At 39.4% G+C, this 72,089-nt stretch overlaps 2 protein-coding genes across 2 annotated transcripts; one reads left to right on the top strand and one right to left on the bottom strand.

Moving 5' to 3' along the window:
- Positions 1-33,394: 33,394 nt before the first annotated feature.
- Positions 33,395-59,511, bottom strand: LOC143293139 (RNA exonuclease 5-like). The gene is made up of 15 exons (XM_076604054.1): positions 59,388-59,511; positions 55,402-55,542; positions 54,052-54,221; positions 53,341-53,467; positions 52,665-52,767; positions 51,919-52,131; positions 51,053-51,147; positions 49,688-49,806; positions 48,213-48,351; positions 45,947-46,047; positions 43,676-43,764; positions 43,102-43,242; positions 40,821-40,925; positions 38,438-38,709; positions 33,395-34,685 (listed from the first exon to the last, which is right to left on the bottom strand). The coding sequence occupies exons 1-15, from the start codon at positions 59,406-59,408 to the stop codon at positions 34,548-34,550; spliced, it is 1,974 nt and encodes a 657-aa protein (XP_076460169.1). The 5' UTR covers positions 59,409-59,511; the 3' UTR covers positions 33,395-34,547.
- Positions 59,512-60,109: 598 nt separating this feature from the next.
- Positions 60,110-70,130, top strand: LOC143293138 (ERI1 exoribonuclease 2-like). The gene is made up of 8 exons (XM_076604053.1): positions 60,110-60,206; positions 64,282-64,349; positions 65,047-65,127; positions 65,801-65,928; positions 67,327-67,486; positions 68,260-68,360; positions 68,867-68,948; positions 69,927-70,130. The coding sequence occupies exons 1-8, from the start codon at positions 60,181-60,183 to the stop codon at positions 70,028-70,030; spliced, it is 750 nt and encodes a 249-aa protein (XP_076460168.1). The 5' UTR covers positions 60,110-60,180; the 3' UTR covers positions 70,031-70,130.
- The last annotated feature ends 1,959 nt before the right edge of the window (positions 70,131-72,089 follow it).

Raw genomic sequence — 72,089 nt, 5'->3', positions numbered from 1 at the left:
CACTGAGGTAGTTTTTAAAGCGGAACGTTTTGTTCCCACACCAAATGAAGTGCACAACAGGATACATCTGCAAACACATTCCCAGAAAACTTCATGTCATGCCGCATTTAAAACCAACATTCAATATACAAGAATGAGCTACTTTCTTATCTCTAATAGATGATTTTGTCACGATAAGCGATCTGCAAACTCAGTTAAAATCAGGGATTATGCGAGCTATACCTTCATAAATTTAATAATTATCATATTGCATGGAAACGACCAGACGAAACACAAGGTACAAGAATACTTTATTATCTTACAAAGAGAACTTCGTACAATCTTTAAAAGAGAACTTGTTGCAAATAACAATCTCCAAACAAGAAATTATCTCACAAACAGAGAGTATTTGTAAATAGACAAAGGAAAGGCAGACGACAAACAGCACAAGAAAGAAGGCTGGGTGACGAGGTACAAATGGCAGTAGTGGAAGCTTCCGGCGCTTCATTTGGGAATGTCATAACGAAAGTCACAAATCAAACTGTGTTTTCAGGGGCATATATTCACCTCACTAGAAATGCGGTAGGACTTTGAATATCTCAAACACACACACACACACACACACACACACACACACACACACACACACATGCCTCGACAAATTAAAATAATTTATTTTTATACATCCGTTCATCTCTCTCTTTCTTTGTCTGTCTGTCTGTCTGTCTCTGTCTCTCTCTGTCTCTCTCTTTCTCTCTCTCTCTCTCTCTCTCTGTCTCTCTCTCTGTCTCTCTCTGTCTCTCCGCTGGACCGGACGGAATGATTGGTGAATTTTATAAGAACTTTGGTGAACCTGCCATCACTTTTCTTGTCAAGTTGTTTAATGTTTTGTTTGACCAGGGAATCTATCCTGAAAACTGGTCAGAGTCAATTATCATTCCTCTCTTTAAAAAAAGGTGAACGAAATGAGCCGAATAACTATAGAGGGATATCGTTATGTGATATAGCAAGTAAACTATATGGTTCCATTATTAACGAAAGATTAACTGAATGGATAACATTGAACAACGTGACAAGTGAATACAAAGCTGGATTTAAGAAGGGTTACAGTACTATTGATCATATGTTCACTTTAATGGCAGCTGTTCAAAAGCAGTTTGCACATAATCGAAAATTATACGTCGCTTTTATAGACTTCGAAAAAGCCTTTGATTCAGTAGCAAGAAAACTTTTATGGCCGATTCTTACAAAAAATGGAATAAAAGGTAAACTTTATTGCTGTATTAAAAGTATGTACGAGGATGTTAAAGCTAAAATAAGATGTGGTGCTAAATTTAGTGAGTATATCAGATGTACACAGGGGGTTAAACAGGGTGATGTTTGTAGGCCTGTTTTATTTTCTTTGTTTATCAATGAATTAGCCCTAGAAATTATAGAAAATGGTAGACATGGTGTTACTTTCGATTTGATAGAGTTATTCATATTGTTGTTTGCAGATATTGTTTTATTGTCTGAAACTGTAGTTGGTTTACAAAACCAGTTAAACAATTTACACAAAGCAGCAAACAAGTTGGAGCTTAAAGTAAATATGGACAAAACAAATGTAGTGGTTTTCAGAAAGGGTGGGTATTTAGCTGCATATGAACGATGGTATTTGGGGAATCTTCAAATTTCTGTCATAAATACTTATCAGTATCTTGGTTTATTCTTTTCCACAAAACTTAGTTTTACGTTTGCTTGTTGAAACCTTGTTAGTAAAGGGAAACGAGCGGTCGTGAGCATATTACAGTTATTATATAAGTTTGAAAGTAATTCTGTTAGATTGTTTTTTAAATTGTTTGATGTTCAAGCCCAGCCTATAGTACAGTACGGTGCTGAGATTTGGGGGTTGGATAAGGGGTACGAGATAGAAAAACTACATTTGTTTGCTATGAAGAGGTTTTTGCAGGTGGACAGAGAACGCCAAGTGACTTAGTTTACGGTGAGCTTGGTAGGTATCCGATTTATATTAATTCATATGTAAAATGTATTAGGTATTGGTTAAAACTGGTTCAAATGAATGAATGCAGATTGCCTGCTCAAGCTTATAAAGTGTTATTTGATTTGGATGCCAGGGGAAGGGTAACATGGGTGACTAGCATTCGAAAATGTTTATGTAGTAATGGTTTTGCATTTGTATGGCTTAATCAAGGGGTTGGATGTGTTCATGATTTTCTTGTTTGCTTTAAACAGCGTATGGTTGACTGTAGATGGCAGGGGTGGAACAACCATGTACAAAATAGTGACAGATTTTCTTTGTTCAGATTGTTTAAAAGGAATCATTTCACGGAACCATATCTAGCAAAAAAATATTAACCGAGTCATCAGATGTGCTTTAACAAGGTTTCGTTTTGGTGTATCTGATATCAACGTACATAGTAAAAGACACAAGCCCAGCACTGTAAACGATATGGTATGTCCGTTATGTAGATCTGCAAAAGAAGATGAAGTCCATTTCGTATTATGTTGTCCTGTATTAGATGATTTGAGACAAATATATATTACGTTGAGATATTATAACAGACCAAGTAAGTTTCGGTTAGTATTACTTCTGTCTTCTACAAATGATAACGTTTTTTCGAATCTTGCCATATTTATCTATAAGTCATTAAAACGATGGAGTTTCATGATTGGTTAAAGAGAACAGAGCTCTGAGCATACACGTTGTAAGATTATATTCATATGCAAATCTATTCTTACAAAATATGTAATCACCCCTTCAAATGGGGCCATGGCCTTATTGAATAAACTTTCGTTTCGTTTCGTTTCTCTCTGTCTCTCTCTCTCTGTCTCTCTTTCTCTGTCTCTCTCTGTCTCTCTCTCTCTGTCTCTCTCTCTCTCTCTGTCTCTGTCTGTCTCTCTCTATCTCTCTGTCTCTCTCTCTGTCTCTCTCTTTCTCTGTCTCTCTCTGTCTCTCTCTCTCTCTCTGTCTCTCTCTGTCTCTCTCTCTCTCTGTCTCTCTCTCTCTGTCTCTCTCTCTCCCTCTCTCTCTCTCTCTGTCTCTCTCTCTCTCTCTCTCTCTCTGTCTCTCCCTGTCTCTGTCTCTCTCTGTCTCTCTCTCTCTGTCTCTCTCTCTGTCTCTCTCTCTCTGTCTCTCTCTCTCTCTCTCACCAAACCAGGAATGTCCCTTGCTTCCTGTGACCCAGTGGACAGTTGTCCCAGTGAGCCATCTTCCCCATCTCCTGCCAACTGGAAAAAAAATCTCACGTCACAACAATTTGTTGTAGAAATAAAATACATTTGCATGAAACTTGTGTGCAGACACTATCAACACCTGAAATTCGATGTACACCAAGGTCTACGAATGAAACTTGCTCTGTGCTATAAGTATGAACACCCTATACCAATCCACTGTTAGCAGAAAAGCACTCCAATTTTTTAATGATTCCACTCATCCACTTAACTATGTCTTTCAGAAACTCCCTTTAGACGATGTAAAATCCCTCTTGCAAAGAAGAATGTGTACAAAAAATCATTTGCCCCCTCTGCTGTTGCTGTGATAAATAATTCGCTCAAATAATGTTCTTATTCCATTGCCTGTGATTTGTTTATCGTTTTGATGACATTTGTCTTTCTTCCCTATGATTATGTATGCATGCATGCGTGTAAAGAAAGAAGTGAGGGGAGGGGGTGAGGGGAGAAGTGTGTGGGTGCGCGCGCGTGCTCAGTGTTACTGTTTTGCCGCAGAGGGGCGTGAAAGGGGTTTTACATGTTTTTTGTCTTGGTGGCGGTTTCGACCTTTCATCTGTGATTTCTTGTCTTAAAAGTTAAATGTGTCTTAATGTTCTTTTCATATGATGATTGATGGAAGTGTGTATAGGTTATCTATCTTCATTTCATTTGTGTCTTAAATGTTATAATTATCTTACTGACTATTTTCCTTTTTTTTCAATGAAATGTTTCACGTTATCTTAAAATGTAATTTTTGTTTTCTTACCTGAATGTTTTCTTTTTACATGATAGTTCATATGTAAGCTACGTTGTGATTAAGGAAGGGTGTGCCAGTTGCTCTTTCGTTTTTCGGTTTTATTTGTCGATGAGCATTTGTCTTTTTAATTGTTATTATTATCTTACTGAATAGTCTCCTTCTTATAATGATTGAAACGTACACATACGTGCGCGCACATGCGCGCGCGCTCACTCTCACACGCACATAACGATGCATGCACACGCACGGACACACACACAGCACACACACACAGTTGTTTCACTCTAAATCATAATGTAATCGTATCTTACCCTCATGTTTTTCTTTTTCCATAATAATTGATGTGTGCATGGTGATCAGTGAAGGGTGTGTCAGTTGTTTGGTTTTTCTCTTTGATTTTTGCTGACGGGTATTTTATTTTAAATGAGCCTAAAGAGAATTTTCTGTTTTGGTTGAAGCAGAGAATAAAGTATTTTGAATTGAAGTGAATTCAACTGAATTGAATGCATAATCTGTGTTTTTTTCTGCAATGCTATATGAGTTTTGTTTGGCAAATTTTGGAAACGAAAGAGGAAAAATGGCTAACTGTCTGCAGTGTTCCAGAAAGTCTTACCAGCAGTCAGCTCCATCTTGTTATTTTTGTTCAGTTCAAACAAAGGATGTTAGTGAAAAGATACCGCGAATGTTGTGGACGAAAATTGATGATTATTTGAAGAAAAAATCCGTGAAAAACAAAACAAAAACAACAAAAGAAAACCAAAAAACTATCAATTCTGGATTGTATGGTTTGGCAATCTTGATTTGTCTTTTCGCACGTTGGACTTGCGAGATGCCCCTTTGGACTTTTTGGTGTATACATGTCATCATATATAATTTTTGTGTATACATAATGTATAAAATAATGTACATTTTCATGCTAGTTTCTGTACACCATCGTCGAAATTGTCAAATTCAGAGCCATATCCCCATTTCTGTCTGTATGAGTGTAATTGTTATTGTACCTGATCCGCCACCCCCCAGCCCCCCCCCCCTCCCCCCTGACATGAGGTGGGGTTGGTTTGTTGTTGGGGTTGTTTTTCTTTGGGGGGGAGTGAGGGGGGGGGGGATGGGGGGGTGCGGGGTGGGGGTGGGGGGGGGGGCGTGGCGGTGTTCTTGTTGTTGTTTTATTCTGTTACCATCAGCTAGTGCAATTTCTGCTCTGTGCATATATATATATATGTGTGTGTGTGTGAGTGTGTGTGTGTGTGTGTGTGTGTGTGTGTGTGTGTTTATTTATTTATTTATATTATGATAAGAAAGATAAAATGATAGGAAAGGCATTTTTCACTCGCGAACAGTCTTGATTAATATTTAATGCGCGCTTGCTTGTGATTGTCAAGTATTTATTGTTTTGTCAAATTTAGTATGTGTAAATGTATTTGTAAGTTGAGTTTTGTATCCATTGTCCTTGCGTGCTTGTTAGGAGATTTCCTGGTTAATCTTTACATTTTGTCTCAAATTTGTTATTCAATATTATATATCCACTTTGAAAAGAAGGCTTCTCATAATGATTATATTATCCATTTTGTTGGCTCAATTAAAGAACTGGACGGGTTGCTGTCATTTCAACAATGTATTGTTTATATTATACAAGATGGATGACTCAATAACAATTGTTTAGTCAAATGTCAAGTTTAGAACACTAGTCAAAAAAAGAAGAGATGTATTTCATTACTTGAGGAACAAAAGATACTCGGTTTATTTCTTGCAAGATACTCATTTTGAGAAAAATATGGAAAGTTTCATTATTTCAGAATGGGATAATCAAGCTTACTTCTCAAGCCACGCATCTAATGTGAGAGGGGCTGCCATACTTTTTAACAACAATTTTGAGTTTAAGCTCAAACAAGAGAGGCAAGGCCTTCAAGACTCACTTGTGATACACTTTTTTTTTTCTTTTTCTTTTTTTTATCTAATCGTTAAAATGTGTTCTGTATTTGTTATTATAAAGCTTCGGGTTAAAAAGAAAAAAGAAAAAAAAAAGTCCTAACCAGATTCGAACCCCGCGTGTTCGGGTAAGAAGAAACTGTCTTACCCATTACACTATCATGGCTCCTTAACTGACGTTCTAAAATTTAATATTTGAACATACTTTTTTAAAGGACGATAAATCAATTGCGCATTCGCAGTGAGAACGCTGTTTAAATCATATTATTCTGGTGTATCTTGGGCATTCAAAAAATCTTTAAGGGCAATAAAAAAAATCTTTTTAAGTCCGCGGTAAAGGAGACATGGCTATCGCCGCAATCACACTGCAACATTTAGCCGTTTTCTCTAGATCTAGATAGATGTACAAGTTTAGTTACACCCGCCGGGAATGTAGTACGACACGGTCGATTCAATTTCTCTTTTATGTTCATTCTAGTTTTATAGTTTTAAAGTTGATATCGGAAAATTTAGTATTTTTTTAAACTAATAACATGTAGAGCCAAGTACAAGTACTTCTAAACGTCGAATGAAGTGAAAAGGACTTCATTTTGAGAAAAGTCAAGACTGGAAATTTTTTTGTTTCATCAATTCAAGGGTATTAACTCGCATGGTTTACAATTTTTAACTGTGAATTCCGACTGATTCTGTGGATATTTTCATGGCAGTTTGGGGCATAATCCAGTAAGTGATGAGGCGTTCACAAATCTTTCTCTGAATAAATATTTAACGGTCTCCTTCTCTAACTTTCCATCACATGTTATCGTGTATTGTCCATTGAATATAGGATTGAACGGGCAGGTTAACAACTTGAAACAAAATGGCGTCGTTCGCGTTGGCGAAGAATATGAGCACGCGCTTTGAATGTGTATAAATATGTGTACCAATTGATTTTTGCCCATGACCTTCAGGGATCAGCCAATAGATCTATAAAGTCCACTCGTCATCTTGATTTTAGTATTATCCGAAAAAGACCACTTGGGTGAATGAACATAGTGAAAGCCCTGTACACTGAGAGTAAAACACACAAGCTTTTTTATGCATTGAGTATAATTTCAAAATGTAATGTTTAAGATGAGAAAGATCAGTTTAAAGCAAATAAAGTCCCCTAGCATTAATTACAGATTAATTTCCCTTTTTTACTATCTGCATAAATAAAACTTCCATGCTTAGCAAAAGAAGTTCCTGTTTGAACAAAAAATGATAATAATGACTGCTCTTGTTGTTGTGTCAGAATATTAGATCAAAGTGCCAAGTTTAGAGAATACAAAAAATATAAATATAACAGTAAATGCAGTTTGCATATAATTTGGCTTCTTTTTTTTACAATTTTTGTGCCCATCCCAGAGGTGCAATATTGTTTTAAACAAGATGACTAGAAAGAACTGAATTTTTCCTATTTTTATGCCTAATTTGGTGTCAACTGACAAAGTATTTGCAGAGAAAATGTCAATGTTAAAGTTTACCACAGACACACACAAACACACACACACACACACACACACACACACACACACACACACACAACCGAACACCGGGTTAAAACATAGACTCACTTTGTTTACACAAGTGAGTCAAAAAGTGTACAGCGGTAATGGGGGAAAGAGTATTATGGTGTCAGTTGAAACTGAACAAAATGACTTTCTGTTTGTCAATATATATGGTCCTAATAGAGATAACCCATAATTTTATAATACTTTTAGTGAAAAGATTAAAGATTTCAATGTTAGTAGTACAATAATTGCTGGAGATTTTAATTCAGTTTTAGATCCAGTGAGAGACTGCTATAATCATAAAAATGTTAACAATCCGAGAGCTAGAGAGATGGTAGAAAATATTATTAACGATTTCGAATTAAACGATATCTGGAGAGATTTAAACCAAGATCGTCACAGGTATACATGGATAAGAACTAACCAATTTCAACAAGCTAAGCTGGATTTTTTTCTTATTTCAGACCAGGTAGCTGTTTTTGTTGAAGACGTAGATTTTGATTACGGATGTAGGACTGACCATTCAATGATCTTGTTAAGACTAAAATTTGTTCTTGTTTTTTTTTTTTAATGTAAACGCAAAACTATATGGAAATTCAACTCGTCATTACTGAAGGACAAGGGTTTTTTTGTGTGTGTTTTTTTTTTTTTTTTTTTTTTTTGTTGTTGCTTTTTTAGAAGAAATCAATAAAAGACAGAGCATGTTAAAGAAGAATATGCAGTTCGCCCATATTCAAGGGAAGCAGTGGTCACCATTCCATTACTAGACTTACAACTCTTGATTCGTGATGATTTGTTCCTAGATTTTTTTATCAATGAAGATTAGATCAAAGACTATATCTTATGCTGCTATGAAAAAGGAGAAAACTAACAAAGAGGAGAATATGCTACAATAGGGAATTCAGCAAACTGAAAAAAGAAAAAGAAACGAAATATCTATAGATGACGTCAAAAGCATAGAAGCAAAGAAAGATCATTTGAGAAGATATTCCAGAGAAAAAAATAGAAGGGGTACTTTTAAGATCAAGGGCACGATGGATAACAGGAGGGGGGAAGTCACTAAATATTTTTTTGTAATTTAGAAAAACGGCATTATATTAGTAAAAAATATAACCTGATTAAATGATTCACATGGCAATGATCTGCACAGTCAAAAAGAAATTTTGGAAGACGTTCAAGGCTTTTATGAACATCTATGTAGCCAAGTGCTCAATGCGACTGGCCCTTAACCCTGGCTACTAACCATGGCTCAACTCACAGCACAAGCTCAAAGCTGAGCCATAGCAACCACTTTTTCGCAACTAACTTGCCAGTCTTCAATGGCTCGCCCAGAATGTGTGACACTATTCCTGGTTTCAATGCAAAGTCCATTCTTAACCTTACCTCTAAACATCTATAAAATCAAGTCTCTGTATGGTTCACAGTAATATTATATTTGTTGTGCTTACACACACACAAGCATGCTTGATTTCAGTTTAATCGTTCGTCAGTCTACAGATTTCAACTGACGCAAAGCTTACGTCATTTTGTCCTCCTGGTCACACAACCACTCCCCAATTAGTGTGGCTGTACCCTATTGGGTGAGTTGAAACTTGTGTTTCTGCTGCACCATATCTAATTAGATATATCTTTTGTCCGATTAGTAAACTGCAAGTATCATATACTGGCAGAATTGTTGCAATTCCATCTTTAAATCTATAGCATTTGTGTTGGCCTACGTTGAATTGATTTAACGCAGTTTGCAATTTTCCGGGATGAGCTTACTGAAACTGATCAGTTCAGGTGACTTAACTTGAGATTATATATTCATCTTAAATAATCAACACTTCATTTTATACGCATTAGAAAGTAGGTGTTGAGCTCTTTCTTTTGCGACCTATCCGACGTAAATCGGTTCAGGAATCATTTAGAAATCTATCCCTGAACACCGTAAGAAAGACAATGCTAATCAAATTTATAGGGATTTGAGCTGATTCCCTTCATGGGCCACACTAGCGTCATTGTAGTTCGTTTAACTTGCATAAGTAGATGGAGTGGGTGATCACACCTGGCCAGTCACTGGCTACAGCCTGCTCTCTCTCTCTCTCTCTCTCTTGCTCTTGCTGTGTCACAAGCAGTGTGTTGTGTTTGTTCCCACAACGGCTCGCGTCCTCGCCATATGCTTGCACTGTTTTTTTCTATTCTCCTCTTCTCTCTTACCTTCTCATAAATGTTGTAAATAAAACAATATAAAACCATTTTGTGACTGGCCTCTACATGTTCCTGGCCTGTGCGTGGATATTTTCTATCCTTCTGTTCAGTAAATCATTCAGTTAATAATTATTTTGTACTGTCCGTCCCTTGTATAATAAAACACCACTCGGCTACATCTATATAGACATTCCACCGTTGACGACTGTGAAATATATGAACTCATAAAATATATCCCTTGTTTAGACTGATGAAGCATTCAATTTAGAAGGTAGTACTATGCTGGAAGAGGCCAGATTGGTATTTAAAAACATGAAAAATAATAAAAGTCCTGGTACGGATGGTTTTACAGCAGAATATTTCAAGTGTTTGTGGAGCAGAATAGGGGGATTTGTAGTTTGGTCATTAAATGCCAGTTTTAGAAATGGAGAATTTTCATATGTACAAAAACCAGGAGTGATCGTATGTATTCCAAAAGGAAATAAACCAAGAAACTTCATTAAGAACGTGAGAGCAATATCACTGCTTAATGTTATATACAAAATCGGATCCTCGTGCATAGTTAATTGTCTAAAAATTGTCCTTCCTAAGTTAACTGCGGAAGATCAGACTGGATTTATTACGAACATATATGTGAGTGATGGCCTAGGGGTAACTCGTTTGCATAGGAAGCCAGAGAATCTGAGCTCGCCGTCTCGAATCACGGCTCAGCCGCTGATATTTTCTCTCCCTCCACTAGACCTTGAGTGGTGGTCTGGACACTAGTCACTCGGATGAGACGATAAACCGAGGTCCCGTATGCAGCACGCACTTAGCGTACGTAAAAGAACCCACGGCAACAAAAGGGTTGTTCCTGGCAAAATTCTGTAGAAAAATCCACTTCGATAGGAAAAACAAACTTTAAAAAACTGCACGCAGGAAAAAATGCAAAAAAAAAAATGGGTGGCTCTGTAGGTTAGCGATGCGCTCTCCCTGGGGAGAGCAGCCCGAATTTCACACAGAGAAATCTGCTGTGATAAAAAGAAATATAAATACAAATATTGGGGACAACATTAGGTTAATTCATGATACGATGGCATATTTATAAGAACACAATCTACCTGGACTTTGGTTAAATATTGACTTTGAGAAAGCTTTCAATTCGGTTAGCTGTGTTTCATGTTCAAAGTACTAAAAGCATATGGTTTCAAAAACGGGATATGTAAATGGATGGAAACCTTTTATAGAAATATTAAATCTTGTGTTCTTGTTAACGGTCAAATTTTTAGGTGGTTCAATGTAGAACGAGGATGTAGACAGGGAGACCCATTACCACCTTATCTTTTCATTTTGTGTGTTGATATTCTGGCAATAATGACACGTGAAAACAAAGATGTGCACGGTATAATAATTGATGATATGAAAGATAAATTTTATCAATAAAAAAAATATGCAGATGACACTGAATTTCTTTTAGTAGGTGATAAAAAAAAATCATTTGAAACATGCATACACATATTAGACACATTTGGATGTAAATCAGGGTCATACATGAATTCTGGTAAAACTAGTACAATCTGGCTGGGGAGCACAAAAAATTCCAACGTAAGTTACATGGAGCATTTAGGTATAGAATCGAACCCTTCAAATTTTAGAATCCTTGGAATTTGGTTTACAAACGATTTACAAAATTGCGTAGATATAAACTACTAATTGTGAAAAACTAAATGAAGACATTTCAATTCTGGATATTTGTGCAATTGAAAATAGCCTATCAAAAACAGAAACATAAATTATGTGGTTGTTTCCTTTATACAAATATGAAACATGAGGGTTTGAAGTTGAGCATGTCTTAGTGTCATTGACCGGGCCGCAAGAGGGTATCCTTGTGCCAAGGGCAGTAACTCTGAATGCGTCCCAGTTTTTTTCTTGGTAATATGTAAAAATAAGTTCAGCAGATTCCGAAGAACATATTAAGACAAGTCTACATTATTCCTGGGGAGCGGGGGGTGAGGGGGCTGGGGGGGCATGGTATCATGGTATGAATTGAATTGTAAAATCTCTGCTGAACTCCTTGAAGAACCCGTTTTATAATAAGCGAATACAGATAGGGAAAACATTTATTAGGGATAAAACATGGATCAGCAAAGGAATATATAGTATTGCACACTTTTTGCTTGAAAATGGAACTCTATTTATTATGGGGAATTTAAACGTAAGCATAATGTTGATATGAATTCTATTACATTTACTGGTTATAAATCAACATTGAAGGAATACATGCGTGAAACAAATATAACTTTGGATAGTGATAAATGTCTCGGTACATCTATATTATTCAAGAAATTGATGTCTGTATCTAAAGGTTCAAAACAGTATTATGACATACTCATAAATGACAATATATATCCACAGTGTTGTTCAAAATGGGATGAAAATTTCGACTTTGTGAATGATTGGAAGGCATGGTTTTTTTTGTACATTAATAAGATCCCTGATGTAGAAATGAAATGGTTCTAATTAAGAATCATACACAGATGCCTCGAAAAAACAACAACATTATATTAAAAGAGATGGGGGTTCTTAACAGTGACCTGTGTAGTTTTTGTAACACAAAGAAAGACAGCATCAGACATATGTTCTGGCAGTGCACGACCATCCAATGATTCTGGCAAGCTTTAATGGATGCAATGAATGAGAGATGCCCAAATACTCAAAATTTGAGAATAACTTAACCATTGGCCATACTGCTGTTGATCCCACTTTTCATCTCATTTTGTTATGTGTTAAACTATATGTAGCCAAGTGGTCAATTCGACTGGCTACTAACTGTGACTCAACTCACAGCGCAAGCTGAAAGCTGAGCTATAGCAGACGTCTTTTCCACAACTAACAAGCTGGTCTTCAATGACTCGTGCAGAATGTGTGACGCCATTCCTGGTTTGAATACAAAGCCCATTCTAAACCTATTCTCTAAACATCTATTAAATCAAGTCTGGATCGTTCGCTGCAGTATTATATTGGTTGTGCTTACACACACATTTTAATCAGTTAGAAGCATGCTTGATTTCAGTTAAATCGTTCGTCAGTCTAAAGATTTCAACTGACGCAAAGCTTACGTCATTTTGTCCTAATCGCCACCCAACCACTCCATAACCAGCATATTTAATTAATATCTCTTTTATCGGATCAGTAAATTTCAAATATTATATACTGGCAGAATCGTCGCAATTCCATCTTTAAATCTATTCCGTTTGTGTTTGCCTACATTAAACTGATTTAAATCAGTTTGTAATTTTCTGCGATGAGCTCGCTGAAACTGATCAGTTCAGGCAACTTAAATTAAGATTATAAATTCATCTTAAATAATCAAAATTCCATTTTATACTCATTATAAAGTAGGTATTGAGCTCTTTCGTTTGCAACATATCCGACGTAAATTGGTTCAGGAATCATTTAAAAATCTATCACTGAACACCTTGAAACAAACACAATTCTAATCAGATTTAGCCTGGTTGGGGACCTTTTGTTTCACGGGCCATGCTAGCGCCAGTGCAGTTCACTGAACTTGCATAAGTAGACGGAGTGAGTGATCACTGGTCACTTTTCCATTTGGCCAGTCACTGGCTAGAGCCTTCTCTCTCTCTCTCTCTCTCGCTCTCTCTCTCTCTCTTGCTGTATTGCAAGCAGTGTGTGTGTGTGAGCGTTGTCCCAGAGGCCAAGATCTCGCTACGTATCACTTACACTCTTTTCCTCTTCTTCTCGTCTTAGTTTTCTCTGTTCTCATCTTATAACTATTGTAGATAAAACAATAGAAAACTCTTTTGTGACTGGCCTCTGCATGTTCCTGGCCTGCGTAGGGATTCTTTTCTATCCTTTAATACAGTAAATCATCAATAATTCTTTTGTACCGTCCCCTCCTGTTTAATAATAATACCACTCGGGTACACGGCTACAAAAGTGGCGTCGCCGACAGGATCTTGATCTTTCAAAATATCCTTACGACAGGATAAAGATCCATCACAATTTTATCCAAAATTATTCCTTTTAATGTTTCAATTCTTTTTATCCAAATCGATACCTCTTTTATAAATCACAGACCCCCTAGCCAAGCTAACGCTATCACATATACATGTACCAGTGCAACTTACACAAAACCGTACATGATCTACAATGTTTTAGTAATAGATTGTACATTGCTAGGACAAACTTTGTTTATAATAACTTTGTTGCCAGATGGTCCACATATAAATCCCTGATTACGAATACGAACTTAAGTCGGTAATATGTTTTCTGTGCATTCTGCAATTATGATATTGCTATCACTATACTATGTATCTTGCATCTCCGTGCATAGCTGCGCCTCACTGTATGACAAGCAACTGTGACCAACCACGCTTTAAGAATTGTTTCCGACGTTTTTCTGTATAATTATCAGTGTTCGTGCGAGATACTCCTACCACTGAGCTTCCCCTATTTTTTTTTTCTTTCTTTCTTTTTTTTTAGGTGTGCATATGCGTGTGTGCGTGCGTGCGTGCGTGTGTGTGTGTGTGTGTGTGCAACTGTATAATTTGTATGTGTTTGCTTAATACTGTGTGCGTATATGTATGTATGAATGTGTGTGTAGGTTTTGTTTTTTCTTATTTTTTTCATATGTATGTATGCATGTATGAATGAAAATGTAACGTAAAATATGAATAAAAAGACGTTTTAAAAAAAAATTGATTCAAAGAAGGGAGTATGGGCTGTTTTGGGGGGAAGGGGGGGGGGGGTTCGTTTTTTCTTTTTTCTGTTTTTTTTTCTCACTGACATGTGACAAGCATTTGAACGAACCTAAAGAAAAACATTGATTCAAAGAAGAGATTATGGGATGTTTTTTTTTGGGGGGAGGGGGGGGTTCTTCTTCGGTTGTTCTTTTTTTTTGTTTGTTTGTTTATTTGTTTGTTGTTGTTTTTTCTCACTTACATGTGACAAGCATTTGAACGAACCTAAAGAAAAACATTGTTTCAATTAAATGTTTAAAGCATATGATAAAATCTTTTTTTTTAGATAAATGAAACTGAATGGAAGAAAGATAATGAACAGATTTAAGTGACCACTCACCTTCAAATACTGTTTGATATCTCTTTGCCTCTCATTGATTCTGAATGGCACTTGTGCACCGGAAGAAATCTGATGCAAATAGTTTAGTGCGCATATGATCAGTATGGTAATAATGAGAAGGAACCAAAAAGTACGTCTCACGCTCATTGTATGACTGTACACGTTCAAATAAAATGGTGTCACCCGTTACAATGTTGACTACCGAGTGCAATTTGTCGCCTGAAGGAAGAACTTTATAATAAAAAGATTTTTTTTTTAATAATAAAAACATTTTTAAAATCTAAAAAAATAAAATAAAATAAAGAGAGAGAGAGGGAAGAAAAGAGCAGGGTGGTTTATGTGTTGTGCAGACCTGGGCCCATCGATACACGTATCTGCAGGACTTGATGCTTATTGCTGATTTGTGAGTTTCCGGCACTTGCGCGACAGCTGTGGCCAAAACGCAACTATCACATTTTGCAGCTGGTGTCTCTGTCTCTCTGTCTCTCTCTCTCTCTCTCTGTCTCTCTCTCTGTCTCTCTGTCTCTCTCTCTCTGTCTCTGTCTCTCTCTCTCTCTCTCTCTCTCTCTCTCTCTCTCTCTCTCTCTCTCTCTCATTCAAAAAGGAGAAGAAAGGTTAGTGTGGTCTGAGGAAAATGTGCATGTATATAAGGATGAGTTGGACAGTTGTCAGTTTAAGGAGTGTTTAAAGAATGCTTATAACATGTTAAATGTTGATGTTAATGCCTGTGTCAAATTGTTTTCATGTGCATTGTATGGAGCAGCTGCATGTATGATTCGAACAGTTGGTAGAGGACAGAAGAAATGTAATGATTGGTTTGATGATGAGTGTAAGAGGAAGAAAAGACTTGTCAGAGGCCTTCTTAAAAGTTTCCAGAGATGTAAAACTGAAGAGAATAAAAGAGTACGTAAAGAAACATTTGTAAAGGAAAGGAAGGAATATGTTTATTTGAAGAGAAGAAAGAAACGTGAATTTGAGGAGCTAAGGTTACAGAAATTAAAATCATCAATCAAAGATTCAAATCTGTTTTGGGCAACAGTAAGATCTGTAAATAGAAAGGCATTTGTTTATAATAATATTAGTGCTCAGCAATGGTATGACCATTTTTCTAGTGTATTTGTAGGTAATGCTAACACTGAAACAGAAGATGAGGTAGTAGAGGAGGCTGGTGATTTTGAAGAACCTTGCTTTAATGACCCAATTAGCAGGCAAGAAGTAATTGATAGCATAAACAATTTAAAACCAGGTAAAAGTGCAGGCCCAGATAAAATATTGAGTGAAATGTTAAAGCAGGCAAATACAGATATTGTTGATTTTCTGGTGTTTTTATTTAACAGATGTTTCAATGATGGAATCTTTCCAACAGATTGGGCAAAATCGATTATCATACCTATTCACAAAAAGGGAGACCCAAATATTCCAGATAATTACCGTGGAGTTGCACTTACAAGTATCATTAGTAAAGTTTACACTTACATTTTAAATAGAAGATTAACTAAATGGGCTGAACGAGAAGAAAAGATTATTGAAGAGCAAGCTGGATTTCGATCAGGTTACAGCACCATTGACCACATTTTCACATTGTATGCAATTGTACAAACACATTTATTAATGAATAGAAAATTGTATGTTGCTTTTGTAGATTTTCAGAAGGCCTTCGACTCTGTGAATCGAAATAGTTTATGGAATGTGTTACGTAAAACTGGTGTTGATGGTAAGCTTTATATGGCACTGCGTGGTGTATATGATGCAGTTTTAGCGTGTGTACGTGAGAAGGGTGTATATTCAGATGTATTTGATTGCCCACGTGGCGTAAAACAAGGATGTCTGTTGAGCCCTATGATGTTTTCGTTCTTTATTAATGAACTGGCAGGAGAGATAACGAAAAAAGGAAGACATGGGATTCAAATGATCCCTGGGGCTGTTGAACTGTTTCTCATGTTATTTGCAGATGATGTAATTCTTTTGTCTGACACGGCCATAGGACTTCAAAATCAGCTGAACATATTAAAGCAAGAAGCAGATAGATTATTTTTAAAAGTTAATCTTGAGAAAACAAATGTAGTTGTGTTTAGAAAAGGTGGTTACTTATCTAGATATGAAAGATGGCACTATGGAACTGATGAAGTGAAGGTAACTAATGCTTATAAGTATCTTGGTATGATTTTTACAACTAAGCTGAGTTTGACAAGGACAGTAGCAGAGATTTGTAGAAAGGGGAAGAAGGGGGTTATAGAAATCTTAAGGTGTTTACGTAAGTTAGGCTCGATAGATTCATATATATTTTGGAAACTTTTTGATACTCAAATAGAACCAATGATAACATACAGTGCCGAAATTTGGGGACTTTCTGATAACAAAGATGTAGAAAAAGTACATACATTAGCTATTAAACGTTTTTTAAATGTTCCATTACATGCTTCAAATACTGTATTATATGGAGAAAGTGGTAGATACCCATTATACATTAAATCATGTGTGAAATGTATAAAATATTGGTTAAAATTAATAAGGCTACCCACATCGAGATTATGTAAGCAGGCGTATGAAATGTTAGTAAATGAACATGAGAGAGGGAAGGAAAACTGGGTATATTTTGTAAAGAAGACATTAACTGTAAATGGATTTGGGATTGTGTGGATGTGTCAGGGAGTTGGATGTGTAGAAGGATTTGTTTCAGAATTCAAAGATAGGCTAACTGCTTCATATAAACAGAATTGGCACTGTAAAATGGAAAGCACTGAGAAATATAGATGGTTTTATAGTTTTAAAAGTATATTTCAAACAGAAAAATATATCACAGTCGTGACAAACAAGTGGCACCGAACAAGTCTCGCCAGATTTAGAACGAGAACGATTGGTTTGAATGCTTATGAAAAGTGGTTTCAGACTGAGCCCTCGTTACTCTCCCCTTGTCCGATGTGCGGTCATTCAAGGGAGGATGAATTACATTTTTTGTTTAGTTGTAAAGCTTATGACGATATTCGAGAAAAATGTGTTGTATTTAAAACAAATTCAGCAAAGAATGAAGATATTTTTGGAGTGCTTAATTTAAATCAGGAAACTTCACTACAGTCACTTGCAAAATATATTGCAGAAGCGAATAACATGCGACGAAAAAAAAACTCAACAATAATAAAATAGTATCAGGTGTTGCTCATTGTGAAAAGTGAAATCTGTGTTGTCATTCTCATATGGAAAATATTTATGTTATACATTTATATATGTTTTTGTTTTTATTTCTCACTACATGCCATTACTTTGAATGGATGGTCGAACTGCACTTTGTTGCACAGATTGATTGATTTCGTTTTGGTTTTGGTTTTCATCAATATTATTACTATTGATGCATGTTGTTATTTGTATTATGAACCCCCATGTCATTAGGGCTGTAAAGCTATTGACATTAAAGTGTTCAGTGTTCAGTGTTCTCTCTCTCTCTCTCTCTCTCTCTCTCTCTCTCTCTCTCTCTCTCTCTCTCTCTCTCTCTGACAGATAATGCACCACCAACATTAATAGACAGGTAATGCACCACCAACATTAATAGACAAATTTTCTGTAAATTCATCAAGGAATCCCCCCAAAGTCCATATCCCATTTCCAAGAATTGACTTGTTCAAATCCAGTCTGGTTTACTCAGGCGCCACCCTATGGAACTCACTCCCAGAAACAATTAACACCATTGCCCAACCACCTTCAAAAAACATTGCCTTTCCCACCTTATGCCATAATGTGTAATGTAAATCGTTCATTTTATTGATACTGTTTGTCAAATGTGTATGGTTGACAGAACCTTCCTCACCCTCTATCCCCCATTCTGGTGTGTAATGCGGTGTGTGTTGTGTGTGTTTGTTTCTTTGATTTTGTTCATTTTTTTTCCTATGCATTCTACTAACACCATACTAGTGCCTGTATGCCATGTGTGTGTGTGTGTGTGTGTGTGTGTGTGTGTGTGTGTGTGTGTTCGTGTGTGTGTGTGTGTGTGTGTGGTTGTTGTTTTGTTTTGATTTATGCATATTTTTCCTCTGTTGTGTATCTCTACTAACACCATGCTTTCATTTTATTAAATATTGTGTAGTGTAGACCCTATTCAGGGCGGGGACTGGATGTAAAAAAGCACACCAGTGCTTATCTGTCATCCTCGAAATAAAGAATTTGTCTTCTCTCTCTCTCTCTCTCTCTCTCTCTCTCTCTCTCTCTCTCTCTCTCTCTCTCTCTCTCTCTCTCTCTCTCTGTGTGTGTGTGTGTGTGTGTGTGTGTGTGTGTGTGTGTGTGTGTGTGTGATAAGAACTCTCCCAACAATTATTGGGGAATATCCCTTTTGAATGTTTGCAGTAAATTTTATTTAAACCAGTGACTTTGTAAGTGGATTGAGGAGAACAGTGTTATGAACGAAAGTCAGGCAGGTTTTAGAAAGAAATACAGTACCATCGACCATGCCTTTACTTTGTTTGCATTGACTCAAAAACAACTGTCTTACCACAAGCAATTATACGTGGCATTCACAGATATAAGAAAAGCGTTTGATTCATTTGCGCGAATAAACTTGTGGACTGTCCTTAAAAAAAAAAAAAAAGAGGTATAAACGGAAAATGTATAATGCAATAACTAGCATGTATCATGTTGTGAAAGCTAGAGTAAGAGCAGGCGGATAATTAAGTCATGCTTTCATGTGTCCCTTAAACAGGCTGAAGTGTGCAGTCCTGTCATATTTTCGTTATTTATCAATGAACTAGCATCTGAAATAATCAACAAAGGAAAACATGGTGTTCAGCTGATACATGGTGTACTAGAAATACTTATTCTAATGTTTGCTGATGACATAATTTTGATATCTGACTCTTAACTGATCTGGAAAATCAACTGAATGTGCTCTATGATACAGCCAAGAGTCTTGGCCTGATTGTGAACCTCGACAAGTCTAACGTTGTTGTGTTTAGAAATGGTGGGTACTTATCGGAAAATGAAAAGCGGTCCTATGGAAAAATTAAAATGATAGTCGTGAACATGTATAAGTATCTAGGCGTCATTTTGTCAACAAAACTAACTTTTTCCCATACATTACATGATATAGCTGGCAGGGCAAAACAGGGAGTGATTAATTGTTGTTGCTCAGTTGCTCAGGCCCATAACTACATAGTAGTCGTTGGGGGAAACCTGAGGACCGCAGACGCAACCTCCCTTCTCCATCTGTCTCTGTCAGCAGCAGCTCACGTGTATGGAGTCCGGTCCATTCTTTGATGTTCTCATGCCAGTTCTTCCGCTGTCTTCCTCTTCTTCTCCTGCCCTCGATGGTGCCTTGCATGATTGTTTTGGACAGACTGGTGTGTCGAGTGTTGTGCCCAAACGATATCAGCTTGCGTCTCTTCACAGTTGACAGGAGAGGTTCCTGAGGTCCAGCAAGGTTCTTAATTCTGCTCCGTACATGGATCGAGCACAGGAGTGATTAATACTTTCAGGTTATTTCGATCAGTTGGTGAAAAATGCCCGAATTTTTTTTTTTAACTATTTGATGCGCAAATAGAAACCAATGCTGAGCTACGGGGCGAAAGTTTGGGGTCTGTTTGTAAATCTTGATGTAATGGAGAAAGTGCATACATTTGCACTAAAACGGTTCTTGAATGTGAGTGTTAGAACATCAAATGCAATGGTTTACGGTGAACTGAGCAGATTTCCCTTGTATATTAATATGTACTTGAGATGCATCAAGTACTGGCTAAGAATTGTCAGAATGCCAGAACATCGGTTACCGCTGAAAGCGTACAAAATGTTGCTATTTGTCCATCAACAGAATCGGAATACATGGGCCACATCTGTTTGTTTCATGTTATATAAATATGGCTTTCAGGAGGTTTGGGAGAATCAGGGGGTTGGAAATGAAAAGGAATTTCTTAGCACAGTAAAAAACAGACTGGGAAGCGATTACGAAGAACGTTGGTCTCTACAGCTCTCAGACAGTGAGCGCTTCTCATTATATCGTACTTTCAAAGTAGTCTTGTACTTTCACCATATTTGTTGGAACTGAAACATATTCAAGCCGGAATTAGCTTAATACGTTTACGACTTGGTGTGTCACAACTCAATACACACAGATTACGTTTTAAACGTAATGTAACAGATGATGAGCTTTCCCGTCCTTTCTGTGATTCTCAAAGGAAACAGAAGTTCACTTCGTGTTACAATGCCCTCAGTATGCTGATCTGAGACAACAGTATATCCCCGCTAAGTGCTACAATACTCCATCTTTGTTTAATCTAACATTACTTTTTGCGTGTGGAAACAAATTATTGGTCATGTGCTTGGCTGTGTTCCTTGACAATGCTTTGAAAGTACGTTGCCAACAGTAAAATGTTTCAGTGTTGTACCTCTGCATGGACTTGTAACCTTCCCTATTAGTCCGGTTTTGGAATAATTTTCCAAGGAACAAATTGCAACAGTCAGTTTTTTTGCTTCAGTCCACTCTAAAAATCAGCAGCAACAACATATCCAAAATGGAGGAAAAGGGAGACACGGGAAAGTGGATTAAAATTAAATAAAAGATCATTCACTTCACCAAGATATGCATTTTAAGTCCGCATGGAGAGCCATACTACGGCATACACAGGGCAGCGCGCTGACCCCGAGGTCAGAGCAAGAATGCCACGCCGTCTCCCAGGAAATGATAAGATAAACAAGTGATGGCGGACGCTGAGTCGTCGCCTGCTGCAGCTTTATTATTGTGGTGAATAAAATGGTAATCTTTTATCATCTAGTGTGCAAATACAGCAACACAGGTGTTTTCATGAACTTATCTGTGATACATGTCATGTGTGACTGGAAAATATAATTCTAAAAAACAACAGCATAGATTAAAGCTGGCGAGCAAAGCACTGGCAGTGTGCAGTTGTTTTGTTTGTTTTTTTGTTTGTTTGTTTTTGTTTTTGTGTGTGTGTGTGTGTGTTGTTGTTTTTTTTTTTGTGTGTGTGTGTGTGTTTTTTTTGTTGTTGTTTTTTTGTATGGAACGGTTTTTCCGTCAAAAAGTTATATATTTCTCTCTCTCTCTCCCTCTGGCAGTGTGCAATTGTTTTGTTTGTTTTTTTTGTGTTTTGTGTGTGTGTGTGTGTGTGTGTGTGTGTGTGTTTTGTGTTGTTGTTTTTTTTGTTTGTTTGTTTTTTGTTTGTTTGTTTGTTTTTTGTTTTTTTGTTTTTTGTTTTGTTTTGTTTTTTGTATGGAACGGTTTTTCCGTCAAAAAGTTATATACTTCTCTCTCTCTCTCCCTCTCCTCCCTCTCCCTCTCCTCCCTCTTCCTCTTCCTCTTCCCCTCTCCCTCTCTCTCTCTCTCCCTCCCTCTCTCTCTCTCTCTGTATATATAGATATATTTATATGTGTGTGTATGTGTGTGTGTGCGCGCGCGCGCGCGTGTGTGTGTGTGTGTGTATTTCTTACTCAGTGAAACACTGGAAATGCGTCTGAATTTATCACAAAATGATTGTGGGTAAGTACATAAAAAGTAATACATTATTCTATCTTTTAAAAAAATTAAAACGCGAAAAGAGCAGTTTCTGTGAAAAAGTTCGTATATGGTAAGTGTACACTAAATGAGATGACTGATAGAAAGAAAACAAGTGTTGATTTTCCCCATTTCCTTCTTTTCTTACATGTGGGACATCGCTGTATCTTATGTGGAAAACTGTAACATGATGGCGACAACACAGTGTAGACTATTCAGTCAGAAGAAGCTGTGAAAGGACTCCAGAAAGCATCATGCCGAGAGAGGGGACAATTACACATTTCATATTGGACAGAGACTTCACAAAAATGCCAACACGATTATACAAACGCCAATTCAATAACTAGTGACTTTGAGCGAAACATAGTGAAGAAAAAACTGAAGAACATTCGCCCGTCAAACTCCGAAGAAAGGTTGACAAACCATTTAACTTAGAACAAAGTTCTTACTCTGGGCAGTCGGAAACATATGGTAGAGTAAGGACACAGACAAAGTGTTCGCCGATCTGTCTTATGAATGTGAAAAAAGTATCCTGGAGAAATGTTTTGAGAAGGGCGACCAGTGGACACAGACCGTAAGAAACTGTATTAAGACTGTTAACGATCTGCATGCAGCAGATGCAGTGTATCACCGACAATGTAGTGTCAATTTTAGAACAAACAAAAACACGCCACAAAGCTCTTGTCTTGAACCATCAACAACGGGAATTTAAACCATCCGACACGAAAGGGTAGACCAGCTGATGAAGAGTGAAAAGCTGCATTTCTTAGCGTGGTACAGCTTCTGGTGGAAAATGATGAACAAATCACACTGACAGGTCTCCAAGAGAAAATGCGACAGTTTCTTAAGAAACCTGGACACAAAAAGAACCCTACACAAAAAGAAACCTACGACAAAAGTTACAGGATCGTTTTGGGGGAAACTGTCATTATCACATCAGTTAGAGGAAAAGCAAATGTTGTTACTTAAAAAAAAATGTTGAAAAGATTACCATAGACTTTTCCAAAGAAACAAAGACTGATGACGAAACAGAAAAAGAAACTTCGTATCATTCAAACAGCTGCTTCACTTCTCCTCTCAGACACCAAGGCCATGGTCACATCGAAAGAGCACAATCCACTTAGTTCTGACATTGCTAGCTTGGATAAAAACTTAGAATACCTTCAACCATCAGTCAAACTCTTTGTTGATTATCTCCTTCACAACAACAAAAGAGTGTCAGACATCCAAGTAGCAAGACCAAAGGTCGTAATGTCGCCATTACATTAGGTCTTGGAGTTGAAGTTCATCATCTGATCGGTTCGAAATATTTAGTTGATCATTTGAGAAAACTAAGGTTCTCTTCTTCATATGCTGAAGTTAAGAGATTTGAGCAGTCTGCAGCACTGACCCGAGGCGTTGGCATTGAAGGTTTGACCCCAACCAGTTATGCGCAGTTTGTGGCACTGTGGACCACAACATCCAAACAATTGATGGGACTGGCACCTTCCATGGCATGGGAATGATAGCTGCTGACACTCCTGCCAACAGCAGTAACAGAGCCATCAAAAAGGACCAAACTGCCTCAGTTGAGAAAGTGAAAAGCACTTGGAAAATCCCAGTAAAAATATTTCACTCTTCCAATTCTGAACTGAAGTTAGAATATGGTCTTATTGATGTCAGTCATACTGCCGTCAAAAGTGTCATTGACCTCCTGTGGAAATTTTCATGGCCATTACGCTCTCCGCGACCAGGCTGGCCAGGAACTATGCAAGCAGTGTGTGATGGCCCCTTCCCAGGACGAAGCTGCTTCACCTTCCTACCCATGATTGATATGGACCCCACAGACTTGTCAGCATTGGCAAAAAAGTTCCACGTGACTCAACTCATCACCTTTGATCAACCTCTCTGTGGAAGTCCAGGATAATTGTAGCCGGTGAACCACTTGGCAGCCCACTCCAATCCATTGTCTTACGACTTCGCAGCTTTCATTCAGAAATGAACTTTCTTCGTTCCATAGGATGATCATGGCAGGATCTAGTCTTTCAGCTGTTCAGTAACATTTATTTGTTCGTCGATTTGTTTTTGTTGTTGTGGTTGATTTTATTTCACTGTTCCGTGTTTTAAGGAGAAAAAAAGTGATGCTGAAGGAAGCCGAAACACTTACGTTTTGGTCATGTTCTTTCTATCACTGCAGCATTATGATCAGCTGTTAAGGTGTTTAATATCATACTAACTGCATAATTCATGTTTTGCCCTTTCTCTTCATTTATACAGCAAAAGGCTGCTATGTTTGTATTCGGGAGTGTATAATATTTTGAAAAAAGAGCCATAATCGTGCGTCAGAAAAGGCTGTGATCACGCGCGTAGCACACGGCAACAAGGAAAGTGAAGTTGCAATGCGGGGCCCACCCCATACTCATTTGAACTGACCGCTAAACTGTTTCACAGTTTATTGAATATGGGTGTGTGTATATATATATATTCTGCAAGCATATGGCGCTAATTAAAAACACTGTATATCAGAACCTTTCCAATGAATGGTTACTCGACCATGTTTTACTGACTGCAGTCCTGTTCTAAAAATAGAGTATGTTACATCATCAGTTTCGTCGAAATTATACACATAGATGGCACATTTTCCCAATCAACACGCTAAATTATGTTAAATTCTGCTGATTTATAACGATACCTATCCAACGAATGGTTTTTTGGCCATATTTACACTGAGCGGAGCTCTACTGTGGAAATAGGGCATTTGTGACGTCATTTCATCAAAATTATAAACAAACTAACAGTTCAATCGATCACCATTTTTCACCACGTTTTTATTACAATAGGTAAAAAAAACAAAAAAAAAACCCCATAAAACCAACTGTTGTAATTTGTTCCTAACTTGCCTTATTTAATTCGTTCCACATCTGGACTATATTGACATGGGCCAATGGTCTATTCATTAAAACATTTCAGTGTTCTCTCTTCTCTCTCTCTCTCTCTCTCTCTCTCTCTTTCTTTTTTTGTTGCTTTGTTGCTTTTTTTCCAATTCTTATTTATGCCCAGAGGGCTGGATGTAAACAAGTACTTTGTGCGTACTCCTTTTCCCTAGTAAAATAAAATTTCGTTCGTTCGTTCGTTCGTTCTCTCTCTCTCTCTCTCTCTCTCTCTCTCTCTCTCTCTCTCTCTCTCTCTCTCTATCTATCTATCTATCTATCTATCTCTTTCACAGACACACACACACACACACACACACACACAGACACACACACACACACACACACACACACAGACATGTTGCTTTTCGTGTGAGACAGCCGGTGTAAACCCCCTCAAACGGGGATGTATCGATTAACCTGGAACCTGACACGTTAGCCTTCATAACCTGGGACGGAGAGAACCTGGGACGAAAAGAAACCCACGAAGCCACAGACCTCATGCTCAGGGCTGAGTAATGCACTGCACTCAAACACTCTCTTGTCATGAAGCTTTTTCGACTTCGTGTAGTAGTTTTAAACAATGCTATGATGCGGGCTCCAAACTATTTTTTAGAAAGACCAGCGTTTTCGTTGCGCCGACCTCTGTGTGGTTCGTCCGTCGGGATCGATTAGGACCATGTAGTCATCCTGGGGGTGGGTGGGTTGGGCTCTGTGGGTGCGCAGATGACTGGTCAGGCCAATCTGCGCCCGGAAGGTTCTGACGCAGTGTGGACAGGGGATGGTGGCGGCTGTCGGGGACTTGCTGGCACTGCTTTTCCTGGCCTCTCTGCGTTGCTCTGCTGCAGCGATTCTGTTGGCCTCACAAGATTTGGCGCCTTTGTGGACAGCTGAACGCCACTTTGGTCTGTCCATTGCATTCAGCTCCCATGTGTCGTGGCTGATGTTGAAGGCCTTCAGAGAAGCTTTCAGAGTGTCTTTGAAGCGCTTCTTTTGGCCTCCATGCGCTTGCCATGTTGGAGCTCGCCGTACAGCAGCAGTTTCATGGGGAGCCGGTGGTCTGGCATGCGAACTACATGGCCTGCCCAGCGCAGCGTTTCCAATAGCGTTTGTGTTTCTGCGTAGTATTGGAGTCGTTATCTCGTACTCAGTGCAGATGGGAATACCTTGATCACCGAGAAAGAGAAAATTCTCGAACGCTGGGCTGAGCACTTCAACAGTGTCTTAAATCGCCCTTCCTCCATAAATGATGAAGCCATAGACCGTCTTCCACAAGTCCCCATCAACGAAGCACTGGACGATCTGCCAACACTTCTTGAGACCCAGAAAGCAATCCGTCTGCTATCCAGTGGCAAAGCACCTGGCTCAGACTCCATACCAGCAGAGGTCTACAAGGATGGAGGCACTGTGCTGACTGAGAAGCTCCATCAGCTGTACTCACTCATGTGGAAAGAAGAGACAATCCCCCAGGATTTCAAAGATGCATCTATCATTCACTTGTACAAGCGAAAGGGGAACCGGCAAGCCTGTGATAACCATCGGGGCATTTCCTTGCTCTCCATCGCAGGCAAGATACTTGCCAGGATCCTACTAAACCGCCTCGCAGCACACCTTGACCAAGGTCTTTTGCCTGAGAGCCAATGTGGATTCCGGAAAGAGCGCGGAACCACCGACATGTTGTTTGCTGCAAGGCAGCTGCAAGAGAAATGTCAGAAGCAAAATGCTGATCTGTTCTCCACCTATGTCGACTTCACTAAGGCCTTCGACACCGTGAGTAGAGAGGGACTGTGGAAGATCATGGCCAAGTACGGATGCCCTCGGAAATTTATTTCCTTGGTCAGCCAATTCCATGAAGGCATGCAGGCTCGAGTCCAGGACAAAGGCGAAACATCTGCTCCTTTTGCTGTCACAAATGGTGTCAAACAAGGCTGCGTCCTGGCTCCAACGCTGTTCAACCTCATGTTCTCTGCAATGCTTACTGATGCCTTCAGAGATGGCGATGTTGGAATCGGCCTAAAGTACCGAACAGATGGCAAGTTGTTTAACCCCAGAAGACTTCAAGCAAAAGCGAAGGTCATGACAGACATCATCAGAGACTTTTTGTTTGCTGATGATTGTGCCCTCAACGCTGGATCTGAAGCTGACATGCAACTCAGCGTCGACAAGTTTGCCACTGCCAGCAGGAACTTCGGCCTTACCATCAGCACGAGGAAAACTGAAGTTCTCCATCAGCCAGCCCCAGGGAAACCCTACGTTGAGCCCAATATCACAGTCAACGGTCAAAGACTCAGTGCGGTGGAGCGGTTCACATACCTTGGCAGCACACTGTCACGAAGTGCGACCATCGACGATGAAGTGAACGTCAGGATTGCAAGAGCAAGCGCAACTTTTGGTAGACTCAATGCAGATGTCTGGAACAGAAAAGGCATTAGTCTTGAGACCAAGCTAAAGGTCTACAGAGCAGTAGTTCTCCCCACACTACTGTACGCCTGCGAAACTTGGACAGTGTACCAACGACATGCCAAGAAGCTGAACCACTTCCACACAACATGCCTCAGGAAGCTACTGAACATCAAGTGGCAAGACAAGACCCCAGACACAGAGGTACTCGCAAAAGCCACCCTTCCCAGCATTTTCACCATCCTGATGCAGTCCCAGCTTCGCTGGGCTGGACACGTGGCACGCATGCCAGACCATCGGCTGCCCAAAAGGCTCTTCTATGGCGAGCTGCAACAAGGGAAGAGATCACACGGAGGTCAGAAGAAGCGCTTCAGAGATACTCTGAAAGTCTCTCTGAAAGCGTTTGATATCAACCCTGACTCCTGGGAGGAATCTGCAGTGGACCGTGACAAATGGCGCGCTGCTGTGCACAAAGGTGCCAAGTTGTGCGAGGCCAACAGGACTGCTGCAGCTGTTCAGAAGAGGCAGGCCAGAAAGTCACGGGCAAACAAGCTCCCTGACAATGGTATGCCTGTCTTTGTCTGCCCCAACTGTCAGCGAACATTTCGTGCGCAGATTGGACTATTCAGCCATCTGCGCATTCACAGATAGATTCATGAGCATCCTCCCCCCCACCCCACCACCACCCTTCCCCCATCCCCCAGCTGGATGACAACGATGGTCATCATCGATCTCGATGGACACACCACCACCGTGTGTGTAACTCTATTGGTGTAGGTTGTGTCAGCAGTCAAAACACGGTCCTCTATCTCTGAAGTATACCAACCGTCACATCAAGAACAGTGGAACCTGCTATCCTTTCTATCTCTCTCTCTCTCTCTCTCCACACACACACACACACACACACACACACACACACACATATATATATATATATATATATAGAGAGAGAGAGAGAGAGAGAGAGAGAGAGGTAGAGATAGATATATATATATATATACATATATATTGTGTGTGTGTGGTTTTAGCGATGACAGTTTGATTTTTCTTTGGAAGAGTGTTGAAAGGAAAAAGAAAAGTCGTCAATACAAGGGCACCCAGGAGTCATGACCTGGGTGCGGCCCGGCCCCCTTAGAGTGTAAAGAGTTAAGGGCCGAAACACTTGGCTGAGGGGGGCTTCTTCTCTGAAGACCCCACTGTCCAGCTCTCCCTAGAGTTTCTTATCGCTGGATGTATCGAATTCATCGTGGGTGATGAAAACTGTGCCTGTGTGGTTTCATACTTGAAAAAAAGGTCGGTATATTTACTCAAGTGCACTCATGGATGCAGAACAAAGAAGAAAATCGAGAAAAGACCATTTTGCAGAACTGCTGGCCTCTACACAATACGAGGAGATATTTTGCATCACAGAGGCAATTCATATTTTTAAGTTGTGTTTTTTGGGGTTTTTTTTTTTGTTTTTTGTTTTTGTTTTTTTGTTGTTGTTGTTTGTTTGTTTTTTTGTTTGTTTTTTGTTGTTGTTGTTTGTTTTTGTTTTTTGTTTTTTTGTTTTTTGTTGTTGTTTTTGTTTTGTTTTGTTTTTTTCAATAATTGTTATTGTTATTTTATGTTGTGGTCTGACGTGGCAGTTATTCGAATGTTCATTGTTTTATTGAGACGTGAAAATTTTGTTACTGCAGACGTTTGTTTCTCTCTTAAAAGTTTATTTCCCTGGTATGTCATTTATTTGTTTTTAAACTGTTAGTTCACGGGTATCAAATCACTAACACATATACACACATTTCTCTCTTTCCGTTTGTCTCTGTCTCTCTCCCATATAAGTATTCTGTTCAGTTTTATCAGCTGAGGCATGTTCCGAGATTTTACCCAATGGCATGATCACGCTGACAGAAAGACAAGGACAACTTAGGGAATATATACCAAAGATTTTGTCATTGAAAAATTTTATCACTTACATAACTTTCACATATACCAACACGTGCGCGCGTATATGCATACAGACACACATTCGGACGCTCCTCGGCCCCCCTCCGAAACACACACGAACACACACGCACTCGCACATACGCATCAGACAACGACAATTACAGACACAAACACACACACACACACACACACACACACACACACACCATGCGCTCACAGATATTACAAATGTTATGTAGGGGAAAGGGGGACGGAGATGGGGAGGGGGGGGGGCATTTTTGGCAAAGGGGGCGTTACGGGATATCAGTACATGGGGAGGACATTTTCAGGGTAAGGGGGACATTTCAGAACGAGGTTAAAACCCAATAATTAGGACATTTTGGCCGCGAAAAATGTCCGCAGGGGACGGACATTATGAACGGTGAGAAAGTCCCCGGGAGACATTTCCAGCGATCAATTTGTCCCCCGGGGACGTTTCCAGGTAAGGGCCAATCTGGGATACTACAACGGGACCCTCAGATTGAAAGTCAAACGCTTTAACCACTCGGCTATCGCGCCCGTCGTCCTGTGGCTCAATGTCCCCAGTGCCTGCCTGATGTCTCCAAGATCTGGCTTTCTTCTCCTGTAAGGAGACTGCAGCACTGATTTGCAGTCCGTCAGAATGACTGTGTGCGTAAGCAGCTCTTCTCTGGAATTCAGAGTCTGTGCTGCATGAAGCAGTGCACAAGTCTCCGCTCTGTAGTTTGTGGACAGCTGACCTGTTGGGATGGACCTTGTGATACGGCTGCTATCTGGGAATCCAATGAGAAGACCTCCCCCCCCCCCCCCCCCCCCCCACTTTACAGCACTCTCAGCAGAGCCATCTGTGTAGACATGAGTCCATCTATCACATACATAGTTTGGGTCCAGCATCGCGAGGGTCAAGTTCCTCAATTCTGCATCCTTCTTGTCTACTTGCTCATTTTCTAACTGAACGGAGAAAAACTGCAGTAGCAATGGAATCATAATTTACGTTATACAAAAGAGCAATCCCACTACAGCTATGATGTCAAATATCATTCCATTCCTGGAAACGTGTTCTGCTCAAGAAGGCAAAAATTAATGTGGAGTGACGGTTGTGACAGTTCTTAGGGATGCGTGCTCTTTTCAGTGTGATTTTAGTGGTATGGTCTGTTATCACTTCTGCCGGGGAAAATCATTCATTGAAAGCTTGCTAACTTCGTCATATTGCTTTGGCAAGCGGTTCCCATGCAGAACAAGTTTTAATCTGGTTCAAAGAATTTAAGTTTTGGAGATCAACGCTCGCATATGATGAACCTTGAGTTTCTCCAGTAACTGTCGTCACTCCAGGTGGATGGTGTCGCAGCTAAGGTGGAAAATCCAAGAACTGGGTATGGTGAAACAGAGAACACACTGAACATTTCATCAGGAAGTCTCAATGTCATTCTCTGTTCCCTTTTCGGTGGGAAACGTTGCGCCTTTGGGGCCCCTTATTAACTTGAATTATGATCAAAAGAAAGTAAGGGTTTATTGGAGCAAACACATGCTCCTAACCTTTGACGGAAGCGGGTCAAATCACGTTTGGGACACTGTCACTGGAGTCGAGACATGGGTACATCAGTATGATCCTGAAACAAAGCAACAGTCAGCATTCTGCGTGTTCCCAGGTGAGAATCCTCCTGTAAAATTTAAAACATCCAGAAGTGCGGGCAGACTGTGGTGTATTTATTTTCAATTTTCGGCCGTGTGGCCATCATACCATACCAGAACGGAAAGACAATGACCTCAGACTGGTACGTCAACCGCTGCCTACCTATGTAAGTATCAGAGGTATGGTGAATACAGCGTCACCGCACGGGAACCCTGGGTCTCCGGCTGCATCATGACCACTGATGCCAGGGCACGCATTGCACCAGCAACTCTGGACTTTCTGAGTGTTGGAAAATAGTGTACAGCTGGACACACATCCCCCACATTCTCTCGTTTTGTCCCCTTCTGATTGTTTCCTGTAGGCTACTCTTTGGTCGAGTGACAACTGAGAGGAAGGCAGTTGCTCAGAGCCGAAGATGCTCGAGCTTTCTTCGAGGGCGTTCTTTGGGGAGGCCTATCCCTTAATCAACATGGTCAGGTGCAATACACACATGGTTTTAACCTTCGCTGGCTATCGTGGGTCGTCGCATCCCCCCCCCCCCCCCCCCCCCCCCCCCCCCCCCCACCACCACCACCCTTCCCCCATCCCCCAGCTGGATGACAACGATGGTCATCATCGATCTCGATGGACACACACCATCACCACGATATGTTTTCCTTTTCTATATTTTGTTATAAGCTTTGGAGGAATATACAGGTTTTTGTCTCTTTACAAAGTATGGGTCGTGCACGACCCACACATGCTTTGGAGGAATATACAGGTTTTTGTCTCTTTACAAAGTATGGGTCGTGCACGACCCACACATGCTTTGGAGGAATATACAGGTTTTTGTCTCTTCACAAAGTATGGGTCGTGCACGACCCACACATGCTTTGGAGGAATATACAGGTTTTTGTCTCTTTACAAAGTATGGGTCGTGCACGACCCACACATGCTTTGGAGGAATATACAGGTTTTTGTCTCTTTAAAGGTATGGGTCGTGGACGACCCACATGAGCTTCCGTGTGTAGTCAAAAGCGACAGTGGTATGGGTCGTGGACGACCCACATGAACTTCCGTGTGTAGTCAAAAGCGACAGCGGTATGGGTCGTGGACGACCCACATGAGCTTCCGTGTGTAGTCCAAAGCGACAGCCAGCGAAGGTTAAATAACGGGTAAAATGTGCGGAAACCGAATGAGGTTACATCGATAACCTGGAGTGGTCATTTCATGTATGACCGGACAGCTGCATTAAGACTGTGTATACTTATCGAGCTCCTTCATAAGACATTGATTTTTTTTTTTAACAGAAGAAGACATTTTATTGTCTAATAGAATTAATGAGATTTTGTATATTAACTGAAAAAATGCTAGCTTACATCAGAATAAAAGGTACATTTTAAACTAATTCTGTTATATCTGCTGACAGCTTGTGAAAATTCCAGGTCAGTGATTATAAACACACGTGTTTCCATGAAATGGTACAGAAAACAGAATTAAATGGAATGTGAAAGACGCGAATTGAACATTATCAAAACGAAAGGTACCAAAAAAATTACAGAATATCTATGGCAATAAGAATTCACAGCAGACTAACAAGGAACTGAACTCTGTCATATCTTTGCTAAATTGTATGTTTATGAATGCAAATATTAAAAATAATTTACAGAATTTACGGATTTTCAAAGGAACATTGAAAACGGAAAAGGCAATACTTCTCGTAAGAGAGGCTGGAGGAGTTAGAGATGATGAAAGAAAAGTGTATGATCACTTGATAGTGTACTATTCCATGCAGACATGCGTGACTACGGAATACAGGACAGGTGACTAAAAACACTTGCACATACTTTGTATACAAAATCCTTTGGTTAATAATTTTTGTTCTTCAAAGAGTGTGGGTCTGTGGAACCATAAAAGTTGAAACAGGAGTTACTGTTTGCAAGAAGTGCCTATAAATTTACTAATTAACCATTGGAAAATGTGCAAAAACGATTCCCTTATAAAAAGTTGAGGAATAGAAACAATGTACTTATCTAGATTTTAATTTCCCAAATGAATTTTTGAAAGCATTTATGCAGGCAAAAATGGGTCTACGAGGCCCATGGCATATGGTGAAGGTTAGAAACCGGTTTGATTTATCATATTGTGCTACAGTCACAACTGAAGAATGTGAGCCAGAAAGCTAAGTCTAAGATAAAATTATCTTCATTTATTGGTCACTTCAGAATCAGAATAACATTGTTATCTCAATCAGAGAAATCAATCTTGGTGAAGTCTATGATACATAGTAAGCCTAATGATTACTAACAGAACAGCAGAATTTGACATACATCATATCTAACACGAAACACACACACACACACACACACACACACACACATGCACACAAACACGCACACGCATGCACACACATACACACATATGTAACAAAATCTTTTAATGGTGGTGAGATCAATATCAAACAATACCAAGCTGTAAAAACCACAAGGAAAATTAAGTAAACAAGGCACATAAAAATCAGTTATGATACCACTGTAAAAATGACAAATATCGTAAAAAAATAAATAAAAAAAATAAATAAATAAATTTTTTAAATGTTAAAAATTCAGCATAAAGTGTCAGTTACACAGTAAATGTCTAATCGTACGTCATAAAGAACTTGGCTTCTTAAAATAAAAATTTTCCATCTCCTGTCCCACTCTCCATGCATGGAAGGCACACACACACATACACACACACGCACATGGAAAGCAGGCACGCACACACACACACACACACACACACAGTCTTCATAACAAAGAAATACTGTCAATGATCAATTTTCTTTACTTTCACTTTCATTTGATGTCAGATAATTCACTGTGGGCGTGATAAAGAAATGCACCATGTCCATGCATTCATACCAGAAACACAGCAATACAACACATTCAAGCAGAATGCAGTTCCTTCAAGGAAAAGTAAGACAGACCATGTTCACCCTCAACTCATTCCACAACCACACATGTGTGCCCTCAGTAATTCAGTTAGCCCTCAGGGGCATTTATTCACATGTGATACATCATATTGAAAACACCCTGAAAACATCCAGCCACATTCACACACACACACACACACACACACACACACACACACACAGGCATGCACACGAGCATGTATTCACACACACACACACACACGCACACACACACACACAACACACACACGCATAAACACTCACAAATGCGATTCATCTTATTCAAAACATCATAAAAACATTATCAAATACATAGATGCACACAACCTGCTTATACAAGAGCACATATTCACACACACACACACACACACACACACACACACACACACACACACACAAACACTCCAATATCACTTAAAGCAGAAAGACATAAATTGAAGACTAACACACAAAAACACACACACGCACACAACGCTCTCTCTCTCTCTCACTCTCTCCAACCACCAAAGCCCCCACACCACCCCCTGCTGCTTCCCCTTCCTCTGCAACCCCTCCTGCCTTCAGCTATGTGATGTGTAAGAAAGCAGCAGCCTGTTGGTGACTTTGAGAGCTTCTGCCGGTCATCACCACGGTGATCAGACATTTCTCCGGAAGCTTCTCTGTCAGTTTCCTTACGTGTTTGTCCAGAGTCCTCAGCACTTTCTGTAATCACACACACAGCATGCTACAGTCAGGAGTCAAGATTGTGTCCCCTTTTTTTCTCTGTTTTTGACTCACTTGTGCAAACAAAGTGAGTCTATGTTTTAACCCGGTGTTCGGTTGGCTGTGTGTGTGTGTGTGTGTGTGTGTGTGTCCGTGGTAAACTTTAACACTGCCATTTTCTCTGCAAATACTTTGTCAACTGACACCAAATTAGGCATAAAAATAGGAAAAATTCAGTTCTTTCCAGTCATCTTGTTTAAAACAATATTGCACCTCTGGGATGGGCACAAAAAAAAAGCCAAATTATATGCAAACTGCATTTACTGTTATATTTATATTTTTTTGTATTCTCTAAACTTGGCACTTTGATCTGATATTTGTCGACACAACAACAAGAGCAGTCATTATTATCATTTTTTGTTCAAACAGGAACTTCTTTTGCTAAGCATGGAAGTTATATTTATTTTGCAAACTTTTTGGTGCAGATAGCAGAAAAGGGAAATTAATCTGTAATTAATGCTAGGAGACTTAATTTGCTTTAAACTGATCTTTCTCATCTTAAACATTACATTTTGAAATTATACTCAATACATAAAAAGCTTGTGTGTTTTACTTTCAGTGTACAGGGCTTTCACTATGTTCATTCGCCCAAAGGTCTTTTTCGGAAAATACTCAAATCAATACGAGTGGACTTTTAGATCTATTGGCTGAGCCCTGAAGGTCATGGGCAAAAATCAATTGCGTACACATATTCATACACATTCAAAGCGCGTGCTCATATTCTTCGCGAACGCAAACGACGCCATTTTGTTTCAAGTTGTTGACCTGCCCGTTCAATCCTATATTCGACAATACAAGATAACATGTGATGGAAAGTTGAAGAAGGAGACCGTTAAATATTTATTCAGAGAAAGATTTGTGAATGCCTCATCACTTACTGGATTATGCCCCAAAGTGCCATAAAAAATATCCACAGAATCAGTCGGAATTCACAGTTAAAAATAATAAACCATGTGAGTTAATACCCTTGAATTGATGAAACGTAAAAATTTCCAGTCTTGACTTTTCTCAAAATGAAGTCCTTTTCACTTCTTAAGACGTTTAGAAGTACTTGTACTTGGCTCTACGTGTTATTAGTTTAACAAAATACTCAATTTTCATATCAACTTTAAAACTATAAAACTAGAATGAACATAAAAGAGAAATTGAATCGACCGTGTCAACCAGGTGTAACTAACTGAAACTTGTACATCTACCTAGATCCAGAGAAAACGGCTAAATGTAGCAGCGTGATTGTGGTGATAGCCACGTCTCATTTACCACAGACTTAAAAAGAATTTTTTTTTTTTTTTTTTAACTTTTTTTTTAATTTTCCAAAAACATGTATACAATACAGTGAATAGTATGAACCAAACAATATACAACGAACAGTAGCATCTTCCACTACAGAGAGACAGATAAGACAAAATAAAACAAAACAGGCTATAGCAAGCCAAAAGAAATCTGTAACAACAACATCAACAGCAATAACAACTACAACAAACAAATAAACAAACAAACAAACAAAAAAAAGGAAGATTTGTCCAATCATTCAATCAATCAATGCTTACATCTTAATGATTGTAGTAATCATGGTGATTTAAGATGACATTAATAGTAAATAGCCTGGACCAGTTGTGACATATCAACAGCATCAAATGTATCAACTATTACAGTAATGGTATCTAGGGTAAGGCGAAAGCGAGTGGTGACATTATAATGTCATAATAATAATGATCATGAGTATACCACTTCTGCATTATTGGAAAAGAAAACTTGTGATTGGTCACATTGTAAAGACAACAGCAACTATAAAAGTTAAAAAAATAAACAAATAATACATATTGAGAAATAAATAAAGACATGTTAGTACAAAGTAAGGACTGTTATATAGAATGGTAACTATGGACATGTGAAATTATGATTAAGTAACTGTTTCCATAATTGGAAGGTAACTGTTCCACTTTGTACGGAAAGCATGATGGTTCATTAGTATATAAGATGCATGTTCTTCGATTTTGTATCTGTATCTGAGCTGTGTTTTAAATGCATTGAGTTGTGGTGGTTGTTTATTGAATTTGCATTTGTACAGAAAGTTTTTGGCAAGTAAAATAATAAAATCTAAAATGTCACCTGTAGCAAATGTGTGTGAGTTTCCAAATAAAACTAATTCTTCACATAATTGGGCATTGTATACATTATTGCATTTGTTATTAATATCAGTTTGGAAAGCAGCCCAAAATCTCTGCACAATCTCACATCTCAAAAAAAGGTGTTCAATGGTTTCTGGATGTGATCCACAGAAGCTACATTTATCATTATGAGAGATATTCATCTGTTTCAGTGGTTTGTTTGTTGCAATAATCCTATGAACTAATCTTATTTGAAACCATTTTTAGTTAACATCACTTATTTTGTGTATTTTGTGAATTAATGTTCAGTTGCAACAAATCGTTCCATTTCTTACAGCATTTAGGGGTCGTATTGTTTTTAACTAGAGTATCATAATAAACTTTTGTTCCTTTTTTCACTGAATATATCATTTGTAATGATTTTCTCATCTGCAAAGCAGTGTTATTATCAATTTTAATGTTTAGGTTTTTTATATAATTTCTAACTGACCTTATAAAAAGAATTTTTAATTGCCCTTAAAGATTTTTTGAATACCCAAGATACACCAGAATAATATGATTTAAACAGCGTTCTCACCGCAAATACCGTAATCAATTTATCACCCTTTAAAAAAGCATGTTTAAATATAATATTTTTGAACGTCAGTTAAGGAGCCACGATAGTGTAATGGGTAAGACAGTTTCTTCTCCCCGAACACGCAGAGTTCGAATCTGCTGTTAGGACTTATTTTTCTCTTTTAACCCGAAGCTTTATAATAACAAATACAGAACACATTTTAACGATTAGATTTTTTTTTTTAAGTGTATCACAAGCGAGTCTTGAAGGCTGTGCCTCTCTTGTTGTGTTTTGTTTTGTTTTGGGTGGTGGTGGTTGTTTTTTTGAGGGGGAGGGAGGGTTGGTTTTTTGTGTTTTGTTTTTCATTTGATCCCAGCAGTCTTTTTGGAATAGATCTTGCTTAATGTAATGAGACTCAGAATACTTTTTTTTTCTTCCCATAAAAAAAATTGAATTTACCTATAGTTCTATCCATATGATAAGACTGTATCCAAATGTGATGTTTATGGCATGTTAGATTATTTTCCATATAATTGAAAGAAAAAAGTAAAAGAAAAGAAAAAGAAAAGGAAACATTCACAAATATAATACATGTATGTGGAAATAGTGAGAAAGAGAGACAAAGAGAGAGAGTTTTAAAAAAAACAAAAACAACCTGAACTTCCTGTATATATGTTTACATATACAAGTCATAAGGCATACAAATATATATATATATATATATATATATAGAGAGAGAGAGAGAGAGAGAGAGAGAGAGAAAGATATATATATATATATATATATATATATATATAAATACATATATATATATGTGTGTTGTGTTATGTCTAACTACACATGAAATCAAAGTAGACATAAAAAATGTTAATAATGGAATGAATAAATAAATTATTAAATAAACGCACACAAAAAAAGGACTGACATTTTTTTTCCCCTGAGGGCTTTCGGTATGCATTTCTGCAAAAATCCTGCAAAAAAACAGAACAGGGAGGCTGAAAAAAAACAACAACAACAGAACTCACCTTCCTCTGCTTCACGTCTGCCGCCGTCGCCACCGCTGTCTCTGACGACTCTTCCCCAGCCTCCTCCGCCGTCTGGTCTGGCTGTGGTGCCTCACTGTCCTGGGTGGCCAGCAGGTCAGCGAAGGAAGAGAACTCCACCCAGGTGAAGGTGCAGTCCCTGCCCGCTTCCGCTGCCTTTCTCCGGGATTCCTCGTCACTGGTTGTCTGGCAGCACTGCAGACCGGGCTCCTCCTTGTGTTTGGACACCAGCCTCTCACCTCCCACCTGACAGGCTGGGTGGGGGAGGAATGGAAGAGGGGGGGGAGGGCAGGAGAACAAATGCATTAAATTGTATTGTATTCATAAATTTAAAGTTGGACCAACAGCAAAGTGAGAGCTGTGTATGATCGACGGTTTCTCCCACTGCCACAGGAATTCATTTTACGGCTTAAGTCTTTAGTGAAGGACTATGACTCTCAGCCTTGGAGGCAATAATTGCTCCTTGTGCTGCAGCCTTGGAGCCTTTGATGATCATCCCAACACCAACTGTCCTAAAGCCCTTATGGCAGATAGAGTGTGACATGGGCAAGATGCTCGCCACTATAATCAAATTCTAGCCCAGATAATCAGGACAGCTGTTGTTTCCTCTGCTGTTCTGATGGTGTTCTGCTGTGCTGTGCTGTGCTGTGCTGTGCTGTGCTGTGCTGTGCTGTGCTGAAATTGTTGTGTCATGGCATGTTGTATCATGTTGTGTTGTACTGTATTGTACTGCATTACTACTATTTGTCATAACACATTTCTCTGTGTGAAATTGGGGCTGGTCTCCTCAGGGAGAGTGCATTGCTCCAGTGCAGTCCATCCCTTTTTTTCTGCCTGCAAGTGTATTTGTTTTCCCATCGAAGTGGATTTTTCTGCAGAATTTTGCCAGGGACAACCCAATGAGGGTTCTTGTATAAATAAAGCACTCCATCCCATATATTCTGTTTTCTATGGATCACACCTGTTTCTTCCATGTGTGCATGAAAGCTTCAATCATACCAATACATGAAAGAGAACATAAACAATAAATCAATAAACCAATAAAACATGCATGGATGTGTGTGTGTGTGTGTGTGTGTGTGTGTGTGTGTGTGTGTTTATGCATGCGCTTACATGTGTGACTGAAGTAGTACTGTAATTTGTGTAAAGCCCTATACTGGCTATAGGAGTTTGAAAGCGCTACATAAATGTACTACTATATCAACCCTTTAACTTCCAGAAGTAAAAAAGACTTGTAGAAAATGGTGTTTCAAGTCATAAATCAATATCAGATACACTCAACCAAAAACTGAGAAAACGGTCTGGAGATACATACCAATCCAGATCAAATGAATGAATTTCCATCCTTCCAGAGTTATTTCCCTTCTTTTGATGATAACATTAGCGATGTTACTATGCCCATTAATTCTATGGGCATGGCAGTCAAGGGACTGATTATTAATATAAGGGCTAAAATTACTTGAAGTGTATTGCCTCATTTTCTGGCCACCGACAAGCCATCTGCTCTCCACTGGTAGAAGAAAAATGTGTTTGTGTAGAAGTTTTCAATTTAACACTTTTCCACTTTAAAGAAATATCAGACATATGTGTGTGTGTGTAACAAGTACATCACGGCTGCTCAGCCGAGCACAAAATCCACCTCTTTAGTTTCCGAGCAGCGTCTAGCGTCTGGGGTCAAACTTTTTTTAATGCCAGACTTTCCCACCACACTCTGCATTGGCCGGCGCATTCACCGCGCGCGGTATTTCTGGCCCCGCGTGCCAAACCTGGACACTGCCTTCTTTGTTTCACTTGGCCCCGCAGCCCCTGCCCCACTTTTCTCACGCTTCCATAGCATCCACACATTTCCTGCAGCGATTACACTCACCCTGCTCTACATGCCCCTGCTGCTTGCACTCACCATGCTACAGTGTGTTCATTTAAACACTTGTTGTGCTGACAAGAAAAAATCTACAACTCAAAAGGGTGGGCTGATCTGCATGCAGGCATGCTAAATGTTTTGGTGATTTTTACGATTTCATTGTAATAAGCGTATGTTTTCTTAGAGAGGGATTTAAATTTTACGATTTTTGCGATCATGTTTCTGCTTGACCTTCTCTTCTCTTTCTTCATGCATGTTTCAACCGTTGCCGCAACAATTGCTACATGTAACACACACATATCGAGGTCCAACCATCAACATTCACACAAAAATACAAACTCGTATTTGAATGCACACACACATATACGCACACATACACACACGCATACACACACACACACACACACACAAACAAACACAGAGAAATGCTCCTGCTCTCTCCATAAAGAACACACACTTACTACTTGTACATAATGGATGGACACAGCTTACAAAAGCTCTTACCTGAGACACCTATGTCATTCAAGATGTCAAACAGACTGCGCATCATTACTGCCTCTGGCTGACTCAGCACCTGAGGCTTCCTTCTTGTACTGCCCGAGATGCCACCTGTTAGCAATGTGGACACAAAGGGAAAGCCATGTTTTTTTCAAAAGTTTTTCAATTTTTCTTCTTCTGCGTTCACTCGTATGCACACGAGTGGGCTTTTACGTGTATGACCGTTTTTACCCCGCCAGGCAGCCATACTCCGTTTTCGGGGGTGTGCATGCTGGGTATGTTCTTGTTTCCATAACCCACCGATCGCTGACATGGATTACAGGATCTTTAACGTGCGTATTTTATCTTCTGCTTGCATATACACACGAAGGGGGTTCAGGCACTAGCAGGTCTGCACATATGTTGACCTGGGAGATCGTAAAAATCTCCACCCTTTACCCACCAGGCGCCGTCACCGTGATTCGAACCCAGGACCCTTAGATTGACAGTCCAAAGCTTTAACCACTCGGCTATTGCGCCCGTCAAAAGTTTTTCAATGAATTCTGCATTTCTGTTCATGAGTCATTACCAAAATTCTTCTAAATTTATTTCAAAGCATGTTCTGGCGTTGATGTCAAGACAAACAAACACAAGAAGCAATCAACAGAAAATGCACAATCCATAATTATATTTGGCTCAGATGAGTAGTAAACTGATAACAGAAGAAAGAAAAGAGAATCCCGCCTTCTGGAAATTGTTTTCCTTTTTTTTTTTCTTTTCCTGTCACTCTCTTTAGGTTTCTCCTTTTCTTTCTGTCTTTTCTTCCATTCTTTTTTAATGCCCAACTAGTCAGTTCATCCTTTTCTGTTACTGGAAAGCCTTGCCTTGAATTTTTTTTCCAGACTTCCAACCCTGTTTTTTTTTGGGTTTTTTGTTGTTGTTGTTTGTTTTTTGTTTTTTTTTTGTTTGGTTTTTTTTTGGTTTTTTGCACCTGGGACATGTGAGATGCCCTGTTGATATTTTTGTTGTTGTTGTTTTAAGATCCTGTTATTGTGTGTTTTGTGGGGTTTTTGTGTGTGGTTTTTTTTTTGTTTTGTTTTGTTTTTGTTTTTTTACATATGGTGATGTTTGTGTTCCAATTAATGTTTCTAATCCTCTGGTGAAAATAGTCAACGTCAGAGCCATGTCCTGGGTTTATGTGCATGAATGTGACCATGCTTCAGTTAACCTAATTTTCTTCACTTTTTTTTCTCTTCTTTCAAATGGGTTCCACAGGATCAATGTTTAGTTTTTCCATCTTAGTTTGGCCTTGCGTCATCAGGTGGACTATAAGCAACCAAAGATAAAAATGAAAAATAAGGACACATGTGTCAGTGTTAGCCTTGCCTTTGCTCAACACTTGGCCTGTATCAGAGACAGGCATAAGCTTACAGTTGGGCCAACAGCAAAGTGAGAGCTGTATGATCAATGGTTTCTCCACTGCGATGGAAATTAATTTACAGCTTTGTCTTTTATGAAGGATGATGACTCTTAGACCAGTCGGTCAGACTACACTGGCTCTTCGTGCTGCAGCCTGGGGGGCTAGTTCAGTCGTTGGCCTTTGGGGACCATCTCAGTGCCAACTATCCTAACGCCCTCTTGGCCCAGAGAGTAGGGATGTAAATTCGGTGATTGGTCTCCACTATAATCAAATTCTCGCCCAGATAGTCAGGACAGGTGTTGCTTCCACTGCTGTTCTTATGGTCATAGTCGTACACGACTGACCGACTACACAGAGATGCCAACCCCTGTCAAGTGTTTGAAGGAACAATCAGGAAAAATTTGGTAGGAACATTTTGAATTCAGACACTGTTTGACTGAGACACAACTGGATTCAGCTACATTCTCTCTTGTTCTGGCGAACAATGAAGCTGACTGGTCCATTCAAACTGGATTCAGCTACATTCTCTCTTGTTCTGGTGAACAATTAAGCTGACTGGTCAATTCAAACTGGATTCAGCTACATTCTCTCTTGTTCTGGTGACCAATTAAGCTGACTGGTCCATTCAATGTTGTTTAAATGTGAACAAACACGCAATTAGCTGAGCATCATCACTTGAGACCAAGGTTAGTAGTGACTGCCCTGGCCTCATGATCGATAAGTCTAGAGCGTCTGGGCAATGTTACGACAGGAAGGCATGTGACCACACTATGTAGACGAAAATGAACTCATCGAAATAATTTTGATGTTGGTGTAACATCAGAACAAACTGCAAAATACAGCGAAATCGTAACAGCTGCTATCTCTGACTATAGTTAATGTAAATACCTTTGCTGCCAACATCAGCAGGTGAAACTCCAGCTGCTGATGACTGTGACTGACCAGGGCCTGTTGAATCCGAGGGCAGCTGGTGGGAGGGTAGGGAAGGGGTGACATCCCCACCCAGCACAGCATCACCAAACGACAAGGCTGCAATCACAGGATTCAAAGTGTCTGTCAATATAAGCTTTTGTTAGGTGAGTCTAGAGTAAAAAAAAAAAAAATCATTTTATCAAATAAGGAAATGTCTTGTTGGGCAAAGATCACATTCTCAAATTATGTTATATGCATATTGTACATGCTGTCATGTTCAGTTGTCAGTTCTTACTTATAACATTGAAACAAACATATATAATATAGATAGATAGATAGATGTGATCTTGGCTCTATGTACATACAAAAATACACACTTTCATCTTATTTCTGTTGAGACAAACAGAAAAAAACAACAATCAGACAGAAAAACACACAAATACATCCTAAAACACGCACACACACACACACACACACACACACACACACACACACACACACACACACTGAAGAATGTACTATCAATCCATGAAATGTATATGGCACCCACTTTTACGTAGCTTGAGTTTGACCAAATCCAGTGTGGCCTCAGCATCTTCAGCAGAACTGTGACCACTCTTAGATCCCTGAATAACACGCCTGCAAGAGGAATAAAAAAAATTCAGCTGTAAGTAGGGCTAAGGTGGAATGCTGACAACATAAAGATTCTAGTTTCCAACTAAGTGCACAAAGCCATCAGAGTACTTATATATGTTAATCTTAATGAAATACAACATTTGTGTGTGTGTGTGTGTGTGTGTGTATGTGTGTGTGTGTGTGTGTGTGTGTGTGTGTGTGTGTGTGTGTGTGTGTGTGTCTGTCTGTCTAACTGTCTGTCAGTTTGTGTATACATGCATGTGTGCATATGTGTGTGTTTGCTGACAGCTGGACCTAGGTATTTGTGTATGGTGGTGGAGGGTGACGGGAGGAGGGAAGGTGGGGAGGGGGGGGGCTTGGAGGTTAATGTGTGTTTGCCACCTATTTGATAAGACTAATAAACACATGTTCAAAATTCCAGAGTATAGCTGAAGAATACAAAAAATTGCATGTTTTTGTGTTTTTTTTCAGGGGGGGGGGGGTTGTTTGTTTGTTTGTTTTTTGAGAAAATGTTTGTGTTCCCCCAGGAGAACAACATTACTTCTCATTGGTGATATGCTGATCTGTGATGGCGGAAAAATCACCCCAAACACAGAGCACTAAACACTGCCTTTTTTTTTTTCTTTTTTCTTTTTTTTTTTTAAACCATGGAGTTCACAAACACACAGCACAGAAATCCCGGTGAATCGCTTAAATTTTTCTTCTAGAAAGTTTTATCGAATTTCTGAGTTTTCCTAACAAGACAAAGAAACATGGATGTTTTATCCACCAGCAGTACAGTATCTCCACTGGAAGGTGGTCCCAGGGCCACCCAGCCCTGACAGATCCCTGCAGACTACTGATGCCGGGGCTGGGACAGGACAAGTCTGGGTGTGGCTGATTCCAGATGTACAGAATAGATTTATAAATACTACTACTGATAATAATAATAACAACAATAATAATGAAGAAGAAGAAGAGGAGGAGGAGAAGTAGAAAAATATAAAAACAATATTAATAACAGTAATAATAAAAAATATCAATAATAATAATACATGTATCTAAATAGCACTGAATCTTGTGCAGCTCTAGACAAATCAAAACGTTTTCACACCAGTCATTCACATGCATGCACCACTTTGCTTCAGATGGATGAAAACAAAAAATATAAATACATGTAAACAGAAGTAGAAGAACTGTTAACTGGAAAGAAGAAGGGGATTGGAGGGAGGAGCTATTCCGGAAGACGTCGGGTTTGAGGCCAGACTTGAAAGGGCGAAGTACAGAGGTTTGACAAAGCAATGGATGAAGTACATTACAATTTGAAAAAGAACAGCATGAGGGAGATGTCACAGAAAAGGTAGGTACACTCTTTTGAAAGCAGACACAGAAAGATGTAAGTCTGACAGCATGAAGAGAAACTCAGAAAGACAGAAAGTTGACAGCAAGATGAGAATCATACAACTACAAATTTGACAGCAGGAAGAGAAAGGTGAGGTTTGATGGCAGGAAGAGAAAGATGAAGCTTGACAACAGGAAGAGTAACATGTAAGTTTCACAACGGCAAGAGAAACATGTAAGTTTGACAACAGGAAGAGTAACGTGTAAGTTTGACAACAGGAAGAGAAACATGTAAGTTTGAGAGCAGGAAAAGAAACATGTAAGTTTGACAACAGGACGAAAAAAAAGGAAATTTTCTATCTAAAATTACGTTTAAATAACATACTTACCGTGACCCAACTAGTGCAGACTCCGGCAGGGGTCTGACATTCCTGTCCTGTGCAAACTACTATCCGCCTATGCGGAGCAGACGAAACTACGGCCGATAACCTCCCGGAAGTAGGTAACCTCCCCTTTGTCCCGCTGGTTATCGCCCTCTTTTGACGGCAATATGCATGACTCCTGTACCTGTGCTCTTCATACGGCTAAGTTTTTTTGTATTTTCTGTCTGTCTGTCGATTCTCTGGCGTTCTTGTTTGTGGTCAAATTATGTCTCCAACCAGGTCACATAATTATGTAGCTCGATTGGGGAATCGTGCTAAAAATGCAAGTTTGACAGCAGAAAAAGAAACATGTAAGTTTGTCAGCAAGCAGAGAAACATGTATGGGTGATTCAGAACGAGCAATGTGATTGTGAGGGAGATGTCAGAGAAAAATGAAGGCAAGTTTGACAGCAGGAAGAGAAAGACCAGTGGCTGTCACCTACCCCAGGAAACAGAAGGAAAGCCTCTTCAGGCTGCACTTCATTCGTCTGCTGCCTGACAAGTTGTAGATCAAGCTGGTGTCAATCACATAAGGGTGAAACATCTGAAATCAGAACAATCTAATACTGCTCAGGTTGGTATGGCCTTTGTAAATGATTGTGAGTACAGTACCAAATGCTATTCACATTTGTATTAGTTATGAAATTTGTAACATTTTCGGGGTTTCTTGAATAAACATGTCTTGTCTTGTTTTGTCTTGTCTTGTTAAGGCAGCCACATTCTGGATTGGTCAGTATTCCAAACCAAGACAGGTTCCACGTTAAAAACTTAAAAGACTTACAATATTTTGTGTAAATTCTAAATTGTTTTTAATTACTAGTCAGGTTACAGGGCTTCCTACAGTTAGTTTGCTTAGAGAGTCCACAGGTGTCCCACTCAGGTGTTCTAGGGAGTCCTCATGTGGTTCTACAGAGTCCACAGGACTCCCACTCAGGTGTTCTTGGGAGTCCTCATGTGGTTCTACAGAGTCCACAGGACTCCCACTCAGGTGTTCTTGGGAATCCTCATGTGGTTCTACAGAGTCCACAGGACTCCCACTCAGGTGTTCTTGGGAGTCCTCATGTGGTTCTACAGAGTCCACAGGACTCCCACTCAGGTGTTCTTGGGAGTCCTCATGTGGTTCTACAGAGTCCACAGGACTCCCACTCAGGTGTTCTTGGGAATCCTCATGTGGTTCTACAGAGTCCACAGGACTCCCACTCAGGTGTTCTAGGGAGTCCTCATGTGGTTCTACAGAGTCCACAGGTCTCCCACTCAGGTGTTCTAGGGAGTCCTCATGTGGTTCTACAGAGTCCACAGGACTCCCACTCAGGTGTTCTAGGGAGTCCTCATGTGGTTCTAGTGAGTCAGATCAGTCACAGGTCATAAACCTTTCTTTCATCCAAACACACCACACACTGCCTATCAATCAGTTCACATCACACACAAACACACACTGAATGAGTGAAAGAGACAGACACACACACTCACAAACTCTCTCTGAACTCAGAAAAAGAGAGACACACATGCACACACACAGTTACACACACAAGAGGGAGAGAAAGAGTGAGATATATATATATATATATATATATATATATATATTGATGACCTGGTTGCGAATTTCACAAAAGTTCTGCACTTCATCACATGTGTGTCTTTGCCGTACTGCAGCTATTTGAATTCCTACTCCCATGAATGTAGACAAGTGCGGCTTTTCTTTTTCAGTGATCCGTCCCCTTTTGAAGCTGGCTGATGGACGTCACCTGATTCAGAATCAGCTGTTTCGTCTTGTTTGCATTTTGGAGCATCAACAGTCAAGCCACAATAGCGAAGGCATTCTGATTTCGAAATGTGTCACAGAATACTTGACAAACTGCACTGTGAGCGTATTGGAAATGGGCAAGTTTCCTGTAAAGGGAGATAAGACGAAAGTAATGAACTTTGCAGCAGTCGCTGATTTCGTGAAGATAAGATGACGAGCGAAAACTAGTGAAAGGAGAAGGAGCGAGCGCTCTTATCTGACTGAGTTCAATCACATTTTGATTGACGCCGATTTTATAGTACGTCCTGTGGACTCCTCAGCCAAAACTGTAGTGCATCCTCTCATTTTAGAGAGTCAGGGACGCACATATGTGCGTTAACAAAAGCCCTGGGTTAATTATGATTTACAGTTCAATTCTGACTTTACAAAGGGGTCAATCAAAAATTTGTTTAAATATTTTTGGTAAATGTTTCAATACCTTCCGTATGTTAATACACATCACATTTTTCGTCAGCCATAAAACACAGTAAGGTACCTCCTTGCTGTGAACACACCATGGATTCATTTACCTTGACAGGGGCAAGGAAAAAGGTGGCAGAATGATGAAGATGCTTTATCTGCCAATACACATCCATGGGGGCCTGGGTTCTATTTCCAGCCTCGCCCTTTCTCCCCAGTTTGACTGGAAAACCAAACTGAGAGTCTAGTCATTAAAATGAGACAATAAACTGAGGTCATGTGCAGCATGTACTTGGTGCACTGGAAAAGAACCCAGGAGAACAAAAGGGTTGTATTCTAAAGAAAGAAATCCACTCTGATAGGTACACAAATATATATGCAATCACTCAAGGCCTGACTAGTGTTGGTTTATGCCGCTGATCAGGCATTGGCCTAACAGATGTGGTGCAGCATCTGTGGATCTGTCCGAATGCAGTGACGCCTTCCTGAGAAACTGAAACTGAAACCTTGAGAGCAGTGAGGTCGTTGCCAAGCGACTGCCCACACAGGATGGCATCATCAGGTAGCAGCTCACTGATTTCTCTCTGCACTTCTTCGATCCGCTTTGTCACCGGATCCAGGATCCGTTTGGTGATACCACTGTACCTGTTACCATAAAAAGCACAACATATTGTATAATAACGTGTTGTATCATATCGTGTGTTATTGTATTGTATCGTAACATATAGTATCATACCAAACTGTACCATATCATATTGTATTGTAATACACTTCAAAGTCAAAGCTGAAATCAAACTTAAAACATTTTAATCGTCAGACAACCAAGTTCACAAAGAAAAGAAAATAATTTAATACAAGGAGATATATACAAGAATGACCACTTAATTATGTGGACGATGATTCCAGAGCATTATAGTATTGCGCTTGGAAGACCGAAAGTGACGGTCCTCCAGCAGAAAGGCATCAGACTGTCCACTAAGATCAACGTCTACAAAGCTGCAGTCATACTGTTATATGGGTGTAAAACTTGGACCCTGTATCATGGGCACTCAAAGCAGCTGGAGCAGTTCCACACAAGACTGCTGAGCAGGATCCTGAGCATCCACTGGCAGGACAAAGTCACAAGCCAAGAAGTGCTGGACAGTTTCAGTTTCAGTTTCAGTGGCTCAAGGAGGCGTCACTGCGTTCGGACAAATCCATATACGCTACAACACATCTGCCAAGCAGATGCCTGACCAGCAGCGTAACCCAATGCGCTTAGTCAGGCCTTGAGAAAAAAAAAAGGTGAATAAATAATAGATAAGCTTACATAAATAAATAAATAATAAATAAATAATAATTATGATATAAAAAAGGTAGTAGTAATGATAATAATAATAAAATAATAATAATAATAAATAAATAAATAAGACAACAATGATGATAAATAAGCAAATAAATATAAAACATGAAGACACACATTCACACATACACCCACACATGCATAACAGATATGCACCAAACATGCAGTTTCACAGAGCTGGACAGAGTTGGTTTAACAAGTATCAATTTGTGTTGCTGAAGACTCGGCTATAACTGGCCACATCATCAGAATGGAATGATGAAAAAAGAATACAGCTGCAGCTATCGCTCACAGAAGATAAATTAACTATTTCATACCATTTCAAATGAAATCAAATCAAAAGGCTTTAATGTCTGCTTCAAACACAGGGGGAGAGGGGGCAGGAGCGGGATTCCACAACAGAATATGAAAAAGAAAGAGGAAGAAGTCTACCAAAGTTCCAAGCTATTCCATTCATGATTACTACACATGCCACTTGTCAGGATGTATAATCGATAACAACCTTCATCTTAATCATTTGCCAGCTATATCATACACAAAAAGATGTAATAATGACTCCTAAGTCCACATCTGACAACACATTGCAGCAAAAGGATAGGCAGGCAACCACACAAGCATGACACACAAACGACTACTCACCTTGTTAAATAATTGATGATGGGGTTATATGGTTTGACCAGTTCATCATAGATTACTTCATTCTGGTCATTAACGATGGACACACGGGCCAATTCATGTCGCATGGCTGATGTCAGACACTGAAACAGAAGAATGGCAGAGACTGAAATAATGCCATGTCAGATGTTAGAATGAAAGGTTTCAGACACTGAAATAAAAGCACTTAGTGATGAAACTGAAAGTATATCAGGCACTGAACTGACATCATGTCAAACACTGACATGAAAACTTGTCAGACACCTGAATATATAAACACATCAAAGTCTAAATCACCTTGCTGTGAACTGACAATTAACCTACGGGTAGAAGAAGCAGCACATCCGGTCACACACTGAAAGTCTGTCTTTTGTTCTGCATTCACAGGCTACAACATGTTCGCTCATATCTATATATATAGATAGATAGATAGAGAGAGAGAGAGAGAGAGAGAGGGAGAGAGAGGGAGAGATTGATGTACATACATATATATAAATATATTTATTTATTTATTTATCTATGAAGTGGGTTAAGGCACTAGCAGGTGGGAGATATAAAAAAAACTCCTTCTTTAACCCACAAAGCGCCAATACTGGAATCAATCTTTGGACTATCAGAAAATCCAACACTCTAACCACTCAGCTGTTGCTCCTGTCAGATGCAGAAATGCAAGGGAAGAAAATCAGACATCCAAATAAAAACCCTATCGTAATAGACACAGAAAGGTGAGAACATGATGCCAAGACACTGAAATAACACACTGTATGCTGAATTATTTGTATTTGTATTTCTTTTTATCACAGCAGATTTCTCTGTGTGAAATTCGGGCTGCTCTCCCCATGGAGAGCGCGTCGCTATAATACAGCGCCACCCTTTTTTTTTTTTTTTTTTCCTGCGTGCAGTTTCATTTGTTTTCCCTATCGAAGTGGATTTTTCTATAGAATTTTGCCAGGAACAACCCTCTTGTTGCCGTGGGTTCTTTTACGTGCGCTAAGTGCATGCTGCACACGGGACCTCGGTTTATCGTCTCATCCGAATGACTAGCGTCCAGACCACCACTCAAGGTCTAGTGGAGGGGGAGAAAATATCGGCGGCCGAGCCATGATTCGAACCAGCGCACTCCGATTTTCTCGCTTCCTAGGCAGACGCGTGACCTCTAGGCCATCACTCCACTTAATTCTGACATTCATAGCATTTACAAAAGTGTCTCATGTAAAAACTGTAACTTCACTTGATTAAGGCGATTTAATACCAAGTAACAAGAGGATAAGAACAGCCAAGAAAAGCTCACTACTTCAGAGTCCACAATAAACGTTTTGTAAGTATCAAGGCCAACACAGAAATGCTCACCATTTCACAGTCAACAGCAAACAAGGGACTGTTTGGTGCAACTGGGGTGTAGTGTTCTTTGCTCACAACATAATCCTTGTACTTCTCATCGGAGTCTGAAATTTAAAAAAAAGAACAAAAGGCAATAATCACCATATGCAGGAAATGCCTAAATCATTCTCTTAATCAAGAGTACACAGGTGTATCTTTTCACAGTCATACATAAGCTAACTTTTGACATACCCTTCCCTCAAGATTAGTATTATTATTATACTGTCATCTTTTCCCCACCTCATCCCTCACTACCTGCTTATTATTCTGCCACCATCATGTCCATGAATACGGAAATGTCCATGTGGACTAAAATAGTAATAAATCTAAAATTCATTCATTCATTCATTCATTCATTCAGCAGCCAAGAAATTCTTATCTATCATATGATGACAAAAACAGTATGGAGACATCAGACATCCTCTCATCCAATGGAACAGTATTTTGTCTTTTATCCCTTGAATTCAAAGGAATGCATGCATGTAAATGTCTGGTGTGAAAGTTCTTTTATTTGTCTCTGCACAAGATTCAACGCGATTGAGAAGGCCACAATATTCTGGATTGGTCTGTATTCCAACCAAGATAGGTTTCATTTTAAAACTTTAAAAAGACTTACTACATTTGTGTGAATTCTAAATTGTTTTTAATTACTAGGCAGGTTGATTATAATCAACTCTGACTTTACAAAGGTGTCAATAAAAAAAAAAAAACTTTTTCAGGTTTTCTGTTGCTGTTTTTTTTTTTTTTACAAAATGTTTCAATAACTTCCATTCATTAAAACACATCACTCTTTCGTCAATTGTACACAACAGTTGTGGTAGTAACGTTATCTTCACCTTCTTCACCGGGCACCGGGTAATTTTCCTCAATCATCTGCTCCACACTCATCAACAACTGTGTCCTGCACACGGTTTTCCCATCCTCCTCTTCTTTGTCCATGCTCTTGTCTGCAGTGTCTGCTGGCGGCGTTTCACCGTTGTCTGGCGCCCTGGATGATTTGGGAAAGACAACCTCGATCCCGTTTCTGTGACTGGTGCTGCCATGCTTTCCTGTCCAAGAGTTCAACCAGTCTCCTTTGAATTCACTACTGCCTGCTCCCAATATCTTGTTTCTGGTGCTGTTAAATCTGCTATTACTAGATAGGTTGTTTTTGTTGTTGCTTTTTTTCTTTTCATGACAATGGCAATGCTTTCGCTTAACTCCTTGATTCCCCCCCAACACTCACTCCTCTCCTCCCTTACCTCAAAACATACTGCCACATTCCCTTATAGCTAAGATAATAATCATCCTGCAATCTTTGAAAGACATAGTGCGTATATGTTCATTATCTGAAGGTGTTAGCGAGAGCATAAGTGAGCTTGTGGGTGGGTGGGTGTGAAAGTGTTGTGTGTGTGTATGCCTGTGTGCAAGTGTCTGAGTGTGAGAAAAAAATAAGACATTTATGTTATAAAAGTTCAGGTTTGTAAATTTGTTTTTTGTCGATGTGCATGCATACATACATAAAATTATGTCAGCTGAAAGCAAAACTAATATAGCGATATAGAATCAAGCAAAGAACAAATCCATGGACATACTGACTTACGTTGAAACCCTCTCAGTTGCGACTGGCTCATTGGAACTGCATACATGTCAAAGTTGAATGTGCTGAAGTACCGGCAAGGATTTGTCATTGTCACTCTCAATTTCTGAAACAAATCAATATGAACTCACAGCCTCCAGACACCTGAAAAACTTAACGACAAACACAACAGACAAGTACTCTGTACACTCTGATCAACAATATCATTGTTATCAAAAATATCAAAAGGTCAAAAAGCAAAACACTGTCAATATTACCAACAAAGCTCAAACCATAACATTACATGTTTGGATTATTTCTAATTAATGAGTGTGACATCCTGATGCCAGACAGGTGTCCTCAGATCTTATGGACTTGTTCAAATGCACAAAAACACCACAAGTGAATTTTCTTTTGAAACATATTTTCAATGTTTATGTCTATGTTGAACTTTTAAAATCAAGACACCATATAAAGAATAAGTAAATGAAAAAAATAAAATGAAACAGGGGTGCATGTTTTGGAATAAAAAAATAACTTTAAATGTTCTACAACAGAAGATGTTAATGAAATTCCTTCTTGACAAGGCAACAGACATGTTTCTAAGCATTCCAAAATAGTTGTCACCATAAAACACAATGAATTTTGTGCGCACTGTCGTTTTGTCTTGGCGGCAAAGGCTCACCCCACAGAAGTTTACCTCACTGAAGGTCCCTTGTAGAAAAGGAAAGCAGTCACTGTGCAGCTGAAAGTCTTCCATGCTGACCTCGCTCAGCACAATCAGCACAGTGGAAGACATCTTGCCCGGTCGCAGCAAGCGGCACCACCTGTCACACCAAGGCAACAGGTTAACTCACTGAGGCCTGCGTCCGAACATTGCTCTGGTGACGAAATCTGTCTTGTCAAAACAATCCTACATTATGTAAAAACTGCATATAAAGGGAACTAACGTCTAAAGTATTTCCGGATGCATCTACACATTATCTGGAGAGAAAAAAAAACAGTATGCTTTGTGCGGTTTTTTTTTGCAGCGATACGGAAAAGCCTGCTGTACATTCCCCAGGATTGAATGGATTAAGGGAATAAACATGCATGAAAACTAAGATACCCTGCAATCCTGCATCTCTCTCAAACACTCCCCATTCTTTTTTGTTGTGTTTTTTTTACTTAATTACTATTAAGCTTAATTATGTCATATAAATTATGAAATAAAAATCACAAAAAATGCTTTCACTTTTTCACCTCTCATCAAGTGGTACCTATCAACTATAAAATAAATTTTAAAAAAGCTTTTCTCAAAAAATGCAAACTGACTTCCAGGTTAGCACTCACAACATGAAACAAAAAGATGACAGCAGCAGGACAGACTCTACATTTACTGCACCGTGGAAATCAAGTTGTCTGTTTTTACCTCGGATGGTCGTAGTTGAGACCTCTTCTCAAGGCATACAACAGCAGGTACTGGAGGTCTCTGACAAACAGCTGGGGTGCTTCTTTGGCTGACTGTTCCCCTGCTGCCTGTTCTGACAACTTGATGCCCACACTGAGATTCTCCATGGTCAGGTACACTTTGGGTCGTTGCTGAAAAACAAGCGATTTTTATCTGAAAAGCATGGAAACGTGTTGTTCCTCGAAGACTGACCCTGCCAATGGCAAGTTGTCAAAAATGTCAGAGAAAGAATCTCCTCCAGAGTCAGTTTATATTCATTCTTACAAGCTATTCAGCTCCATCCCAGAATCTTCCAGATCACGGAAATTGTCAAGTCTTGTTTATTTTCTACATGAATAAAAATGGAGTCACAGGTTTGTTTGTATATTGCTGTTGCTGTTAATATTTTGTTGTTAATGTGTTTACAAAGTTCAAGAAGTAAACAAAGCACCTACCTAATCTTTGAAATATTGTTTTATCTTTAAACACTGTTTCATGGGAAGAAAAAAGAACAGACTATAGTTTAAAAAAGACCCAAACCAAGTAATACCAACAACTCAAACTATCCTTCTTTCCTTACACTATGCAGGCTTGGAACTTTTTACCACAATCTCCAGCACTCACCAGAAGTTTAGTTTGTCAACTTTGTGTACTGGTCATACCTATCAGTTATCACTAAATTTGTATTTTATGTTGTCCTTCAAAAGCAGATTGATATATATATAACCCAACAGAATCTTGATTATATATATATATATATCAGTCTGAGGCTTTGACACCTCTTTGAAACTGGACCCGAATCTGCAATTTCTGTTAGTGTGATGAAGAAAGCAATTTGAAATGAACTCTACTGAATCAAAATGAACTGATATATCACTAGATTTCCAAACACACACACACTCTCTCTCTCTCAAACAAGATTCTATATTTCATAAATTAAATCTGCCAAAATTCTGCATAATAGTTAATACACAATGCATAAATATGAAATGCAGTTTCACACCTTACCAAGTTACCATTGTACCAAGACGAAAAACTACAACAACAAAAACACAAAAAAAACCAACAGAATCTTGATTATGTTCTGAGGCTAGGAAGACCATATATAATGTGACAAGCAAATGTGGTCAGTCATAAACCAGCTTCAAGTTTCTGATGCACCATTAGCCATGAAGTACAGATCAAAAGGTGAGGAGGTAAAGCCAGAGAGTGAATGTGGTCAGTCATCAACCAGCTTCAAGTTTCTGATGCACCATTAGCCATGAAGTACAGATCAATAAAGGTGAGGAGGTAAAGCCAGAGAGTGCAAGAAGAAAAAGAGGGAATGTTTACCATTGAGGCTGCCTGCTTTCTCTTTATTTGCATGTATTTTTCTATGTTTTTTCCTTTGCCGCCAGCACCGTCTGCTTCTGATGTGGGCGACTGACCATCTTTTTCCTTGCATTGTTTCTTTCCTCCTGTTCCTGTAGCCACCTGAAACAGACATAACAACTAAATAAGCACTTAAATTAAGTGGAACACAATGCACCAATTCATTATGTCATATATAAATATGTGTGCACAGATTGGTCATTAAATGATTAATGAAAGGTATTTGAAAAAAAAAAACAAGTAAAGAAATAAATGTCACATATGCATTGTAATAACTGTATCAATCAGAGTATGGAGATATATAATATATATATATGTATATCCATACTTTGAGATATATATATATATATAATCTTGGTAGTCAATCCCAAGGTTAATAACTGGACACCATGACCTGTTGGGCTGACTGGATAATAATAATAATAATAATAATAATAATAATAAAAAATAATAATAATAATAATGGATACTTATATAGCACACTATCCAGAAATCTGCTCTAGGTGCTTTACAAAAACGCTTTTGTTAACATAAAACATTATATCTATGTTACATACACAAAAATGTGACCACACACACACACACACACACACACACACACACACACACACACACAAACACACACTGCATACATACATTTTAACATACATGTGTATCTAACAGCTACCCTAACACATACACACACATAGGCAGGCACAAACTTACATAAACACACGCACACACAATACACATTCATATATATCCATGTAGTTATGTACATATACATATGTATACACACACAGTTAAGCACAGCTAAAGCAAAGGAAGTGGACCTGCCACAATTGAACTTACTGCTGAGGGACAAGGTCAGTTTTGCGACGAGATTTAAAAGATGTGAGGGAATCAGAATGACGGAGGTTATCAGGGAGCTTGTTCCACGTCTTTGGCGATGGAAAAGAAAACGATCTGTGTCCATAGGTCTTACTTCTGACGTGAGGTATCCTGAGAAGTTGAGTATCAGAGGAAGAATGGAGCTGGCGAGACGGGGTATAGATATGGAGGAGTTCAGAAAGATACTTGGGGCCAGATCTGTTGACTGCAGAAAAGGTCAGAGTGGATAGCTCATAGTCTACTCGATCAGAAACAGGCAACCAGTGGAGAGACTGAAGGAGAGGAGAAACATGGTTGAATTTAGAAGCTCTGCAAATGAGTCTGGCAGCATTATTCTGAATTCGTTGGAGTCTGTCTGACAGATATTTGGGAAGGCCGGCCAAAAGGGAGTTTCAGTAATCCAATCTTGAAAGAACCAGACAGCATACAACTACAAGTGTCTTGGTTGCATCAGTTGAGAGATAGTGGCGGATAGAGCTGATTCTACGCAGTTCCAAATAGGCAACTTTACAGATATTCGAAATGTGCTGTTGGAAGGAAAGAGACTGGTCTAGGATTACACCAAGACTGCGAACAGGAGAAAGTGAAACAGGTGAGCTATTGATCAGAACAGAGTCAGGAAATGGAGGATGCTGACGAAACTTCTTTGGACAGGTTATCATAAATTCAGTCTTATCATCATTTAGTTGCAGCTTGTTGAGAGTCATCCAGTCCTTTAGGCCAGCAATGCACTCCTGTGTTTGAGTCACCAGTGCATCAAATTCAGCTATGGAAGCTGACTGACAAAGTTGTGTGTCATCAGCAAAGCTCTCATGCGACATTGCATGATGACTGATGACATCCGACACAGGAGCCGCATACAGCATGAAAAGAACAGGACCTAGGACAGACCCCTGTGGGACACCATATTTTAAGGCAGATACTCTAGAGTATCTACCATTTACACACACTTTCTGTGTACGACCTGACAGGTAAGATGTGATCCATGCTAGTGCAGTGTCACAAATACCAAAGGAAGTTTTAAGTCTGTTCAAGGGGACAGAGTGGTCGATAGAGTCAAAAGTTGCTGACAAATCTAAGAGAGCAAGAACAGATATCTTATCCCATCAAATCCCGAAAGCAAATCATTCACTATTCTAGGAAGGGCCGTTTCACAACTATGACCACGTCTATAAGCTGACTGGTGGGAATTAAGTAAACCATTTTGTTCCAGATGAGCTAAGAGCTAAGACAATATGATCTTTTCTAGCAGTTTTGATAAAAAAATTTTAAAAAAATGACAGATTAGAGACAGGTCGATAATTTTTCAAACAATTATGATCCAAAGATGGTTTCTTGATGAGTGGACGTACAACAGCAGATCTGAAGCTTTCAAAGAAACAACCAGACAGTAAGGAAGAATTGATGACATGATTAATATGTGGCAGTAGAACATCAATACATTCAACCAACAAAGACGACGGGACAGGGTCAAGCTCAGACACACTTTCTTCACAAAATCTTCAGTAACTGGTTGGAAACAATGTAAAACAGGACCACTGTACACGCGTTCTTTAACAGGTGAAGAAGGAGACACAACAGAGTCAAGCTTCTCACGAATGCATATTTTGCCGGTGAAGAAGTGAGAAAACTTTTGATGAAGAATGCTTTATGATTATAGATTAAACATTAAATCCAGGCCCAGATTTGTTTGTTTTTACATAATGTAATGGAGAACACACCAAAAAAGTCTTGGTTAATCTTTTAACCTTTAACACTTTGAGCCCTGACCACCGGTTTACCAGTGGTGGGGAGGGGTGTCATAATGCCTGGCCACCGGTTGAGCGGTGCGTAAACACTTGTGTCATGTTTTGCTATTGGTTGACTTATATTGAAGAGCCAATCAGAAAAACCGTAATATTCCGATGCCAGCGAACGCAGTACCAACATTGCCGCGCCCCCTCACTGTGTTTCGTGCATGTGCTTTGGATAAAAAAGATCGATTTCTACAATGAAGCGTGCAGAGTCTCAACCTGACATGCCTCCTTTGATCAACTGATTCTGCATGCTCAGATTCATTTTCAACATCACTATCTGTAGCAAAATCATCCGATTCAAATTCCACCTCACTATCAGAGTAATCATTGTCATACTCTACTTCCAATAAATCATCAAGCATATCAATTACCTGCTGCATTGTGTACAGTTGTTTTCTCACACGTTTTGTCCCTGATTTCTGCCCTGACGGGCCAGGTTGAGACTGCACGCTTCAAGTGTTTACGGACCGCTGAACCGGTGGCCGGGCATTAAGTCATTTTTCTCTGCCACCAGTATAGTGGTGGTCAGGGCTCCAAGGGTTTAATACCAATTATTTGCAAATTTTGGCTCAGGAGCTCAGGCAGAAGGGTTAAAATTGCTCAGGGACTCAGGGCTCAAAGGGTTAAAACCTTTAAATCTGAAGGGGCATGAAAAGCCAAAAATGGCTAAGTTGTATATAACAACGCCCCAAATCCTGAAAACTGTAATTGTGTTTGGGGTGGGGTGGTGGTTTTAAAAAGCTCTCATTTATGCCTATGTTGGTCCAATGTAGCTCCAAACGGGTTGTTGGTTTGCACAGCAAGTGACAGCTGTTTCGCACTTATCAAGTGCTCATCGGGCTTGCTGCCCGCTCTCGTCTGCGAACCAGAGACAAACCAACCTTCCTCTTGCTCAACATGTGATCCTACGTCTGTGCCCCTTCTGCCCCTGCCCCCTATCAACCCTTTCTTAGTTTCTATTTCCCCCCTTTTCACACTGCAAATAAAAATATGACGTGTGAATATACTGATAAGGACAAACAGCAACAGTAGGAGAAAATGTTCTTTACCAAGCGGTCCAAAGGAAGTATGCTTGTATTGACCTGTATATATATATATATATATATATATATATATATATATATATATATATATATATATTAAAAAGATATTTTTGTTGAAGATTTGACGAGAGAGAGAGAGAGAGCGAGAGAGTTATCCCATCCGAAGTCTAAATGATCGGACATAATGTGTATGGGATAAAATGTGTATATTACAAAAGAATTAAAAAAATATACCTACAACAGCTTTCCTTTTTGCCATCTTGTGTTGGTGTCTGTGGTTCGAACTCAAAACAGTTTGTTGAGTAGAGCTAGTTTTGCCAGCCACGCCAGCTGAAAAGGAACAAGATACCGGAACACGTGGGGCGCCCACAACATCTAATTACTGGATAAGCTAACAAACAACCAACTATTCGTGCTCGGCAAATGCTTGAATTACTGTGAGCTCTATCATGTTCTGCGTTGGTTGCAATAAGAGCAACAGAGGAGGCTTAAGAGACCAGGGTTGATAATAATAACTGCTTTATTTGGCAGGAATATTACACAGGGCCGAAAGAAAGCCACATTGTATTTTTTTCCTTTCATTATTCTTTCAATGCATGAAACGCCAACATCATTTTGTGTGTGATTTTCATATTCTGATAGAGAATACAAAGAAAGGGTATTGTCACTGGGGCATTAATTATTCAAAAAACGATTGCATGCCGGAATATCCGTATCAGTGGTCTCATATGTTGAAGTTTGTGTCACAGCTGGAAGACGTTCAGTGTCACCTTCAAATTGTGAAACATTTATACTCGGAATCAAGGTTTGCGTCAACGACACACACTCACATAATTTTCTGGTACTTCAGTATGATGTAATGTATTCATAAGTGCTGCCAGCGATTTCAGTAAAGGAAAAAGACGGGAAGATAGATGTGTTTGTGACAATATTAGTTTAAAGATGTTAAAGAATCTTCCTCGGAGAAAAACACAGTGACGGAGCCAAATTCGAACAAGGGAAAAGAGACACGTTTATGCGAAGCAAAAAAAATGAAAACGACAAAGCAGCTTGCAAGGTCAGTATGTTGTAAATTTTGGAAATATCCAGTTTACCTCTCGAAACCGAATGAGTAGTGTTCACAACAATGCGTGAACGTTCACTCCGCCAGTCACACAGAGGAGTGGAGGGGAAGTTATGTGGATAAAGCCGACACTTTTGTTTTAAATTTTGGCTCTTGGGAAACTGTGATACCAGTTTCCAAGGAATGAACAACGAAAGATTTATTTCCCCAGTGTACATGGACTGATGACTCGTAAATTATCATTTCCACTAAATCACTAATATTACACAGGGCCGAAAGAAAGCCACATTGTATTTGTTCCTTTCATTCTTCTTTCAATGCATGAAATGCAAAGCTACAGGGCCGGACGGTCTCACACCCCACGTCCTCAAAGAACTCGCCAAGGAAGTGGCTCCCATCCTAACCACTAACTACTCCTCGTCTCTCCACTCTAGACAAGTCCCCTCTGACTGGAAAGAAGCCACAGTTGCCCCTGTCTTCAAGAAGGGTGAGCACTATAAGCCCTCCAACGACCGCCCCATATCTCTGACCTGTATTTGCTCAAAACTTCTGGAACACATCTTAGTGTGTGCTGTCATGAACCACCTTGAATCCAAGAACATCTTGTCCGGCTTCCGTAAACACCGTTCATGTGAGACCCAGCTACTCGAGTTCATCGAAGAAGTCTCCGCAGCCATGGAACAGAGGTCGTGGTGTTGGACTTTGCCAAGGCGTTCGACCATGTCACCCATACTGGCCATAGCCTGCTCTGCCACAAACTCAACCACTGTGGGCTCCATCCCACCCTGCCTCTTTCTGTGTTACATAAACGACCTTCCATCCAAGATTTCCTCTCTATCAAGACTTTTTGCTGATGACACAGCAGTCTACAGGCTCATCACCTGCGCAGAAGACCCAGCCAAGCTTCAGGAGGACCTCCAACGCCTGGAACAATGGGAGAGAGAATGGGACATGGTCTTCCACCCAGACAAGTGCAGTGTGCTGCCCTTCACTAGAAGCCACTCTCCTCTTCTCTCCAATTACACCCTCCACAGCCAGACACTGGAGAGAGTCACCTCCACAAAGTACCTCGGGGTCATGCTGGAGACTAAGCTGGACTTCACTCAGCACATCGAGAACATCTGTGCTAAGGCCGACAAGACACTGGGCTTCTTGAGAAGGAACTTGAAGGTGTGCTCCAGCCGTACCAAAGAGCTGGCCTACAAAGCAATGGTTCATCCAGTTGTGGAGTATGCCTGCACTGTATGGGACCCAAACTCCAACAAGCTCATCACAACCCTTGAGAAGGTCCAGCGAAGGGCAGCCAGATTCGTCACCAACCTCTACTGCAACACTTCCAGTGTTACAGACATGCTGACGCTTCTTGAATGGCCCGTGCTCCAACAACGATGTCGCTGCACCAGCCTCAAAGTGGTCGTTGCAGCAACCACAGCCAACAGCTACAAAGAATCTGATGCCGTACTGACTACAGGAAGTATTCTTTCTTTCCGAAGACCGTTGTCGACTGAAACTCCCTCCCAGCTGATGTCGTCGAGACCCCCTCCTGCAACGCCTTCTGCTTGAGGGCATTGAGGGCCCTCCAGGCACAGTAGACCCCCACCCCCACCCCCACCCCCGCCCCCCATTAGGTCCTTCACTCTTTCTTTTTTTTTTCTTCTTTTTTTTTCCAACTGATGATTAATGGCATATGGATAAGGACTATGAGTACGAAATTCTGACTAAGAGCACACACTTGCACTTGCACTTGCAAAAATGTTAGTGATGGTCAAAGTTATGACCACTGAACATGAATGGAAGAAGAAGTAAAGAAGAAACTCTTCACATCATACTGGCCTTTGATAGCTCAAGTCTTGATCATCCAAACATCACCAGTGACAACATTCTTAAAGAAAAGAAAAGAAAGAATTTTTTTTTTTTTAATATGTTCACAATGATGATTCCACAGCTTTGTTTTCATAAAAATGTTCAATATTTGTGTGTAGACCTTTTCATCTACTGATCTAGTCTTTTTTTCTTTTCTTTTTTCTTTCTTTTTTTCTAATCACCTAGCCAGTAAATAAAGACCCGCAAAATACTCAATGAGAAAGAGGTGTGTCTTCAGCATTTCCTTTTCAAGTTCTGATAGGAAAATGACAGCTCCACATTGGTTTTTCATCACAGAAATAAACAAACCGGCAGGCCACTAACACAACTATAAGTTTGCATTGGTACATTTTTTTATGTTGCCCTAACATCTGAATATAAAAGAAAAAGACTGTAAAATCTCTAAGCTTAGTGAGTTTCTGAAGATGTTTATGTGTTGGCCTACTTCAAGTTCAAATTTGAAAATGGCACTGTCAGTCAAACAAAGGGATGGAAGTGTACTAATCCAGTCCATATGCTTCTCACCAGTTCTAAGTTTAGCAGCTCTTGTCAGTCTGAAGTTAACACACTGACAACCAAGTAACCCGGCTGGCCAGGTCATGGGGCATCTGGCTGCTGATGTCTGCTATTTCAGTTTTGCCTGTGCGAGAGAGAATGATAGGGAGTGAGCGTGTGTATGTGTGTGTGTGATAGGGACAGACAGGTGGGGAACATTTATAAATATAAGTTATTTAATTTAAAAAAACAAAATGCGGCATTCATAATTTGAAATCGAGAAATCCGCACACATTCTGTCAGTGAAAAAATTATGCATGAGTACTAGGAATTGTATGTGATTGTGAAGTTCAGATGAGTAAACCATTGGACTCTCTCTCTCTCTCTCTCTCTCTCTCTCTCTCTCTCTCTCTCTCTCTCTCTCTCCCCCTTGCTTGGTTCCCCTGCCCCCCCACCCCCATACCTCTCTCTCTCTCTCTCTCTCTCTCTCTCTCACACACACACACACACACACACACACACACACACACACAAAGAAAGAAAAAAACAAATACCTTGTGGTATTCACTTTTCAGCTTTTCATTCGAAATCATCCACTGATTTATAATCGGACAGTAAAAAAAAATTTTTTTAAATGTTCTGAAAAAAAAGTTGTAGGCATAGCAGAATGAACAGATTTGTTACATAATATGATGTAGTTGTTTTTTCTTAAATCTGCACATAGAGAGGCATGGGAGCTTGAGTTATAACAGTTTTTTTTTTTAAGTGGTATGAGGCATAGTATATATGGGGTGAGTAAACTGTGGTACTGGGACACTGCTGTTTAGTATAAATGCTGTCAACAGACCAGATTCCTTCCCCATGTATTGGCAGCCAGAAATAGGTTTCTTCAATTCATGACAGCCTGTCAGTGAAGCCAGAGCAGGAGTTGTGGAGCAAAAAAAACTGCCCAACCGCGTGCCTGCATTATAAATGGGATCCCAGGGATTTTTCGCTGGCGTTTTACAGGCCTTTGATATCTATTTTCTCCACCAGTAATACCAGTGCAGATGCATTATTCACTATTCCACCCCCATTTGTTTATACTTAGTACTATAAACACATTGATTTATAAAACTTGTTAGAAATTTCCACTCAGAAGAAGTCATATCAGAGCTGAACTTCATTTCTGTCCTTTTCCAGTTATTGGGGTTCAAGGCCCCGTTTTGGCATGGCGTTATGTCATAGTAAAAGACATTTTTCTCCAGTTTTTCTCACTCCTCCAGCGTGTGAATGGGTACCTGACTTCGGTTGGGGAAGGTTAAAACGGTGGAAACTTTGTTGAACTTAACCTTTTCCTTTTAACTCTTTAACCATCATAGATGACTTTAGTCAACCAGACATTCTTTGCCATAGTCGAATTTAGTCAACATCAAAGGGTCTTGTTAAAATGACCATTTATCACATTGTAACAAGGTTTGACAGCTGCAGCCAGTTTCCCACACAGTACAACAATGGTGAACCTTCGCTCCCCTGACCAAGTTTGAAGTGAACAAGTCCATTGTGCTGTTCTGATACGAACCTAATTATGTGACCAAGATTACTGAGTCTAAAATATTTGGCGGAGGGGTGTGTTTTTCAAACTTGGTGATGAAAGAGTTAATTGATCTACAATTAACATATTTCATTTCTAGTCATATTTTGTATTATGTTCATAATATTGTTCTTCCAGAGAATTGGGACTTCTCCGTGAAAGAAAACTTTCCAAGACATCTGGAGAAAGAAGTAAAGAAAAGCAGAGTAAGTATATAAATTGAGAAAATATTTTTGTAGTTGTCACACACGTCTACAGCTCTATGACAAGTGTCTGTGCCTCCTTTTTTTTTTGGGGGGGGGGGGGGGGGGGTCTCACTCACTGTCTATTTTAGTGTCTCCTCACCCTGCCATCTCTCCTAGTCTTTTCCTCTTCTCTACTCTTATGCATTTGCTGGACATTTAAAGACATTTATCACTCAGTCTCCATCCTCATGAAAATGAAGCATAGTAGATTACAGTCAGTGAAGCTGGTCTGTGATCGTGGGTCATCATCATCACAGAATAATTTGTGTTCAGTGGTGCTTGTTCCTAAATTTATATGTGTGAATATCACTTATCAGTATATTCCTTAAGGTTCTTTGATCAGGCTCAGCTCCAGTCATTTGTCCATGAGACGAACCACAGGAGGTCTTATTCATTGTGTAAAATAATTTTTCTGTTCATTTGACCAAGTCCACGAGGAAAATTAAGATTAGATTGGTTGTTTGAAATTGGATTATAATAATAATGATAATAACTGGACATTTATCAGCGTTTTCCTCATTGCACAAAGTGCTTTACAATCCACACACACATGCATAAGAAACACACTCTGTCCTCAACTCACAATCATGCACAATAATCATATAAATTGTAATCCATTTTTCAGTTGATTTGGTTCTCCTTGTGTTTCTTCTTGCAGGTCAACAATTTAGTTATCTTATCATCATTGACTTTGAATCAACTTGTTGGGAGAAGGACAAAACAAAGACGCAAGAGATCAGTAAGTTCTTGCCTCGTTTTACAATACAGGTTTTGTTGACTAGTGTGGACTGTTTATCTTATTTATTTCTGTGAAAGTTGTATACTTTGCTTGTTTATCTGTTGATTACTTTACTAATGCATTTTAAGATTTCACTGTTCATGAACACTTATTTGTGTGTGTGTCACTGTTTTTGTATGTCATTTGTATGTCATGCGTGTGTTTAGAATTTTTATTAAAACAGAATCAATCACAAAGAAAAAAAAATCATTCAGATTTAGTCACTTTGGTGCAGTAAGCAAACTGATTGCACTTCCACTTGTACTAGGTATAGGGTCTAGACTGAAACATGTACAGGTATATGATTTATCAAATATGTTTTCTGTTCGGTTGCACATAGGAGGTTATATTATAGACTAATCTCAGTAATCTGTTTAGAATATATAAATTATAGTTAGTTTTTATGTCATTTTCTACTTTTGATTAATATCTGTTTAGAATATATAAATTATAGTTTGTTTTTATATCATTTTCTACTTTTGATTACTTATATCATTTACCAGTATTTGATTTTTCATATATATATATATATATGTGTGTGTGTGTGTGTCACAATTTGAAAACTGTTGAGTGTGTTGGATTATGCACTGTGTATGGGTCCTTTTGTAGTTTGGTTCTTTATGTTTAATTTCAGTTGAATTTCCTGCAGTCCTGTTGAACACAAAGACTGGAGAGATTGAAAGTGAATTCCACTACTATGTGCAACCCCAAGAACACCCAACTCTTAGTGCTTTTTGTCACCAGCTTACAGGAATTACGCAGGTATGTCTGGATTACTCTCTCGCACTTGGTTGTCCGTCGTGTCTGACAATGACGTCTATGCACTTCTCAGCCTTGTTTGGTGTGGACTCGCTTATATGGCAAAGGAGTCCCAGTTTCAGTCTGCATGAGAGTCTGCAGTAAGGGAAGGGAAATTGTTTGAGCTCTTTGGCCGTTGCTGTTGCTGTCTTCCTATCCTTTCGGGCCTTGGCGATGATGATTCTGCAGCTCTTTTCAAATCTGTCATCTGTCATGTCCTTGCTTTGTCAAAGCACGCCAGCTGGTCCTATCCTGTGCTAGCTCCTGTACTTGGTTTAGAGGGATTCCAGGGATGGGCGCAATAGCTGAGTGGTTAAAGCGTTGGACTGTCAATCTGAGGGTCCCGGGTTCGGGCGCCTGGTGGGTAAAGGGTGGAGATTTTTACGATCTCCCAGGTCAACATATGTGCAGACCTGCTAGTGCCTGAACCCTCTTCGTGTGTATATGCAAGCAGAAGATCAAATACGCACGTTAAAGATCCTGTAATCCATGTCAGCGTTCAGTGGCTTATGGAAACAAGAACATACCCAGCATGCACACCCCCGAAAACGGAGTATGGCTGCCTACATGGCGGGGTAAAAACGGTCATACACGTAAAAGCCCACTCGTGTGCATATGAGTGAACGCAGAAGAAGAAGAAGAAGAAGAGGGATTCCAGGACACGCAATGCTGGCCTTTAGAATTGACACAGTCTTTGAAGCTGGTTTTTGTTTTGTTTTGGTTTTGTTTTGGTTTTTTTGTTTGTTTATTTTTGGGGTTTTTTTTTTTGTTTGTTTTTTGGGTTTTTTTGCCTTCTTTTGCCAGGGCAGAGTTTACACATAGAAGAACTGCATCTGAAATACAGAACACTGCATAACTGCTTTTTGTGTGTGCCTGTCGTTATGGGGTGATATACATATGGCAGTGTGTGCATTATGAATATGTACTGGGGGATTGCTTTCACAGCTTGGCTTTTGGGAGAAAATGATTTGTTTCCTGACTTTGCCAAGCACAAGAAAGGAAATTAGATATATTCTGTAGAGTTTGCTTCTGTAATTCTCTCCAGCTGTCTGCTCCATCTCTTTCAACCACCTCAAAACAAGGCGTGAAACAAGTCACTGTGAATGGTCATCAGAATAAAAAGGAAGACTGATACGGTAACAATGGGGGAAAATAGTACCAATGATGGTTATCATGAAGTATAAACGATCAAGAGGGGCAAAAAAGGCACTCTTTTCTCTGAATTTTTTTTGTATTCCAGAGTCATGCAAGTCTATGCATTTGTATGTCTGTGAGAGAAAGTATGCGTTTGAATTTTTTTTTTTTTTTTTTTTTTTTTTTTTAGCAAAGATCCTTTCTTGCTTAGTTTTCGGTCTTCTGCAGGAGCAAGTTGAGAATGGAATTCCACTGTTCTTATGCTTACGCAAGTTCTCTCACTGGCTGCACAAGCTGTTCCAAGAAAAGAACATACTCCTGGCTGGTGACAGAGGGGTTGACTGTGGAGACCACACAACAAACCTTGCTGCTATTGTAACCTGGTCTGGTACGTGAGCATGATTTTTTTTTTTTTTTTTTTTTTTTTTTTTTTTTTTTTTCCAATTTATGTCTTGTAATATCTTGTCATTAAGTTATTCCTGAATGCTTTACCTTAGCCATATAATGTGCAGAATATGATTGCAGAAGCCTTTTGTTGTTCTCCATCCCTTCAAATGAGTGTAGCATTATTTCATTAGGCTGCAATGTCCAGTTTATGACATGTACAAGGCAGCGTGTGTGATCATGTCAACCAGTAATAAAGGGTTAACAGTTTGTAGCATTGTTGAGAATATTTTGTGTGATTGCTATCATGTTTCTATGCTCTTTATCTCTCTGTTCCTCTGTGTGCTTTGTGTGTTGGTTGTACAATACAACGCAATACAATACAATACAATACGATACATGTATTTTTATTCATCCAACTGGAAATTAATTGTGCATCCACAGGCTCATCACTCAACCCAGACAATATCTCAGCCCACAGCTGAATCCAACTCACACAAAACATAACCAAGATTGGACCAAAACATCAAAAAGGAAAACCTATCAAGCTGAATGCACACAAGCAAGCAATAACACACTGGATTTATTTTCTCCAGGGTTTTTTGTTTGTTTGTTTGTTGTTGTTTTTTGGATTTTTTTTAATGAAACCAAAAAAATTCATGTTATAATATTCACCTGCATAGTGTACAGAAAGAGTGTTACATTTTCCCTTTTTCATATGTTTGGTTTATTGCAAATAGCTGTTGTATTTATTCACACCAGTTTTTCGTGTTACAGATTGGGATCTTGGAGTGTGTCTTCATTATGAACTGAGACGCAAACAGATTGCCAAAGCTCCTTGTTTCAACAGGTGGATTGATCTCAGAGCTACCTACACAGTATGTATTGTACTTTCTGTGTGCTTTTGTTTCTTTTATGAAGCTGTGCATTCTGTTGATATTTTTGCAAGCAGATTGTGTTTGTTGAAAGGTTTGCATGACATTTCATCTTCACTGTTGAATTTGATTTGAAAAATGTATTTACAGCTGATAAACGTGCATGCTTTCAGAAGACATCAGTAACTAGACACTTATGAGAACTTAGCCTTTCTCAGTCAAATTTTGATTTGTATATTGACTGATACTATATAAATGGAGAAAATAAAATTTTGGTGGATGACACATTTGTTTTGAAACATTTGAAAGATTTTTTTTTTCATAATCCTGTTGTCATTTTTTAATAACTGTGGCCCTTTCTGTCTAGAAGTTGGTTTCACTCTTCTGGTAAGACATTTTTCTTCTTCTTTTCTGTTTTGATATTTTTCAGTCTTTCCTTTTTTTTTTTTTTTTTTTTTTTGCTCTTGCTCTTAGCCATATTGATATGTTTTGTGTCATGTCATGGACAGAAATTTTATGGACGGAAGCCCAAAGGTTTGAATGGAGCTCTACAAGATGTTGGCATTGAGTTTGAAGGCAGGGAACACTCAGGTGAGAGCTGATGCATGTGTTTTTTACTGTATGTCTTTTTCTGCACATCCTATGAGAGCAGTCCCACCCATCAATTTTTTATTCCCAACATATATACTGTTGTGTGCCTATGAATGTTGATCTCAGAGATTTGTGCCAGTAATAATACCTTTGTTGCCATAGTTATTTTTTTAATTTGTAAAGTGCATGTGCATATGGAACCTCAGTCTAAAGACTTGTCCATGGGCACCCACATAATCATCCAAGCAGCAGAGGACAGGGGAAAACAATATAACCCATGCAGCATTTGAACATGTGAGCTCCCATTTAATATGCATGCACTTTACCATTACACTGTCAACCTATGCAGTCTCCCACTTGTTGAAGGAGAAGAAACAACTTCAGCAAAGTCTTCAGTGACATGCGGCTGTCATCTACTCTTATGGTTCTTTCTTAAAAGTTACACATGGAACTGTTCACATTTATCTGTTTTATTTGAACACAAAATCATTTGTTTGTGCAGCCATTTTATGTTACCAATCAAAAGATTAGCACAGGACTTAAAATGTCATCACCGCACTCTAACTTGTGCATTATAAAGTTATTTGTTATGAGACAAGTCGGAAATTCACAATCATTCTGTTTGTTTGTTGTTATTAGTGTTTTGGGGGGGAGGGCGGAGGGGGCGGGTTGTTTGTTTTGTTTTTGTTTTTTTTTGCTTTTTTGTTGTTTTTTCTCAAGGCCTAACTAAGCGCATTGGGTTACGCTGCTGGTCAGGCATCTGCTTAGCAAATGTGGTGTAGCATACGTGGATTTGTCCGAACACAGTAACACCTCCTTGAACTACTGATACTGATAGAGTGATAGTGATACTGTTTTTGTTTGTTGTTTTTGTTGTTGTTGTTTACAATGACCTGATCATGTTGGGTGTTTTCTCCTCTGATGAGAATTGAGAGTTTAAAAAAAAAGTAATTGTATTTTATGTTTGTTTGGTTTCAGGACTTCATGATTCCAGAAACACAGCAATGCTGGCATGGAGAATGATCCGTGATGGTTGTCTTCTGAGCATCACAAAATCACTTGTCCCTGTACGTCGTATTTAATTTTATGCTTGTATATGTTTTGTGTGTGTGTTTAAAAAGAATGGACTGTTTTCAGATAAAATCTAAGATGAAGTCTTTCAGAGATATTTTGACTGCTTGTGCTTTTAAAAAGAAAATAAATTTCATTTCATTGTTGTTTTTAACCCTTTCAGTCCCAAGCCTATTTTATGCCCTTTGTCAAGGGGCTAAATTATGACAACATCAAATGTATTCAATGACTTTGTGATGGAAAATTCCCAGTGATGCAGATTAAATTTCTGTCTTGGGGCACTGGAAGGGGACAGAAATTTTCATCCTGGGGCACTCAAGGGGTTCGTTACTTTCCTTTGAAAAAAAGTCCCCATAAAATGAAAGATAAACAAAACAATAAATCCCACCCCCTGCCACCCTAGAATTTTTAAATGTTTGTGAATAGAATGGATTAAGATTATATCAGGGTTTTATATTTCAATAAAATCAGTATGCTTTGAATCTGATTGTGTGTGTGTGTGTGTGTGTGTTCAATCAAGAAGTTTGTATTTTAATTTATATTAAGATTTCATTTAATTTGGTATGGTATTCAGATTGTGCTTCATGATGTGAACAATAAAAGATTTCCTGAATTTTTCTGGAGTTGTTGGCAGTTATTTTCACTGTTTGTCTGAATGCTTTTGCAGGCCTCAACACACGCAGTCGGAGGTCTCCATACACATGCTCAACAAGCCAAAAAGGAAATCCCATGCTCAAAGTGTGTGACACAAAAGGAAGGCTTAAAAAAAACCGGTTTTGCTGCCCCATGTATCAGTAATGGGAGGCCAGGCTCTGGAACAAAAGCCATACCTGGAATAGTTGTTCCAGACATGAATGTTGGACTGAGAATCAGACACCCCAACATCCCACAGTCACAAGCAAGTGAGACCAGGCATGCCAGATGTTTTGGGAAAAGGCCTACTGTTTGTACTCCAGAAAAGAGTTATTCCATAAAGTGCCCGCGGTTGTCAACTCCCCAGAGAAGTTTGGTAAACCGGTCACCTAAGTATACAAAGCCTCGGTCATCAAAAGAGGAACTCTCTGTGGAACCTTCACAGAGGTTGGTGTCAAAAGGGCAAAGTCAGTCAAAGTCAGTGTATTGTTCTGAACCATGCTTTAATGTTTGCCCTGTTTTGCCATCGGATAGCAAATCAAAGGCTGATGCTAGGTCTCCTGCGACAAACACCACTGCCTTTTCAAGCCCAGACTTTAGGAACCAGGTCTTTGTCAATGGGGAGGTAGGACTTATCCAAACTGCTGCAACAGTTTGTAAAGACAGCAGTGTGACAAGCTGGGAAATCCCAAAAAGCAAGCTCCAAAGTTCAAGATCACATATACCAGTGAGAACATCTTCCCATTTGTTTCCCCAGCGAAACAGTGTGAATGAACCATCTGATACAACAGGTGGCTCTTTAGAAACACTTGGGTCCCCAGTTAATGTGCACATCACTGACCAGGTTGCCACAAAACTAGGTGTTTCTCAACACTCAGTTGTGAATCAGGCTTGTTATTCATTGTTCAAAATGTCAGGTGTTTCTTCAGCAACAACAGTCGCCCAGACATTCAGAACACTACAAAATTCTGTCACACCTTTAACCAGTGCTGTATCGCTCAGAACACCACAATGTTCTGTCACACCTTCATCCATTGGTGTGTCATCATTCAGAACACCACAGAATGGTGTCACACCATCATCCGGTGCTAGGTCATTCAGAACACCACATGATTCTGTCAAACATTCAACCACTACTGTGTCATTCAGAACATCACAGAATGGTGTCACACCTTCAACTACTACTGTGTCATCATTCAGAACACCACAGAATGGTGTCACACCTTCAATCACAGCTGTGTCATTCAGAACACCACAGAATGGTATCACACCTTCAACCACAGCTGTGTCATTCAGAACACCACAGAATGATGTCACACCTTCAACCACTGCTGTGTCATCATTCAGAACACCACAGAATGGTGTCACACCTTCAATCACTGCTGTGTCATCATTCAGAACACCACAGAATGGTGTCACACCTTCAACCAGTGCTGT

The sequence above is a fragment of the Babylonia areolata genome, chromosome 18 (assembly GCF_041734735.1).
Source record: "Babylonia areolata isolate BAREFJ2019XMU chromosome 18, ASM4173473v1, whole genome shotgun sequence".
Taxonomy (NCBI): domain Eukaryota; kingdom Metazoa; phylum Mollusca; class Gastropoda; order Neogastropoda; family Buccinidae; genus Babylonia; species Babylonia areolata.
Note: the sequence above shows the minus strand (reverse complement) of the source record. Positions and strands in the feature narration are given on the sequence as shown.

Coding starts and splice junctions, on each gene's coding strand:
- LOC143293139 (XM_076604054.1), bottom strand. CDS start 59,408: ATGGCAAAAAGGAAAGCTGTT. Junction 52,768..53,340: donor TACAAGGGACCTTCAGTGAG/GTAAACTTCTGT, acceptor GATTTGTTTCAG/AAATTGAGAGTGACAATGAC. Junction 38,710..40,820: donor GAATGACATAGGTGTCTCAG/GTAAGAGCTTTT, acceptor TCCCCCACCCAG/CCTGTCAGGTGGGAGGTGAG.
- LOC143293138 (XM_076604053.1), top strand. CDS start 60,181: ATGAAAACGACAAAGCAGCTTGCAAG. Junction 64,350..65,046: donor AAGAAGTAAAGAAAAGCAGA/GTAAGTATATAA, acceptor TTCTTCTTGCAG/GTCAACAATTTAGTTATCTT. Junction 65,128..65,800: donor AACAAAGACGCAAGAGATCA/GTAAGTTCTTGC, acceptor GTTTAATTTCAG/TTGAATTTCCTGCAGTCCTG.